The sequence below is a fragment of the Amblyomma americanum genome, chromosome 8 (assembly GCF_052857255.1).
Source record: "Amblyomma americanum isolate KBUSLIRL-KWMA chromosome 8, ASM5285725v1, whole genome shotgun sequence".
In the NCBI taxonomy this organism is placed as follows: Eukaryota; Metazoa; Arthropoda; class Arachnida; order Ixodida; family Ixodidae; genus Amblyomma; species Amblyomma americanum.
This window is the reverse complement of record NC_135504.1, coordinates 126,776,750-126,841,468: the sequence shown is the minus strand read 5'-3', so window position 1 is coordinate 126,841,468 and position 64,719 is coordinate 126,776,750. Positions and strand designations below refer to the sequence as shown.

The following is a 64,719-nucleotide window of genomic DNA, read 5'->3' as shown; positions in this document are numbered from 1 at the left end:
TTTGATGGAAACCTGCATTTGCGTCTAGCCGGGAAAAAAACTTTGCACCCGACAGCTCTGCCTCAATCTCTTCCCTTGTTGGCATTGGATAGTGCTCGCGTTTGATGTTCTTGTTGATTTCCCTTGGATCCATGCAGACACGAAGCGCTCCATCTTTCTTACGCGCTATCACCAAAGGGCTTACCCATTCTGTGGGCTCATCCACCTTTTTGATAATGGCAGCCTTTTCCATGCGCTCCAGTTCTTGTCGAAGAGGGTCCCGGAGGGCCAAAGGTACTCTTCGTGCTGGATGCACTACTGGGACAGCATCCGCCCGCAGGACCATCCGGTACTGCCGTCCAACACACCCCGTACCCTGGAACAAGTCTGGAAAGGCTTTCTCCGGTGCTGTCTCATTCCATTCCACCGAATCCACAGCTTTCGGCACTAGCCCAAACTGCTGACATGTCTGCAGCCCTAGTATGGCCTGCCGACCCTTCTTGACCACGAAGAAGGTCACAACGTGTGCCACACCGTTGAGAACTAGGATCTCTCTATCCACTCCGACATGCTTGATAGCACTGCCGTTGTACGCCTTCAGCACTGCAGTGCTTTTCTGGAGGCTCGCGGTGTTTTTCAAACGACGGTAAAGAGTTACAGGAACTATGTTTGCTTGTGAGCCTGTGTCAACTTTGAATCTAATTTCTTTGCCGCGTATGTTTCCGCTGACCGTCCAGTCTGCACCGGCCCCGTCGCTGATTCCGCACACTCCGATATCTAAAATATCGAACCCGTCCTCCATCTTATCTTCTTTTACTTCATCTACCTGTCTGCTCTGGCGGCGCCTGCAGCATACCGCAAAATGATTCGGCTTCTTGCAAGCATAACATATCTTTCCATACGCCGGGCAGTCTCCTTGCGCATGAGCCCTGTTGCATTGTCGACATCGAAAAGGTTTCCGGTCATGCTCCCGTTTGTGGGCGTAGTCTACTTGTAGGGTGTCATTCGACCAAGCAGCATTTTGCCGCGCCGAGACCTCGGCCGCTTTGCACATCTGCTCCGCCTTCTGTAAGGTTAGGTCCTTTTCTCGTAGCATTTTCTCCCTTATCTTCGGATTGTTAGTGCCGAAAACAACCTGATCTCTTATCATAGATTCTTCGAGCGTGCCGAAATTGCATAGCTTCGCCTGTTTCTTTAACTGCCGCAGATATTGCTCAAAAGGCTCTCCTTCATCCTGCACGCAGAGGCGAAAAACGTGTCTTTCGTAAACTTCGTTTCCTTCATCCACACAGTACGCCTCAAACTTGCGCAGCACTGTCTGGTAGTCTTCCTTGCTCTCACCTGCTTCGAAGGAGAAGTTGTTATAGACGTAGAGAGCCTCTTCACCCGCGGCGCTGAGAAGGATTGCCGTCTTGGCGGCTTCCGATCTGGGCGGTGTAGTGGGCGTAGCCGTGAAGAAAAGCTCCAGTTTTTGCTTGAACGTGTGCCAGTTTCTTCGTAGGTTTCCGGAGAACTGTAGCGGCTCTGGAGGCTTGACAATATCCATATCGGCGGGGCTTCGGCACTTCTGACACCATGTATCGTACGTCTAAAGGGAATAGGCACACATTGCAGCAAGGTGCTGTGCCGACGAAGAAAAAAGCCCTTCGGCAGTTTATTCCTCTCCTTTTTAAAGGCCACGAAACGAAAGAGGGAAAGGGGAACGAGGGAGGGAAAGATGCGGCCCGCCGTTCTCGGGCTGATAAGCTGCTATCTGATACACATACTACTTTACTACTGTTACAGTTCAAGTTTTCACGGATGGAGTGTGTGACATTCCTTGTGTGTGCTACGAGGTTCCGCGTTCGACGGCGCGGCGTAGACGGAGACCCAGATGACAGCGGCATCATCAATTACCCAGCCATGCTCTTTGAGTGACGACCAGAACGAAGGGGTTTAAGCCCAACCGGACCCAACCGGACCCGCCGCCGCCGCCGCGGGGAAACGGGCTTTATCCTCCCCAATTGGCGTGGCGGTTCCAGGGGCGGCCCTCCCGAGCACATCCCAGGACAAGGGAACTGTCAGCGGGCCAGAGCGCGCCTTACCTTGAGGAGCGAGTGTCAGTTGATGGATGGAGAATGGAGGCCGGTGACCCGCGGGAACTGTCAGCGGGCCAGAGCGCGCCTTACCACAGCCGACGCTATGCGCTACCTCGAAGACAACCTTCTTTCCCTCGGACTCAACACGTGAGGGGGGCGAGACCATAAGTGCGGTGGTATGTTTGTGCGCCCAAGTGAAAGCCCTAGCCCCCTCTCCTTCCCCTCCGGCGTGGGCGTCCTCAGCCTAGGGAGTGTGGAGAAGAGGATATAAAAATCGACAAGCAGTACAGAAGAGAACGCTCAGGACGACATCGTTCGCCAAGAGGGCCTTCAGCGCCGAAACCCGACGGCGTGCAGCTTCTGCCAGCAACCGCTCGAGCCCAACTCCGGAGCCACTCCATCGCCCCCATGAAGTCGTCGGCACGTAAGCTCGGACGCCCCAGCCTCTGATGTATAACCTTAATCATGTGTAATTATTGAATATACCTGTTTGTTTAAACTGAGCCATACGGTGTCTCTTTGCCTCTCCGTCCCGTGTGGACCTGCGCATTATGGGGGTCATCACACTGGTGTCAGAAGTGGGGTCTCAAAAGCAAATGTCCTCTGAATGCTGCGACATTCATGACTTCAAAATTGTAATCAAAAGGGAATCACGGGACTGATTGTGGGACTTTTACCCCCATTTGAGAGGCTTGAGGCACCGGAGGGCTTGAAAAAAAAAATGTCTTTATCTGAGGGAGCTCCCACTCCACAGCCGTCGCTCGGAGCAAGCATGCTGGCATTAGGAAGCGTCATTCCGACGTTTACGGGAGATAAGACAGGGGTTCCAATCCGCGATTTCTTTTCCATGCTAGAAGAGATTGGGAAAATGGGGGGATGGTCCGATGCTCAAATGCTGGGAATGGCGAGGTGTAAGATGGCAGGAGCTGCTCATGATTTTGCATGACGAGACGAAAAAGTAAAATCCACAAAATCATTTGCGGAATTTAAGAAGCTCGCGTTTGAGCATTTCGACACTGAACCACGTCACGTGCGGGTACAGAGGTTCCGTGACGCCGGACAGATGGTAGGGGAGGACGTGCGAACGTTTGCGTCGCGGCTTCAGCGCTTAGCGCGCGATACGTTAAGCAGGGAGGAGGAAGGAGACCAGCTAAAGAAGAAATACGCGGAGGATATACTTAAAGAAGAAATGACCGCTTTGTTCGTGGCTGGTCTGCAAGACCCCGTGCGCCGGTTCGTGCTCTCGCGCAAGCCGAGCAATTTCGACCAAGCCGTGGAGGCCGCATTGGATGAGGAACGAAATGAGGCGTTAACGACAGCCGCAGCGAGAGTACGCGTCATAGAGAGAGCGGTGCTCAACCCTGAGGTTGCTCTCTTGACAGAGCGATTAGATCGCTTAGAACAGCTGTTATCTCAGCAGGTAGAACGCCAGGTTGAAGCGCGCGCTCAACAGCGCTCATTCGCTGGAAACCGGAGACCGCCACAAAGCTACAGGCGCGGTATGCGAGATTTTGAAGAAATCGTATGCTTCGCTTGCCAGGGTCGCGGACACATCGCCAGGTTCTGCCAAAACGTGCGCCGTGGGGAGCCACAAAGAGAAGCAGGCGAGACACGCCCTAAGCAAGCCTACAGCGGGGCTCCAGATACCGAGACAAAAAACTAGTTAGTCCTCCCCAGCCTGAGGAGCGTGGGGAGGGAGCAGTGGATGATGAGGTGGCGGTAGTTTGTGTGGCCGACGAGGCATGCCCTGTTGTGCGTTGCAAGTTAAATGGTTGTTGCATGGAATTGTTGATAGATACGGGGTCAAAGGTGACATTGCTTAAGGAGAGCAGTTTTAACACGCTTCGAAGGAAGGGGGACCGCGAGGTGTTGGAAGCGTCTGGCGGTATGGCAACCAAATTTGTAGGCATAACGGGGGATCCTCTTGGCATAAGTGGACTCTACCGGTTACACTTCTCTCTCGGTGGAATTGCATTGGAGCACCCCTGCTACGTATGCCCGGACACGGTGTCTCTGCCAAACGGAGTGTCAGGTATATTAGGGCAGGATTTTTTGAGAAAAGGGAAGGTAGTAGTCTCATTCTCTGAGGAAGAGGTTAATGCGGGCGGCTCAAAAGTTCCGTTTTTGAACAGGAGAGGGGCTGAGATTCGCATTACCGATATTGACACCCGCCAAACAGTGGGATCATTGGAGAAGGTATATTCGCGGGTTGCCGTCAGGCTGGTCGAGGAGGCGGTCGTCCTTCCTTGGTCGGAGCACATTTTGTACGCGTTTGTGCCTTCAGATGTAGAGAGCGGCGCCGTGGGAGTGCTTGAGCCGGTCGACTGTCTCAGCAATGGCCTGAAGGCAGCCGCGTGCCTCGTGACAGTTAATGACGCCCACAGAGTGCCCCTACGGGTGGTTAACTATAGCCAGCAGCCACTGAGCCTTCCCAAGAACAAAACGTTGGCTTTCTTCACCTCTGCGATAGAGAAACGTGAGCCCACCGATACGGTACTCGCAACTGTAGAGCATGCTAGTCCTTCGGCTGCTCCAAAGGTGTCGTTCGATCTTTCTCACGTAAAATCCAGGGAGAGGGAGGCTCTGGCTGGTTTGCTGAACGACTACTCGGAGGTATTCGCCGCGTCCAACCTGTATTTGGGCTGCTGTGGCGTTATAAAGCACAGGATAGAAACCGGCACTTCATCGCCCGTTTACCAGCGTGCGTACAGGATTCCTTACTCCCAACGTGAGGAGATGGAACGGCAGGTGCAGGACCTGATTGATCGCGGCATTGTCGAACACTCAAAGTCACCCTGGGGACCACCAGCACTATTGGTGGAAAAGCCAGATGGCTCGTATCGATTGGTAGTGGACTACCGCAAACTAAATGCCGTAACTCGCATCGATCCGTACCCCATCCCCAATATACAGGAGTCGCTTTCTCAGCTGGGCTCTGCCAGGTACTTCACGGTAGTGGACATGGCGGCGGGATTCTGGCAGATAGCAATGAATCCGGCAGATGCCGAGAAAACGGCATTCAACACGCCCTCAGGGCACTATGAATGGAAAAGAATGCCGATGGGTCTGGCCAACAGCCCTGCTGTCTGGCAGAGAACCGCTGATGTTATCCTGGCAGGTCTTCTGGGGAGGCTGTGCTTCGTGTATATGGATGACATAATCATATACAGTGACAGTTTTGAGAACCATTTGCGCGATATTGAGCAGGTTTTGGTGCGACTAAGAGGAGCGGGTCTCAAGCTGAAGCCCTCTAAGTGCCAATTCCTCAAAAACGAGGTGAAATACCTCGGGCACGTTGTTTCAGCTGACGGCGTGCGACCGGACCCTGAGAAACTAAGGTTTGTCTCGGATTTTCCATCCCCGACTAGCGTCCGCCAAGTCCGGCAGTTTCTCGGCCTGATCGGTTACTACCGAAGGCACATAGAGGAGTTCGCCAAGCTCGCTAAGCCGCTCACCGCCTTAACAGCCAAAAATGTCGCCTTTCGCTGGGACGAAAACGCGGAGGATGCTTTTGGGGCCCTGAAAAGGAAGCTAATGAGTGCACCGCTGTTGCGCCACCCGGATTTTAATTTGTCCTTCGTTATGGCCACAGATGCGTCAAAGTTCGCAGTTGGTGCCGTGCTATCTCAGGTTATCGAGGGCAAAGAACATCCCGTTGCTCTTGCTAGCCGACAGCTGAGCCCCACAGAGCAAAAGTACGGAGCTACGGAAAGGGAGTGCCTCGCCGTTGTCTGGGCAGTAAAGCACTTCAGATGCTACCTTTACGGCCGCAAATTCAAGCTAGTCACAGACTGCCATCCTCTGAAATGGGTGATGAGTGTCAGGGACCCTAGCTCGCGACTCGCTAGATGGAATCTACACCTGCAGGAATACTGCTTTGAAGTTGAGCACAAGTCAGGAAAGACACATCTGAATGCTGATGCACTCAGCCGCACAGCTGCCGTGGCAGCTATAGAAGAGTTTGTCCCCGTAGTCGACCCCGCCGAATTACGCACAGAGCAGTGCAAAGATCCTGACCTGAAGCGAATAATCGAAAGCTTAGAGGGCGCACCGTCTCACCCCGAACAGCTAGGTTATTTCATTGACAAAGACGGCACCCTGTGTCGGCGCACGAGGCCAACCAGGAAAGGGAGACCAGAGAAAACCGCTTGGGAGAGAGTCGTCATACCTCGGTCGTGGACAGAAAGGGTTCTTCGCGCGTTTCACGATGCGCCATGCGCCGGTCATTTTGGCGTAGCGAAGACACGCAGGCGTGTGGAGCGTTTGTACTTTTGGAGTGGCATGCGACAGGATGTTAGAGACTACTGTGCGAAGTGTCATTCCTGTCTCGAAAGAAAAGCACCCAAGGGACGAAGACCAGCTCCAATTCAGCCGTTCTCTGAGGTTTCGGCTCCCTTCGAGCGGACAGGTATGGACATAATGGGCCCATTGCCCACGACCACTTCCGGAAACAAGTACATTTTAGTATTTGTCGATCACCTTTCAAAATACGCGGAAGCGGTAGCACTCCCAGATCAGAAGGCAGACACGGTTGCAAGAGCATTTGTCGAACAGATCGTGCTCCGACATGGACCCCCGAGGAAACTCTTGACAGATCGGGGAACGAACTTCGTGTCGCAGCTAATGAGGAGAGTTTGCGAGCTGCTTAAGATCGCTAAGAAGCAGACAACACCGTACCATCCGGCTTGCAACGGCGCGGTGGAGCGACTGAACCAAACCGTGGCCGGGTTCCTGTCGCATTTTGTTTCGCGCGACCAGCGGGACTGGGACTTGTGGCTCCCGTATGCAATGTTTGCCTACAATTCCGCAGCACACGAGAGCACGGGCGAATCGCCATTCTTTCTTCTCTACGGCCGAGACCCGGACCAGCCTAGTGAAGTGCCAGAGGGCCCCCGTCGTGTCCCATACGCTTCACTGGACGACTATAAGGTTGAGCTAGAATCGCGCTTTCAAGTGGCGAGGGACATCGCAAAGGAGGCCTTAAAGAAAGCGGCGAAGCGCAGGAAGGAGGTGCACGATCGCAGTGCTAGAGACGCACCGTTTGAGGCGGGGGACAGCGTGTACATTGAAAACTGCCAAAGGCAGATTGGGCTAGCTCGTAAGTTCCTGACGAAGTGGAGAGGACCGTGCGAGGTTGTCGAGAAGCTTTCTCCGGTAAACTTCAGAGTCCGAGACGTGAACCGGCGCTTGATAAGGATACACGCAAATTGCCTCAAGTCGGCACGGGTTCAGTATTCACGAAATGAGGAAAGGGAAAGCGCGGATTTTGATGGGGACAGAAGTGAAGCGGAGCACGCAGATAGTTCGCAAGAAACGCCCTCTCCTGCATTTGTTCGGCAGGCGCCCGAGGTGACGGCCGGAATGCCACCGGATTTACTTCATGCATTGCTAGAAGAAGAAGCGCGCGAGGTTGCCGCGCAGATAACGCCAGGAGAGGCTCCTGCCACGAGCCCTCGCGAGTCCCAAAGCAGACAAAGGGGCACAGACTTACTTAGTATGACTCATGAAGGCCGATATCCGCTGCGAAATCGGAAAGCTAAGTCGGACTAATGGCGTAAACAGAGCGGAGTTGTGAACTGGTTAGAATTGTGTAATGCCGCAGCTCATAACATTGCTTTGTGCTTATGTGTTAAGTTATCGGAGTTGGTAGTTAAACCTTTCTGTCATTAAGTAACACCTTCACAGGAGAGCATGCGGAGTGCATGCAGAACCTGCCCTACTTCCTTTCGTTATCTATATTTTTGTCTGTGCCGTGATCGTGCTAGAAGTGGGAGCTCCTTTGTAACTGTGGTAAATTTATTTAGTCCAGTTTGGACTAGAAAGGAGAGGCTTGGGTGCTGAGTTTCATGTTTATCTGTAAAAGAAGATCAGTGCTGCCCCTGGAGACGCCAGTTATGACAGCGGAGGCATATGGTGTTGTGCAGTGGTGTTGAGTGCAGCGAAAAGTGTTTTGTCGGACGCACTGTGCGAGGCGATTCAGAAAGACAAGGGGAGCTGCGTGGACTCAAATGTTCGGAGAACATTCTTCTGGAGGGTGAGCGAGTGTGACATTCCTTGTGTGTGCTACGAGGTTCCGCGTTCGACGGCGCGGCGTAGACGGAGACCCAGATGACAGCGGCATCATCAATTACCCAGCCATGCTCTTTGAGTGACGACCAGAACGAAGGGGTTTAAGCCCAACCGGACCCAACCGGACCCGCCGCCGCCGCCGCGGGGAAACGGGCTTTATCCTCCCCAATTGGCGTGGCGGTTCCAGGGGCGGCCCTCCCGAGCACATCCCAGGACAAGGGAACTGTCAGCGGGCCAGAGCGCGCCTTACCTTGAGGAGCGAGTGTCAGTTGATGGATGGAGAATGGAAGCCGGTGACCCGCGGGAACTGTCAGCGGGCCAGAGCGCGCCTTACCACAGACGACGCTATGCGCTACCTCGAAGACAACCTTCTTTCCCTCGGACTCAACACGTGAGGGGGGCGAGACCATAAGTGCGGTGGTATGTTTGTGCGCCCAAGTGAAAGCCCTAGCCCCCTCTCCTTCCCCTCCGGCGTGGGCGTCCTCAGCCTAGGGAGTGTGGAGAAGAGGATATAAAAATCGACAAGCAGTACGGAAGAGAACGCTCAGGACGACATCGTTCGCCAAGAGGGCCTTCAGCGCCGAAACCCGACGGCGTGCAGCTTCTGCCAGCAACCGCTCGAGCCCAACTCCGGAGCCACTCCATCGCCCCCATGAAGTCGTCGGCACGTAAGCTCGGACGCCCCAGCCTCTGAATTTTAATCATGTATAATTATTGAATATATCTGTTTGTTTAAACTAAGCCATACGGTGTCTCTTTGCCTCTCCGTCCCGTGTGGACCTGCGCATTATGGGGGTCATCACAAGTGTTTGAAGTTAGAGTGTGTGCTTTGAGCTAGTGTTGTTGTCCGCATGTGCTGGCAAACTTGACAGCGATTCTTCCTGCAAAGTAGGCAAACCACAGGGTTTTACTTATTGACAGTAGAGTGAACTACATAATTCTGCATGTTTTTTGGTAGTCTGTAGGTAACCTGTAGAACTGTTGGAAAAATTTTTGACAGTCGATCGTTTTGTTCGATTATGTTGAAATGTTTTTTTTAGAGTTTTGTTGACATTAGGAAGGTTGTTTGCGAAGGTTAAGACGAGATTAGAGCGGTGTTCATTTGCGGTTGCTAATGGGGGATCCCCAAACATTTCATTACTATCTGTTGCTTCCGCTTTCGTAACGGCATCATCAATAATGGAGGCCGGATAGCATTGGTCTTTCAGAACCTCCCGCATACGGCTAGAATTTTTTTCGAACTCTTCTGGTCGTGAGCAGATCCGTTTGAATCTGATGGCTTGGGAATATGGAATTGAAGTTTTGCAGTGGCGTGGGTGGCAGCTCTTCTAATGAAGGTACTGTTGCCTATCCGTGGGCTTTCTATAGACACTGGTGATTAAGGTACCCTTCTCCATTCGAATTGAGACGTCAAAGAAATTAATTTGACTGGTGGAGTAAGGGTGTGTGAAACAGATGTTTGGATGTACGTTGTTAAATGCTGAAATAAACTGGATGAATTGGTCCTCTGTTTTCGTCCATACCATGAATATGTTGTCTAGCAAGCGTTTGTAAAAAGCCGTTTTTGTTGGGTATGAGCGGATAAGCTCCGATTAAATGCTATGCATATATATGTTGGCATAGTTTGGGGCCGATTTCGTTCCCATAGCGGTACCACTCGTTTGTAGGTAAAAGGAGTTGTTGAATTAAAAAAAGTGGAGATTGAGGACCAGATCATTAAGTGCAGCGATGGTACTTAATTTCGCTAGGAGCATCATCGTTTTTGTGTTTTCCATAGGATGCGACCAGAATCGGATGCCATCATCATGCGATATGTTTGTGTACAGAGACACTACATCAAGGGTAACTAAATATATATATATATATATATATATATATATATATATATATATATATATATATATATATATATATATATATATATATATATATATATATATATATATATATATATATGCAAAGTTGAGAGACGCTTCATTTAGACAGATTTATTTGGAGTCGACATTTCGGACAGAGCCTGTCCTTTCTCAAGACTGAAGTTACAGCGATCTTCCTCCCGTTCTTGAGGAGTTGTAATTGGCTCACATGTCCGCCACATGAAAATAGCAACTAGCAATCGGGTGCTGGAAAGAAGATGGACAGAAAAGAAAAATACTAGAAAAGGAAGAAAGAGTAATAAATAGAAAAAGAATACGCGCTGTCGCACCCTGTCCACCGAAAAGCCGCTGGGAGCGTGCAGAAAAAAAAGAGAAAGAATTAAAGGAAAACGAGGAGCGGGAGGAGAGAATGGTCGCCCCTCAAGGCAGAGCGGCGGCGAGTACAGAAGCAGACGGTGGCGGATTCGCGGAGATGCGTGTACTCGCGTGCCCCTGGCCATAACGAGTAAAAAAAACAGAATAAAGCGCAGACATGGCAGGACACTTCCCTGGAGCCTCTTCGGCAGGAATAGTCAATGTGGAATCAGCGGCGCAGTTTGCCTAAGTAGAGACATGTGCACTGTGCATGCAAACACAAAAAATAAAAATAAAAGGCGACAAAACATCCGAGTTCGGGAAAGTGTCGTGGGGGGGGGGGGAGGCGGGGGATAAACGTGAATGGCGGGAGCATTTAGGCAAGGGTTCTTCAACTGCACCCCGCTCGGCAAAGTGGTAGAACTGGGTGGGGTGGAGGTAAAGATGCGCTTCTTTATCCCGCGCACGCTGTCACAAACGTGGGGAATTCTGAGAAAACTCTAGGGAAAATGTGTCTGTCACCAACCGGACATGACGTCATTAAAAATTACGTGACCATGACGTTAGAGGCGTGACGTCACTTTTTTTTTGGCCAATCAGCGTTTCCAGCCCACCGACCCGCAATCGCTTGTGGTGTGTCACGGCATAGTGGAATTATGACAAGCGATTGCGGGTCGGTAGGCTGGAAACGCTGATTGGCCCAAAAAAAAGTGACGTCACGCCTCTAACGTCATGGTCCCGTGAATTTTAATGACGTCATGTTTGGTTGGGGACAGACACATTTTCCCTAGAGTTTTCTCAGAATTCCCCACGTTTGTGACAGCGTGCGCGGGATAAAGAAGCGCATCTTTACCTCCACCCCACCCAGTTCGACCACTTTGCCGAGCGGGGTGCAGTTGAAGAACCCTTGCCTAAATGCTCCCGCCATTCACGTTTATCCCCCGCCTCCCCCCCCACAACACTTTCCCGAACTCGGATGTTTTGTCGCCTTTTTTATTTTTATTTTTTTATGTTTGCATGCACAGTGCACATGTCTCTACTTAGGCAAACTGCGCCGCTGATTCCACATTGACTATTCCTGCCGAAGAGGCTCCAGGGAAGTGTCCTGCCATGTCTGCGCTTTATTCTGTTTTTTTTTTTACTCGTTATGGCCAGGGGCACGCGAGTACACGCATCTCCGCGAATCCGCCACCGTCTGCTTCTGTACTCGCCGCCGCTCTGCCTTGAGGGGCGACCATTCTCTCCTCCCGCTCCTCGTTTTCCTTTAATTCTTTCTCTTTTTTTCTGCACGCTCCCAGCGGCTTTTCGGTGGACAGGGTGCGACAGCGCGTGTTCTTTTTCTATTTATTACTCTTTCTCCCTTTTCTAGTATTTTTCTTTTCTGTTGTGATGACCCCCATAATGCGCAGGTCCACACGGGACGGAGAGGCAAAGAGACACCGTATGGCTCAGTTTAAACAAACAGGTATATTCAATAATTACACATGATTAAGGTTATACATCAGAGGCTGGGGCGTCCGAGCTTACGTGCCGACGACTTCATGGGGGCGATGGAGTGGCTCCGGAGTTGGGCTCGAGCGGTTGCTGGCAGAAGCTGCACGCCGTCGGGCTTCGGCGCTGAAGGCCCTCTTGGCGAACGATGTCGTCCTGAGCGTTCTCTTCCGTTTCTTCGAGGATGGTTCACAAACCCTTCCTCTAGTGTCGTTCGGCTTGGAAGATGAACAGGAGGCGAGCTTGTAGATGATGACAGCAGAGCATAATTTTACAACATACATATACAGAGAGTTAAACTGGAAAAAAGCAGAACTGAATTTACAAAAGAACAAACTTTGCACTACTTTACTCATCGACCGGGCAGGTTAGTGCCTAAGTAGCATCACATTACATGCTAAGCATGGAGCCCCAGCTCAGACTGGACTTCATCCGTTTACATGTGCTTTTAAGCACTTGATTAACAAAGGACTAAGGGCGGTCATTTCCAGTGGCCCGCCCAAAGCATCAATTCTCCAATCCAAAATAACATGCGAGATGGGGACAACCCCTCGGGTTGGGCTTAGCCTCGACCCCAGAGTCTGTTAACAATACAAACTAAATAAACAACAAAAACGCCACCACTCTCTCTCAAGTGAGAGTATACACAGGCTCTCTCCGGAGCTAATTCACTAGCGCCTGTCTTTCCACATTCTTGGCGAGTACTGCCTGTCCGCCATGACAGGTGTCCGTCAAGGCCCTTCTGGGAATGCGCTTTTGTTCACGAGGCACGGCGGGAAGCTGTGGGTGCCTTCCCGGCGATAGCCCACGTCGAAAGGGGAAGGAGGGAAAGAATGTTGTCTTCGCGGTAGCGCATAGCGTCGGCTGTGGTACGGCGCGCTCTGGCCCGCTGACAGCTCCCTTGTCCTGGAATGTGCCCGGGAGGGCCGCACCTGGAACGGCCACGCAAATTGGGGAGGATAAAGCCTGTTTCCCCGCGGCGGCGGCGGCGGGTCCGGTTGTTCTGGTCGTCACTCAAAGAGCATGGCTGGGTAATTGATGATGCCGCTGTCACGGCGGCGGGTCCCTTCGTTCTGGTCGTCACTCAAAGTGCATGGCTGGGTAATTGATGATGCCGCTGTCATCTGGGTCTCCGTCTACGCCGCGCCGTGGAACGCGGAACCTCGCAGCACACACAAGGAATGCACCTCGCAGCACACACAAGGAATGTACCTCGTAGCACACAGGGAATGTCACACTCGCTCACCCTCCAGAAGAATGTTCTCCGAACATTTGAGTCCCTGCAGCTCCCCTTGTCTTTCTGAATCGCCTCGCACAGTGCGTCCGACAAAACACTTTTCGCTGCACTCAACACCACTGCACAACACCAATGCCTCCGCTGTCATAACTGGCGTCTCCAGGGGCAGCACTGATCTTCTTTTACAGATAAACATGAAACTCAGCACCCAAGCCTCTCCTTTCTAGTCCAAACTGGACGAAATAAATTTACCACAGTTACAAAGGAGCTCCCACTTCTAGCACGATCACGGCACAGACAAAAATATAGATAACGAAAGGAAGTAGGGCAGGTTCTGCATGCGCTCCGCATGCTCTCCTGTGAAGGTGTTACTTAATGACAGAAAGGTTTAACTATTAACTCCGATAACTTAACACATAAGCACATAGCAATGTTATGAGCTGCGGCATTACACAATTCTAACCAGTTCACAACTCCGCTCTGTTTAAGCCATTAGTCCGACTTAGCTTTCCGATTTCGAAGCGGATATCGGCCTTAAGTAAGTCTGTGCCCCTTTGTCTGCTTTGGGACTCGCGAGGGCTCGTGGCAGGAGCCTCTCCTGGCGTTATCTGCGCGGCAACCTCGCGCGCTTCTTCTTCTAGCAATGCATGAAGTAAATCCGGTGGCATTCCGGCCGTCACCTCGGGCGCCTGCCGAACAAATGCAGGAGAGGGCGTTTCTTGCGAACTATCTGCGCGCTCCGCTTCACTTCTGTCCCCATCAAAATCCGCGCTTTCCCTCTCCTCATTTCGTGAATACTGAACCGGTGCCGACTTGAGGCGATTTGCGTGTATCCTTATCAAACGCCGGTTCACGTCTCGGACTCTGAAGTTTACCGGAGAAAGCTTCTCGACAACCTCGCACGGTCCTCTCCACTTCGTCTGGAACTTACGAGCTTGCCCAATCTGCCTTTGGCAGTTTTCAATGTACACGCTGTCCCCCACATCAAACGGCGCGTCTCTAGCACTGCGATCGTGCACCTCCTTCCTGCGCTTTGCCGCTTTCTTTAAGGACTCCTTTGCGATGTCCCTCGCCACTTGCAAGCGCGATTCTAGCTCAACCTTATAGTCGTCCAGTGAAGCGTATGGGACACGACGGGGGCCCTCTGGCACTTCACTAGGCTGGTCCGGGTCTCGGCCGTAGAGAAGAAAGAATGGCGATTCGCCCGTGCTCTCGTGTGCTGCGGAATTGTAGGCAAACATTGCATACGGGAGCCACAAGTCCCAGTCCCGCTGGTCGCGCGAAACAAAATGCGACAGGAACCCGGCCACGGTTTGGTTCAGTCGCTCCACCGCGCCGTTGCAAGCCGGATGGTACGGTGTTGTCTGCTTCTTAGCGATCTTAAGCAGCTCGCAAACTCTCCTCATTAGCTGCGACACGAAGTTCGTTCCCCGATCTGTCAAGAGTTGCCTCGGGGGTCCATGTCGGAGCACGATCTGTTCGACAAATGCTCTTGCAACCGTGTCTGCCTTCTGATCTGGGAGTGCTACCGCTTCCGCGTATTTTGAAAGGTGATCGACAAATACTAAAATGTACTTGTTTCCGGAAGTGGTCGTGGGCAATGGGCCCATTATGTCCATACCTGTCCGCTCGAAGGGAGCCGAAACCTCCGGGAACGGCTGAATTGGAGCTGGTCTTCGTCCCTTGGGTGTTTTTCTTTCGAGACAGGAATGACACTTCGCACAGTAGTCTCTAACATCCTGTCGCATGCCACTCCAAAAGTACAAACGCTCCACACGCCTGCGTGTCTTCGCTACGCCAAAATGACCGGCGCATGGCGCATCGTGAAACGCGCGAAGAACCCTTTCTGTCCACGACCGAGGTATGACGACTCTCTCCCAAGCGGTTTTCTCTGGTCTCCCTTTCCTGGTTGGCCTCGTGCGCCGACACAGGGTGCCGTCTTTGCCAATGAAATAACCTAGCTGTTCGGGGTGAGACGGTGCGCCCTCTAAGCTTTCGATTATTCGCTTCAGGTCAGGATCTTTGCACTGCTCTGTGCGTAATTCGGCGGGGTCGACTACGGGGACAAACTCATCTATAGCTGCCACGGCAGCTGTGCGGCTGAGTGCATCAGCATTCAGATGTGTCTTTCCTGACTTGTGCTCAACTTCAAAGCAGTATTCCTGCAGGTGTAGATTCCATCTAGCGAGTCGCGAGCTAGGGTCCCTGACACTCATCACCCATTTCAGAGGATGGCAGTCTGTGACTAGCTTGAATTTGCGGCCGTAAAGGTAGCATCTGAAGTGCTTTACTGCCCAGACAACGGCGAGGCACTCCCTTTCCGTAGCTCCGTACTTTTGCTCTGTGGGGCTCAGCTGTCGGCTAGCAAAAGCAACGGGATGTTCTTTGCCCTCAATAACCTGAGATAGCACGGCACCCACTGCGAACTTTGACGCATCTGTGGCCATAACGAAGGGCAAATTAAAATCCGGGTGGCGCAACAGCGGTGCACTCATTAGCTTCCTTTTCAGGGCCCCAAAAGCATTCTCCGCGTTTTCGTCCCAGCGAAAGGCGACATTTTTGGCTGTTAAGGCGGTGAGCGGCTTAGCGAGCTTGGCGAACTCCTCTATGTGCCTTCGGTAGTAACCGATCAGGCCGAGAAACTGCCGGACCTGGCGGACGCTAGTCGGAGATGGAAAATCCGAGACACACCTTAGTTTCTCAGGGTCCGGTCACACGCCGTCAGCTGAAACAACGTGCCCGAGGTATTTCACCTCGTTTTTGAGGAATTGGCACTTAGAGGGCTTCAGCTTGAGACCCGCTCCTCTTAGTCGCACCAAAACCTGCTCAATATCGCGCAAATGGTTCTCAAAACTGTCACTGTATATGATAATGTCATCCATATACACGAAGCACAGCCTCCCCAGAAGACCTGCCAGGATAACATCAGCGGTTCTCTGCCAGACAGCAGGGCTGTTGGCCAGACCCATCGGCATTCTTTTCCATTCATAGTGCCCTGAGGGCGTATTGAATGCCGTTTTCTCGGCGTCTGCCGGATCCATTGCTATCTGCCAGAATCCCGCCGCCATGTCCACTACCGTGAAGTACCTGGCAGAGCCCAGCTGAGAAAGCGTCTCCTGTATATTGGGGATGGGGTATGGATCGATGCGAGTTACGGCATTTAGTTTGCGGTAGTCCACTACCAATCGATACGAGCCATCTGGCTTTTCCACCAATAGTGCTGGTGCTCCCCAGGGTGACTTTGAGTGTTCGACAATGCCGCGATCAATCAGGTCCTGCACCTGCCGCTCCATCTCCTCACGTTGGGAGTAAGGAATCCTGTACGCACGCTGGTAAACGGGCGATGAAGTGCCGGTTTCTATCCTGTGCTTTATAACGCCAAAGCAGCCCAAATCCAGGTTGGACGCGGCGAATACCTCCGAGTAGTCGTTCAGCAAACCAGCCAGAGCCTCCCTCTCCCTGGATTTTACGTGAGAAAGATCGAACGACACCTTTGGAGCAGCCGAAGGACTAGCATGCTCTACAGTGGCGAGTACCGTATCGGTGGGCTCACGTTGCTCTATCGCAGAGGTGAAGAAAGCCAATGTTTTGTTCTTGGGAAGGCTCAGTGGCTGCTGGCTACAGTTAACCACCCGTAGGGGCACTCTGTGGGCGTCATTAACTGTCACGAGGCACGCGGCTGCCTTCAGGCCATTGCTGAGAGAGTCGACCGGCTCAAGCACTCCCACGGCGCCGCTCTCTACATCTGAAGGCACAAACGCGTACAAAATGTGCTCCGACCAAGGAAGGACGACCGCCTCCTCGACCAGCCGGACGGCAACTCGCGAATATACCTTCTCCAATGATCCCACTGTTTGACGGGTGTCAATATCGGTAATGCGAATCTCAGCCCCTCTCCTGTTCAAAAACGGAACTTTTGAGCCGCCCGCATTAACCTCTTCCTCAGAGAATGAGACTACTACCTTCCCTTTTCTCAAAACATCCTGCCCTAATATACCTGACACTCCGTTTGGCAGAGACACCGTGTCCGGGCATACGTAGCAGGGGTGCTCCAATGCAATTCCGCCGAGAGAGAAGTGTAACCGGTAGAGTCCACTTATGCCAAGAGGATCCCCCGTTATGCCTACAAATTTGGTTGCCATACCACCAGACGCTTCCAACACCTCGCGGTCCCCCTTCCTTCGAAGCGTGTTAAAACTGCTCTCCTTAAGCAATGTCACCTTTGACCCCGTATCTATCAACAATTCCATGCAACAACCATTTAACTTGCAACGCACAACAGGGCATGCCTCGTCGGCCACACAAACTACCACCACCTCATCATCCACTGCTCCCTCCCCACGCTCCTCAGGCTGGGGAGGACTAACTAGTTTTTTGTCTCGGTATCTGGAGCCCCGCTGTAGGCTTGCTTAGGGCGTGTCTCGCCTGCTTCTCTTTGTGGCTCCCCACGGCGCACGTTTTGGCAGAACCTGGCGATGTGTCCGCGACCCTGGCAAGCGAAGCATACGATTTCTTCAAAATCTCGCATACCGCGCCTGTAGCTTTGTGGCGGTCTCCGGTTTCCAGCGAATGAGCGCTGTTGAGCGCGCGCTTCAACCTGGCGTTCTACCTGCTGAGATAGCAGCTGTTCTAAGCGATCTAATCGCTCTGTCAAGAGAGCAACCTCAGGGTTGAGCACCGCTCTCTCTATGACGCGCACTCTCGCTGCGGCTGTCGTTAACGCCTCATTTCGTTCCTCATCCAATGCGGCCTCCACGGCTTGGTCGAAATTGTTCGGCTTGCGCGAGAGCACGAACCGGCGCACGGGGTCTTGCAGACCAGCCACGAACAAAGCGGTCATTTCCTCTTTAAGTATATCCTCCGCGTATTTATTCTTTAGCTGGTCTCCTTCCTCCTCCCTGCTTAACGTATCGCGCGCTAAGCGCTGAAGCCGCGACGCAAACGTTCGCACGTCCTCCCCTACCATCTGTACGGCGTCACGGAACCTCTGTACCCGCACGTGACGTGGTTCAGTGTCGAAATGCTCAAACGCGAGCTTCTTAAATTCCGCAAATGATTTTGTGGATTTTACTTTTTCGTCTCGCCATGCAAAATCATGAGCAGCTCCTGCCATCTTACACCTCGCCATTCCCAGCATTTGAGCATCGGACCATCCCCCCATTTTCCCAATCTCTTCTAGCATGGAAAAGAAATCGCAGATTGGAACCCCTGTCTTATCTCCCGTAAACGTCGGAATGACGCTTCCTAATGCCAGCATGCTTGCTCCGAGCGACGGCTGTGGAGTGGGAGCTCCCTCAGATAAAGACATTTTTTTTCAAGCCCTCCGGTGCCTCAAGCCTCTCAAATGGGGGTAAAAGTCCCACAATCAGTCCCGTGATTCCCTTTTGATTACAATTTTGAAGTCATGAATGTCGCAGCATTCAGAGGACATTTGCTTTTGAGACCCCACTTCTGACACCAGTGTGATGACCCCCATAATGCGCAGGTCCACACGGGACGGAGAGGCAAAGAGACACCGTATGGCTCAGTTTAAACAAACAGGTATATTCAATAATTACACATGATTAAGGTTATACATCAGAGGCTGGGGCGTCCGAGCTTACGTGCCGACGACTTCATGGGGGCGATGGAGTGGCTCCGGAGTTGGGCTCGAGCGGTTGCTGGCAGAAGCTGCACGCCGTCGGGCTTCGGCGCTGAAGGCCCTCTTGGCGAACGATGTCGTCCTGAGCGTTCTCTTCCGTTTCTTCGAGGATGGGTCACAAACCCTTCCTCTAGTGTCGTTCGGCTTGGAAGATGAACAGGAGGCGAGCTTGTAGATGATGACAGCAGAGCATAATTTTACAACATACATATACAGAGAGTTAAACTGGAAAAAAGCAGAACTGAATTTACAAAAGAACAAACTTTGCACTACTTTACTCATCGACCGGGCAGGTTAGTGCCTAAGTAGCATCACATTACATGCTAAGCATGGAGCCCCAGCTCAGAGTGGACTTCATCCGTTTACATGTGCTTTTAAGCACTTGATTAACAAAGGACTAAGGGCGGTCATTTCCAGTGGCCCGCCCAAAGCATCAATTCTCCAATCCAAAATAACATGCGAGATGGGGACAACCCCTTGGGTTGGGCTTAGCCTCGACCCCAGAGTCTGTTAACAATACAAACTAAATAAACAACAAAAACGCCACCACTCTCTCTCAAGTGAGAGTATACACAGGCTCTCTCTTCGGAGCTAATTCACTAGCGCCTGTCTTTCCACATTCTTGGCGAGTACTGCCTGTCCGCCATGACAGGTGTCCGTCAAGGCCCTTCTGGGAATGCGCTTTTGTTCACGAGGCACGGCGGGAAGCTGTGGGTGCCTTCCCGGCGATAGCCCACGTCGAAAGGGGAAGGAGGGAAAGAATGTTGTCTTCGCGGTAGCGCATAGCGTCGGCTGTGGTACGGCGCGCTCTGGCCCGCTGACAGCTCCCTTGTCCTGGAATGTGCCCGGGAGGGCCGCACCTGGAACGGCCACGCAAATTGGGGAGGATAAAGCCTGTTTCCCCGCGGCGGCGGCGGCGGGTCCGGTTGTTCTGGTCGTCACTCAAAGAGCATGGCTGGGTAATTGATGATGCCGCTGTCACGGCGGCGGGTCCCTTCGTTCTGGTCGTCACTCAAAGTGCATGGCTGGGTAATTGATGATGCCGCTGTCATCTGGGTCTCCGTCTACGCCGCGCCGTGGAACGCGGAACCTCGCAGCATACACAAGGAATGCACCTCGCAGCACACACAAGGAATGTACCTCGTAGCACACAGGGAATGTCACACTATCCATCTTCTTTCCAGCACCCGATTGCTAGTTGCTATTTTCATGTGGCGGACATGTGTGCCAATTACAATTCCTCAAGAACGGGAGGAAGATCGCTGTAACTTCAGTCTTGAGAAAGGACAGGCTCTGTCCGAAATGTCGACTCCAAATAAATCTGCCTAAATGAAGCGTCTCTCAACTTTGCATATATATATTTAGTTACCCTTGATGTAGTGTCTCTGTACACAAACATACCGCATGATGAAGGCATCCGATTCTGGTCACATCCTATGGAAAACACAAAAACGATGATGCTCCTAGCCAAATTAAGTACCATCGCTGCACTTACTTATCTGGTCCTCAAGCTCCACTTTTTTGAATTCAACAACTCCTTTTACCCACAAACGAGTGGTACCGCTATGGGAACGAAATTGGCCCCAAACTATGCCAACATATATATGCATAGCATTGAATCGGAGTTTATCCGCTCATACCCAACAAAAACGGCTTTTTACAAACGCTTCCCAGACAACATATTCATGGTATGGACGAAAACAGAGGACCAATACATCCAGTTTATTTCAGCATTTAACAACGTACATCCAAACATCTGTTTCACACACCCTTACTCCACCAGTCAAATTAATTTCTTTGACGTCTCAATTCGAATGGAGAAGGGTACCTTAATCACCAGTGTCTATAGAAAGCCCACGGATAGGCAACAGTACCTTCATTAGAAGAGCTGCCACCCACGCCACTGCAAAACTTCAATTCCATATTCCCAAGCTATCAGATTCAAACGGATCTGCTCACGACCAGAAGACATCGAAAAAAATTCTAGCCGTATGCGGGAGGTTCTAAGGGACTGTTACGTTTCGCCATCGACGCGCGGTATAGCCGGCGCAGATGCAACGGACGCCGGGGCTTCGTTCAAAGTGGCGGTCATTCTGGGCCCGTTCAGTGCTGCCGTAACGCCTCCCGCCAAGCGCGTCCAGGCAGGTTTCAATGCCACGTGTCGTCGTGTGTGCGTGTGTGTGTGTGTGCATGTTGGTGCCCACGCTTGTCAAAGCGCGGCAGCCGGGGAGAGGAGCTCCCCAACTGGGAGGCGAGGAGGACTGACCGGCGCCGGCCCGGCGGACGCGCACGTCACGTCTGAACATGTCTGAGCGTCGCCGTATCGGGCGCCTCATCCCAAGCCGTTCCTTCTTGCCCTCGACTCCGAGGGTATAAATAGGCAGCTGCGCCGGACGCCAAGGAGGGACTTCGATTTCTTCCTTCGAGTAACGTGGTCGCCCTGACCGGCTGCTCTTTTGCGATGCCAGAATAAACAAGTTGTTCTGTTGCCAGTCGACTCATCCTTTGCCGGGACCTTCGGATGTTTCCAGCTTTGCCCCAGGCCGCCAGGCCAACACTACCCTTGGGGCTTGCAACCCATTTGCAACAACTGGTTGCCAGCGGTGAGATCGCGACAACGGAGGCCAGCAGCGAAGATATGTGGTCAACTGTATGCTGAGCAGCACAACGACCATCCGGGAGCAGTGCAACGAGCCCTGTGTGAAGACTGGTTGCCTGCAGCGGAACGACTGCGCTGAATTCTTGGCTGCGAGGTTTGGTGAGTGCGGGACTTTCTTCTTCTGAGTTTTGCCAGGCTTTTGTTAGTGTCAGAAACAGAGCTGGTAACTGTGGTTGTCGTTGCTGCCGGGTTAGTTTGCGGCAAGACAATAGTAGGCAGTAGAGAAAGCAGCATTCGGAGCAGCCATGGATTTGAAGTCGTTGCGCAAACCGAAATTGCTGGAGCTTACAAGAGAGTTGGGTCTGGATGTCTCAGACAAACTCAGAAAACCAGAACTGCTAAGGGCTATTCTTGAGTTGGAGGCTGAGCATGAAGAGCTGTCGGAATTCCTTGAGACCATTGAGGAGAGGGAGCAAAAAGAGAAAGACGAGCGCGAACGTAAAGAGCAAAAAGAGAAAGACGAGCGCGAACATAAAGAAGAGCGCGACCGTCAACACGCTTTGGAAATGAAGCGTCTCGAGGTAGAGATGGAACGCGCTCGTAATGGAAGTCAGGCACACGGTGCAGGAGAACGAGTATCGTTCAAAATGACTGACCTGATGCGGCCGTTTAAGCTTGGAGAGGACATTGGTTTGTTCCTGGTTAACTTTGAGCGAACGTGCGAGAAGAAGGGGTTCTCTCGGGAAACGTGGCCACAGCGCTTGCTCACTTTGTTACCCGGCGAGGCGGCCGACGTAGTCGCTCGCTTGAAGAGAGAGGAGGCAGAGGATTTCGACCAAGTGAAATCGAGTCTGCTAAAAAAGTACAGGCTGTCAGCGGAGGCGTTCCGTCGGAAGTTTCGGGAAAATGAAAAAGGCAGAAGTGAGTCATATACAGAGTTTGCCTACAGGCTTATGTCAAACATGCAGGAGTGGCTCAAAGAAGAGAAAGCGTTTGGTGACCACGAGAAAATTCTGCAGTGTTTCGGGCTGGAACAGTTTTATAGTCGGTTACCTGAGAACGTCCGGTACTGGGTCTTGGATAGGCCAGACGTTAGTACAGTGGCTAAAGCCGCCGAGCTAGCCGAGGAGTTTGTGACGCGTCGGGCTCGCGGAGCTAAGGACGGTCAAAAGGGTGAATTTGGCTCCAAGTCTGAGAGGCCGAAGTTCACACCCATGAGAGCAAGGGGGTACACACGTAGTGCGGATGCGAGTGAAAGCAGTCCGACCGAACGTAAGGAGACGGCGGCAGCCGAAGCCGAACGCAGAAAGCGGTTCGAGAGGAGGCAAGCGCACGTGTGTTATACGTGCCAGAAGCCGGGTCACTTTTCGGCGCAGTGTCCAGAAACAAAAAGAGAAGTCGTGTGTTTGTCATTATACAGCACTGACGAGAACATGAAGCTTCTCGAGCCTTACATGCGAGACTTCCTCGTGAACGGGAAAGAGTGCCGAGTGCTTCGTGATTCCGCAGCTACAATAGATGTAGTTCACCCCTCTTACGTAGAACCCGATATGTTCACGGGCGAGTGCGCATGGATCAAGCAAGCCGTGGAAGCTCATAACGTGTGTCTGCCCGTAGCAAAAGTGCTTATTGAAGGACCTTTCGGAGCACTTGAGACGGAGGCCGTAGTGTCATCTATGCTGCCCCCCCCCCACCCCCAGTACCCGTACCTATTTTCGAACAGGTCCGATCACCTCCTGCGCGAGAAGGGGCTTTTGTTTGGTGAGGCTAGCGTTCAGGCCTTAACCAGATCGAGAGTTCGGGAGCTCGCTGCAAAGGCGGTAGTTGCGGGGCCGACGTTGTCGAACAATGAGAAAGGGTCGGAGGCGCAGCAAGCTGATATTCAGAGCACGTCCGAACTGAATAAAATTGAGCCTGTAGCGTTGAAGGCACCAGGTACTGGAGAGGAAATGCCCGACACGGGAAAGTTAGAAGAGCTTCCGGTCGAGCTTCCGGGACTAAGCTCAGTGACGAACAGGGAAGACACCGATCAGGTCATTAGTGACTTACTCAGTAAAGCACCGCTGTCGCTTGAGCAGAAAACCGAACTACACCAACTCTTACAAGAGTTTCAAGGTCAGTTCTCTGAGAGGCCTGGTAGGACTTCTGACCTTACTCATGATATAGAACTTCCCTCCCCAGAGCCAGTACGATCCAAGGCGTACCGGGTGTCACCCCGCCAGCGCGATATTATGGAGGCTGAGGTAAAGAAAATGCTACAGCTCGGTGTTATTGAGGCGGGTGAGAGTGATTATACCTCCCCTTTGATTTTAGTTGAGGTACCGGGCAAGGAACCTCGTCCTTGCGTCGACTACCGCAGGCTTAATTCCATCACTAAGGATCAAATTTATCCGATCCCTAACATCGAGGAGCGCCTTGAGAAAGTTAGTAGCGCTCAGTTTATTTCCACCCTAGATCTTGTCAGGGGTTATTGGCAGGTTCCACTTACAGAAGAGGCTAGTAGGTATGCGGCGTTCATTTCACCAATGGGAACATTCCGTCCTAAAGTTTTGAGTTTTGGTTTGAAGAACGCGCCATACTGCTTTTCAAGCCTCATGGACAAAGTGTTGCGGGGACAGGAAGAATTCGCTTTACCGTATTTAGACGACCTAGCGATATTCTCCGCATCCTGGTCTGAGCATATGGCACACTTGCGGGCAGTGCTAACCCGCCTGCGCGAAGCGGGCTTGACAGTCAAGGCTCCCAAGTGCCAATTAGCACAGGCCGAGGTTGTCTACCTCGGTCACGTGATTGGACAGGGTCGTCGCCGCCCCTCTGAAATAAAGGTGGCCGCTGTGCGAGACTTCCCGCAACCGCGCACGAAGACGGATATTCGGTCGTTCTTAGGTGTCGCCGGCTACTATCAGAGGTACATCCCCAGGTACTCCGATATCGCGGCTCCCCTGACGGATGCTCTAAGAAAAACAGAGCCCCAAACAGTCGTCTGGAGCGAGACAAAGGAAAGAGCTTTTAGCGCCCTAAAGAGCGCCCTAACAAGCCAGCCTGTGCTACGATCGCCAGACTACACAAAAGGGTTCGTTGTTCAGTGCGATGCTAGTGAGCGAGGCATGGGCGTTGTACTGTGCCAAAGGGACAATGGAGAAGTGGAACACCCCGTCCTGTATGCTAGTCGTAAGCTGACGTGTCGTGAGCAGGCGTACAGCGCCACCGAGAAAGAGTGTGCGTGTCTCGTGTGGGCCGTTCAGAAATTGTCATGCTACCTAGCCGGCTCGAGGTTTATCATTGAGACGGATCACTGCCCTCTCCAATGGCTGCAGACCATCTCTCCCAAAAATGGCCGCCTCCTGCGCTGGAGCCTCGCTTTGCAACAATATTCCTTTGAGGTGCGTTACAAAAAGGGGAGTCTCAACGGTAACGCCGATGGCTTAAGTCGAAGCCCCTAACGTGGGAATCCGCCTCAAAGTTGTTTGTTACTGATGTTTTCTTCCTGAGGCAGGATTTTTAACATATTGCTTTTGTTTAGTGTTTCAAAGTGATGATGTGCTTTCTTGTGCAATTTTCCAATTTGTGGACGCGTTCTGAGTGCTGCTTGACTACTGTAAGGAACTAGGCAGTAGTATAAAAGGAGAAAGAGCCTGGCAGAGCTTAGTGAGGGTTGTCTCGTGCTTGCTGACTGAGCGGTTGCGTTTCGGCGTAGTTCTAACGCTTGCTGGGAACGAGCACAAAAATGGCAACTCTCCCGAAGTCACTTTGCAGTGCCCTGTGTGAACCTGAACCTGAGAACGAGGCCTTTTCTGTGCGCTGCGCTCAAGCAACGTCGAGGGACGACCGGTTTCGATTACGAGCATCATCGAGCGACATCCCTCCGGACAGCGGATGCAGTCCCCTGACCATCGGGATCTCCTTCTCCCGGCGGGGCGGTCTGTTACGTTTCGCCATCGACGCGCGGTATAGCCGGCGCAGATGCAACGGACGCCGGGGCTTCGTTCAAAGTGGCGGTCATTCTGGGCCCGTTCAGTGCTGCCGTAACGCCTCCCGCCAAGCGCGTCCAGGCAGGTTTCAATGCCACGTGTCGTCGTGTGTGCGTGTGTGTGTGTGTGCATGTTGGTGCCCACGCTTGTCAAAGCGCGGCAGCCGGGGAGAGGAGCTCCCCAACTGGGAGGCGAGGAGGACTGACCGGCGCCGGCCCGGCGGACGCGCACGTCACGTCTGAACATGTCTGAGCGTCGCCGTATCGGGCGCCTCATCCCAAGCCGTTCCTTCTTGCCCTCGACTCCGAGGGTATAAATAGGCAGCTGCGCCGGACGCCAAGGAGGGACTTCGATTTCTTCCTTCGAGTAACGTGGTCGCCCTGACCGGCTGCTCTTTTGCGATGCCAGAATAAACAAGTTGTTCTGTTGCCAGTCGACTCATCCTTTGCCGGGACCTTCGGATGTTTCCAGCTTTGCCCCAGGCCGCCAGGCCAACGCTACCCTTGGGGCTTGCGACCCATTTGCAACAGGACCAATGCTATCCGGCCTCCATTATTGATGATGCCGTTACGAAAGCGGAAGCAACAGATCGTAATGAAATGTTTGGGGATCCCCCATTAGCAACCGCAAATGAACACCGCTCTAATCTCGTCTTAACCTTCGAAAATAACCTTCATAATGTCAACAAAACTCTAAAAAAAACATTTCAACATAATCGAACAAAACGATCGAATGTCAAAAATTTTTCCAACAGTTCTACAGGTTACCTACAGACTTCCAAAACACATGCAGAATTATGTAGTTCACTCTACTGTCAACAAGTAAAACCCTGTGGTTTGCCTACCTTGCAGGAAGAATCGCTGTCAAGTTTGCCAGCACATGCGGACAACAACACTAGCTCAAAGCACACACTCTAACTTCAAACACTCCATCCGTGAAAACTTGAACTGTGACAGTAGTAACGTAGTATGCATGCTCGAGTGTGGCGATTGTCAGATGCAATACATTGGCCAAACAGAGAATTCCTTCCGAATTAGATTCAACAACCACCGCGCGCACACCAGATCTCTTTCTCTCCTCCCCCTGTCGAAACATCTTTCCCAGGAAGGTCACGAGTTTCACAAACTAAAAGTTACGCTGCTACAGAGCGGCTTCCAAAATGCCCGTGAGCGTGAGCAGCGAGAGTCATACTTTATATATCAGTTTAATACTGTGCAGGCCGGTATAAATGAAAACCCTGGTACTCTCTCCACACTTCAGAGATCATAGTCCTAGCCCTACTGAAATTCACAGCACCCGGACTGCATCGCCTGAGGTCATGCCAATTTGCGTGCTTGCTTCCACATGCCGCCCTTCTCCTCCCCCTGCCAGTCTTTCTTGCTCATGACCAGAGAAAACAGTTATGAGAGCAAAGCATATGGCCTATTCCCCCCCTCAACTTTTTATATTTTATATTTATTTTATTTATTTCTTTTTTCCTGCTTTGCAGATAATAGAGCGTGATGCTCCATATAGGGCAGTAACCCATTGCAATAACGCACACTTGGGCGATTTCGCGCCTTCGTTCCCCATTTTCTTTCTGTTACTCTCCCCTCTCTCTCAGTTTTTAGGAAGGAGCCCTCTTTTTGTCTCCGCGACGGAAGGCGGGCGGAGGCACCTTCGACGCATCTTCGCGTTTCGTAACTTCACTTAATTGAGGTCTCCTTCGTTTTAAAATTGCGCTCTTGGCGGGAGGCGTTCCGGAACGACGCTGACCTCCGACGCCGCGCGATTGCAGAAGCATCTATAGCTTTGCGCCGGGATGCAGGAAACTCAGGCGCCAGACGCCTCTAAGTAGGTAGAAAACAGTGCCTTCCACTGGTTCCATGGTATTGGTGGCTGATCCGGGGTTTTCAGGAATGTACGAGGGGGCGTAAGATCCCGTGAAACTCATAGTAAAGATTTACCTCGTCGGCACGTTGTTGTATTGTAGATGCAAGATCGAACGACACACCGGAGCGAGCGATGTCATGCCGACGCCAAGGTTCCTCCGACCCCCCCCCCCCCCCCTCTACTTTTCCTGCGTCACGTATACGCGGTGTCAAGCAACATGCATGTGACTGAAACTGAAACTCTGAAGAAGAGAAACTGAAAGTAAGAGAATTGAATTTGAAAATAAGAGAAGAGAAACTGAAACTGCCGCACAGTTCATTACCTGATGGACACAACAGTATCACGTATTGCTTAACGTCTTCATAAAACCACTGTTTGTTCGTCTATAACATTAGCAGCATTAGCATATGTTTGCTATTAATGACACCCAGGTAATGAACATGATTTACCAACTTAAGTAGTGTTGGTTCTGGTGTAACGCACGAATAATTTATAGACATGCCTTTGTGTATACGCCAGAAATTAAATTGTGAAGCAAGCCTTGAAACTGCCTACCTGATGGACACAACAGTATCACGTATTACTTAACGTCTTCATAAAACCGCTGTTTGTTCGTCTATAACATTAGCAGCATTATCATATGTTTGCTATTAATGACACCCAGGTAATGAACTTGATTTACCAACTTAAGTAGTGTTGGTTCTGGTGTAACGCACGAATAATTTATAGACATGCCTTTCTGTATACGCCAGAAATTAAATTGTGAAGCAAGCCTTGAAACTGCCTGTGCATTTCTCATAAAAAAGGAAAAAAAATTATCTTGCTTTCATAGCATGCGTGTCATCTATATCAGATGTGATTGTAATCTTAAGCTATAACTTGAAGTGACCCATGCTGGCTGCCATGAAAAATCACTTTTTTAATTGTTCAACAAACCTCATAACTCGTTTATGTCACGAAAGGAATGAAATGCTTCACTTATGTCTCATTGCTTTGGTACAGTCATGGTTCATTATGCAATGTAAAATCTGATTTAGGAATATTTTGTTACTTGTTGCATGGTTTGTTCCTGAAATTCAGCACATCCGCCAGTGTTGCGTTCCCGCGTGGTTTTCTTTTTTGTTAATTGAGTACAGATGAATAGCCACCGGATTCTTCGCCGATCGCCCAGTGTGGGTATGTGCGATCTTTTGATAGGCTAACAACAACAGCAACATTGGCCAGGCTATCAGCTTCCGCAAGTTAGGTTCACGCAAGCTCCGCTTCAGGTTGATCTGATCTCCTTGCAACGAGTTGCTGATACGCAGGCTGACCCCGTCTTCTATTACGACCATATTTACCGTTCCATGCGAAACATATGCCCGCAATTATCCTAAATGGTCTTCTTTCTGAACACCTACACAATTTTCCTCATCATACTGTTCTCTCCACTGATGCCTCCGGCAGCTGTCAGAAGGCGGCGATTGGGATATATTCGCAGGATCTGGCTTGGAGCTATTCCGTTCGTATCCCTGATTATACTTCTAAATTCTTCGTAGAGTTTTTGGCTATTGGTTTGGTTCTTCTCAAAATTCCCAGACATGTAGCACGGGTTCTTATTCTTGCAGACTGCCTTTCAGTTTTAGGCTCTCTCCAAAACTCTGGAAAATCTTTATTGAATCGGCCGCTTAGGTTTTTTGTTCCGTGCACAGTGCGTGAGATCCGCTTTGTCCGGGTACCTGCAGGCATTCGGGTGTCTATTTTAACGAGGTGGCTGATTTATTGGCAAGGTCAGCTCTCAGCGCTCCTGTAATCTTAATCTATCCCGTCCCTCACCTCATTCTGTTGGAAACTTCACGTTTCCAGTGGTTCCAACATATTTCAGCCAGCTTGAGTGATCCGTTGCTCAATACCGTGGATTTTCACCACTTAAAGTACCCATGGGATGTCCGGTGGTGTAAATCAAGGCGTTTTGAGGTGTCAATGACGCTTCTGCGATGCAGAATCCCTCACTTAAATTTGTACTTACGCAGATACGGGTTCCCTGCGACAAACCTTTGTGTCTCATGTGGGCAAGTTGAAACATTAGACCATTTTCTCCTCTCTTGCCGGCGGTTGTTCAAGGAAATCAGTATTTGGAGGTCCCTCTTCCAGTTTCTTCCAGTTCTTCTCTCGTTCGGTGCGAGCGCCAAGGAATTCCCGTTAAGCAGTGTTTGTGGCTACCTTCATGATTACATAAGTGCAACTGGTCGGTTACCTTGTTAGGTGTATACAAAATTCTGTCTCATGTCCGAAATGCTTGGTTCTATTCCTGGTAATTCATATTTCTTAAATTTAATTGAATTTTCCTATCTTTATCTTGATTCAGTCTTCTACGCCGCCGCCTCACGTCTTTTTTCCCGTGCAAATACTTCATTGGCAAATCTCCACTCTACTTTGGCCAATCCCCCCGCGTGGGTATGTGCCATATTTACTGAGGTGAAGAAGAAGAGTGTGGACTACAAATACTATCTGTACTTGTGCTCTATGTGTTTTTTTTGTCTGTTTGCAATGTAAGCCATTACTAGGTGGAAAGGCATGCACGTAATGGACATACCCTGTGCACATGAATGCGGAAAGCTGGCCATGGTTGTCCAAGCATTGCCAACAAAGCAACGGGACCTTCAAGAAACAGGATAGGGTTGTGACCCCTCACATGCAATGATTTTCATACAATTTGAAAATGTGGCAATTTACAGCAGTCCCGTGGTTATATTGTTGCAAAACAAGCCAGCTCATTTAGGCGGAAACATTTTTAGAGGCTGCCAAAAAGGAACATGTCAAAAAGTTACACATAGCATCCTGTTTCATTGATGTTGTTTATATGTGTGGTAAACGATATGAACAAGCATCTCTTTGTTGTGTGACATTCCGTGTGTGCTACGAGGATCCACGTTCGACGGCGCGGCGTAGACGGAGACCCGTGACAGCGGCATCATCAATTACCCAGCCATGCTCTTTGAGTGACGACCAGAACAACCGGACCCGCCGCCGCCCCGGGGAAACAGGCTTTATCCTCCCCAATTTCCGGGCACATTCCAGGACAAGGGAGCTGTCAGCGGGCCAGAGCGCGCCGTACCACAGCCGACGCTATGCGCTACCGCGAAGACAACATTCTTTCCCTCCCCCCCTTTGTCGTGGGCTATCGCCGGGAAGGCACCCACAGCTTCCCAGAAGGGCCGTGACGGACACCTGTCATGGCGGACAGGCAGTACTCGCCAAGAATGTGGAAAGACAGGCGCTAGTGAATTAGCTCCGAAGAGAGAGCCTGTGTATACTCTCACTTGAGAGAGAGTGGTGGCGTTTTTGTTGTTTATTTAGTTTGTATTGTTAACAGACTCTGGGTTCGAGGCTAAGCCCAACCCAAGGGGTGGTTCCCATCTCGCATGTTATTTTGGATTGGAGAATTGATGCTTTGGGCGGGCCACTGGAAATGACCGCCCTTAGTCCTTTGTTAATCAAGTGCTTAAAAGCACATGTAAACGGATGCAGTCCAGTCTGAGCTGGGGCTCCATGCTTAGCATGTAATGTGATGCTACTTAGGCACTAACCTGCCCGGTCGATGAGTAAAGTAGTGCAAAGTTTGTTCTGTTGTAAAATTATGCTCTGCTGTCATCATCTACAAGCTCGCCTCCTGTTCATCTTCCAAGCCGAATGACACTAGAGGAAGGGTTTGTGATCCATCCTCGAAGAAACGGACGACTATTGAAATTCTACTGCATCCACGCCCAGGACGACATCGTTAGCGAAGAGGGCCTTATTGCCGAAGCCCGACGGCGTGCAGCTTCTGCCAGCAACCGCTCGAGCCCAACTCCGGAGCCACTCCATCGCCCCCATGAAGTCGTCGGCACGTAAGCTCGGACGCCCCAGCCTCTGATGTATAACCTTAACCATGTGTAATTATTGAATATACCTGTTTGTTTAAACTGAGCCATACGGTGTCTCTTTGCCTCTCCGTCCCGTGTGGACCTGCGCATTATGGGGGTCATCACACTGGTGTCAGAAGTGGGGTCTCAAAAGCAAATGTCCTCTGAATGCTGTGACATTCATGACTTCAAAATTGTAATCAAAAGGGAATCACGGGACTGATTGTGGGACTTTTACCCCCATTTGAGAGGCTTGAGGCACTGGAGGGCTTGAAAAAAAAAAATGACTGTATCTGAGGGAGCTCCCACTCCACAGCCGTCGCTCGGAGCAAGCATGCTGGCATTAGGAAGCGTCATTCCGACGTTTACGGGAGATAAGACAGGGGCTCCAATCTGCGATTTCTTTTCCATGCTAGAAGAGATTGGGAAAATGGGGGGATGGTCCGATGCTCAAATGCTGGGAATGGCGAGGTGTAAGATGGCAGGAGCTGCTCATGATTTTGCCGGGCGAGACGAAAAAGTAAAATCCACAAAATCATTTGCGGAATTTAAGAAGCTCGCGTTTGAGCATTTCGACACTGAACCACGTCACGTGCGGGTACAGAGGTTCCGTGACGCCGGACAGATGGTAAGGGAGGACGTGCGAACATTTGCGTCGCGACTTCAGCGCCTAGCACGCGATACGTTAAGCAGGGAGGAGGAAGGAGACCAGTTAAGGAAGAAATACGCGGAGGATATACTTAAAGAGGAAATGACCGCTTTGTTCGTGGCTGGTCTGCAAGACCCCGTGCGCCGGTTCGTGCTCTCGCGCAAGCCGAGCAATTTCGACCAAGCCGTGGAGGCCGCATTGGATGAGGAACGAAATGAGGCGTTAACGACAGCCGCAGCGAGAGTACGCGTCATAGAGAGAGCGGTGCTCAACCCTGAGGTTGCTCTCTTGACAGAGCGGTTAGATCGCTTGGAACAGCTGCTAACTCAGCAGGTAGAACGCCAGGTTGAAGCGCGCGCTCAACAGCGCCCATTCGCTGGAAACCGGAGACCGCCACAAAGCTACAGGCGCGGTATGCGAGATTTTGAAGAAATCGTATGCTTCGCTTGCCAGGGTCGCGGACACATCGCCAGGTTCTGCCAAAACGTGCGCCGTGGGGAGCCACAAAGAGAAGCAGGCGAGACACGCCCTAAGCAAGCCCACAGCGGGGCTCCAGATACCGAGACAAAAAAACTAGTTAGTCCTCCCCAGCCTGAGGAGCGTGGGGAGGGAGCAGTAGATGATGAGGTGGTGGTAGTTTGTGTGGCCGACGAGGCATGCCCTGTTGTGCGTTGCAAGTTAAATGGTTGTTGCATGGAATTGTTGATAGATACGGGGTCAAAGGTGACATTGCTTAAGGAGAGCAGTTTTAACACGCTTCGAAGGAAGGGGGACCGCGAGGTGTTGGAAGCGTCTGGAGGTATGGCAACCAAATTTGTAGGCATAACGGGGGATCCTCTTGGCATAAGTGGACTCTACCGGTTACACTTCTCTCTCGGCGGAATTGCATTGGAGCACCCCTGCTACGTATGCCCGGACACGGTGTCTCTGCCAAACGGAGTGTCAGGTATATTAGGGCAGGATTTTTTGAGAAAAGGGAAGGTAGTAGTCTCATTCTCTGAGGAAGAGGTTAATGCGGGCGGCTCAAAAGTTCCGTTTTTGAACAGGAGAGGGGCTGAGATTCGCATTACCGATATTGACACCCGTCAAACAGTGGGATCATTGGAGAAGGTATATTCGCGGGTTGCCGTCCGGCTGGTAGAAGAGGCGGTCGTCCTTCCTTGGTCGGAGCACATTTTGTACGCGTTTGTGCCTTCAGATGTAGAGAGCGGCGCCGTGGGAGTGCTTGAGCCGGTCGACTCTCTCAGCAATGGCCTGAAGGCAGCCGCGTGCCTCGTGACAGTTAATGACGCCCACAGAGTGCCCCTACGGGTGGTTAACTGTAGCCAGCAGCCACTGAGCCTTCCCAAGAACAAAACATTGGCTTTCTTCACCTTTGCGATAGAGCAACGTGAGCCCACCGATACGGTACTCGCAACTGTAGAGCATGCTAGTCCTTCGGCTGCTCCAAAGGTGTCGTTCGATCTTTCTCACGTAAAATCCAGGGATAGGGAGGCTCTGGCTGGTTTGCTGAACGACTACTCGGAGGTATTCGCCGCGTCCAACCTGGATTTGGGCTGCTGTGGCGTTATAAAGCACAGGATAGAAACCGGCACTTCATCGCCCGTTTACCAGCGTGCGTACAGGATTCCTTACTCCCAACGTGAGGAGATGGAGCGGCAGGTGCAGGACCTGATTGATCGCGGCATTGTCGAACACTCAAAGTCACCCTGGGGAGCACCAGCACTATTGGTGGAAAAGCCAGATGGCTCGTATCGATTGGTAGTGGACTACCGCAAACTAAATGCCGTAACTCGCATCGATCCATACCCCATCCCCAATATACAGGAGACGCTTTCTCAGCTGGGCTCTGCCAGGTACTTCACGGTAGTGGACATGGCGGCGGGATTCTGGCAGATAGCAATGGATCCGGCAGATGCCGAGGAAACGGCATTCAACACGCCCTCAGGGCACTATGAATGGAAAAGAATGCCGATGGGTCTGGCCAACAGCCCTGCTGTCTGGCAGAGAACCGCTGATGTTATCCTGGCAGGTCTTCTGGGAAGGCTGTGCTTCGCGTATATGGATGACATTATCATATACAGTGACAGTTTTGATAACCATTTGCGCGATATTGAGCAGGTTTTGGTGCGACTAAGAGCAGCGGGTCTCAAGCTGAAGCCCTCTAAGTGCCAATTCCTCAAAAACGAGGTGAAATACCTCGGGCACGTTGTTTCAGCTGACGGCGTGCGACCGGACCCTGAGAAACTAAGGTGTGTCTCGGATTTTCCATCCCCGACTAGCGTCCGCCAGGTCCGGCAGTTTCTCGGCCTGATCTGTTACTACCGAAGGCACATAGAGGAGTTCGCCAAGCTCGCTAAGCCGCTCACCGCCTTAACAGCCAAAAATGTCGCCTTTCGCTGGGACGAAAACGCGGAGAATGCTTTTGGGGCCCTGAAAAGGAAGCTAATGAGTGCACCGCTGTTGCGCCACCCGGATTTTAATTTGCCCTTCGTTATGGCCACAGATGCGTCAAAGTTCGCAGTTGGTGCCGTGCTATCTCAGGTTATCGAGGGCAAAGAACATCCCGTTGCTTTTGCTAGCCGACAGCTGAGCCCCACAGAGCAAAAGTACGGAGCTACGGAAAGGGAGTGCCTCGCCGTTGTCTGGGCAGTAAAGCACTTCAGATGCTACCTTTACGGCCGCAAATTCAAGCTAGTCACAGACTGCCATCCTCTGAAATGGGTGATGAGTGTCAGGGACCCTAGCTCGCGACTCGCTAGATGGAATCTACACCTGCAGGAATACTGCTTTGAAGTTGAGCACAAGTCAGGAAAGACACATCTGAATGCTGATGCACTCAGCCGCACAGCTGCCGTGGCAGCTATAGATGAGTTTGTCCCCGTAGTCGACCCCGCCGAATTACGCACAGAGCAGTGCAAAGATCCTGACCTGAAGCGAATAATCGAAAGCTTAGAGGGCGCACCGTCTCACCCCGAACAGCTAGGTTATTTCATTGGCAAAGACGGCACCCTGTGTCGGCGCACGAGGCCAACCAGGAAAGGGAGACCAGAGAAAACCGCTTGGGAGAGAGTCGTCATACCTCGGTCGTGGACAGAAAGGGTTCTTCGCGCGTTTCACGATGCGCCATGCGCCGGTCATTTTGGCGTAGCGAAGACACGCAGGCGTGTGGAGCGTTTGTACTTTTGGAGTGGCATGCGACAGGATGTTAGAGACTACTGTGCGAAGTGTCATTCCTGTCTCGAAAGAAAAACACCCAAGGGACGAAGACCAGCTCCAATTCAGCCGTTCCCTGAGGTTTCGGCTCCCTTCGAGCGGACAGGTATGGACATAATGGGCCCATTGCCCACGACCACTTCTGGAAACAAGTACATTTTAGTATTTGTCGATCACCTTTCAAAATACGCGGAAGCGGTAGCACTCCCAGATCAGAAGGCAGACACGGTTGCAAGAGCATTTGTCGAACAGATCGTGCTCCGACATGGACCCCCGAGGCAACTCTTGACAGATCGGGGAACGAACTTCGTGTCGCAGCTAATGAGGAGAGTTTGCGAGCTGCTTAAGATCGCTAAGAAGCAGACAACACCGTACCATCCGGCTTGCAACGACGCGGTGGAGCGACTGAACCAAACCGTGGCCGGGTTCCTGTCGCATTTTGTTTCGCGCGACCAGCGGGACTGGGAATTGTGGCTCCCGTATGCAATGTTTGCCTACAATTCCGCAGCACACGAGAGCACGGGCGAATCGCCATTCTTTCTTCTCTACGGCCGAGACCCGGACCAGCCTAGTGAAGTGCCAGAGGGCCCCCGTCGTGTCCCATACGCTTCACTGGACGACCATAAGGTGGAGCTAGAATCGCGCTTGCAAGTGGCGAGGGACATCGCAAAGGAGGCCTTAAAGAAAGCGGCGAAGCGCAGGAAGGAGGTGCACGATCGCAGTGCTAGAGACGCGCCGTTTAATGTGGGGGACAGCGTGTACATTGAAAACTGCCAAAGGCAGATTGGGCAAGCTCGTAAGTTCCAGACGAAGTGGAGAGGACCGTGCGAGGTTGTCGAGAAGCTTTCTCCGGTAAACTTCAGAGTCCGAGACGTGAACCGGCGCTTGATAAGGATACACGCAAATCGCCTCAAGTCGGCACCGGTTCAGTATTCACGAAATGAGGAAAGGGAAAGCGCGGATTTTGATGGGGACAGAAGCGAAGCGGAGCGCGCAGATAGTTCGCAAGAAACGCCCTCTCCTGCATCTGTTCGGCAGGCGCCAGAGGTGACGGCCAGAATGCCACCGGATTTACTTCATGCATTGCTAGAAGAAGAAGCGCGCGAGGTTGCCGCGCAGATAACGCCAGGAGAGGCTCCTGCCACGAGCCCTCGCGAGTCCCAAAGCAGACAAAGGGGCACAGACTTACTTAGTATGACTCATGAAGGCCGATATCCGCTGCGAAATCGGAAAGCTAAGTCGGACTAATGGCGTAAACAGAGCGGAGTTTTGAACTGGTTAGAATTGTGTAATGCCACAGCTCATAACATTGCTATGTGCTTATGTGTTAAGTTATCGGAGTTGGTAGTTAAACCTTTCTGTCATTAAGTAACACCTTCACAGGAGAGCATGCGGAGCGCATGCAGAACCTGCCCTACTTCCTTTCGTTATCTATATTTTTGTCTGTGCCGTGATCGTGCTAGAAGTGGGAGCTCCTTTGTAACTGTGGTAAATATTTCGTCCAGTTTGGACTAGAAAGGAGAGGCTTGGGTGCTGAGTTTCATGTTTATCTGTAAAAGAAGATCAGTGCTGCCCCTGGAGACGCCAGTATTGACAGCGGAGGCATATGGTGTTGTGCAGTGGTGTTGAGTGCAGCGAAAAGTGTTTTGTCGGACGCACTGTGCGAGGCGATTCAGAAAGACAAGGGGAGCTGCGTGGACTCAAATGTTCGGAGAACATTCTTCTGGAGGGTGAGCGAGTGTGACATTCCGTGTGTGCTACGAGGATCCACGTTCGACGGCGCGGCGTAGACGGAGACCCGTGACAGCGGCATCATCAATTACCCAGCCATGCTCTTTGAGTGACGACCAGAACAACCGGACCCGCCGCCGCCCCGGGGAAACAGGCTTTATCCTCCCCAATTTCCGGGCACATTCCAGGACAAGGGAGCTGTCAGCGGGCCAGAGCGCGCCGTACCACAGCCGACGCTATGCGCTACCGCGAAGACAACATTCTTTCCCTCCCCCCCCTTTGTCGTGGGCTATCGCCGGGAAGGCACCCACAGCTTCCCAGAAGGGCCGTGACGGACACCTGTCATGGCGGACAGGCAGTACTCGCCAAGAATGTGGAAAGACAGGCGCTAGTGAATTAGCTCCGAAGAGAGAGCCTGTGTATACTCTCACTTGAGAGAGAGTGGTGGCGTTTTTGTTGTTTATTTAGTTTGTATTGTTAACAGACTGGGTTCGAGGCTAAGCCCAACCCAAGGGGTGGTTCCCATCTCGCATGTTATTTTGGATTGGAGAATTGATGCTTTGGGCGGGCCACTGGAAATGACCGCCCTTAGTCCTTTGTTAATCAAGTGCTTAAAAGCACATGTAAACGGATGCAGTCCAGTCTGAGCTGGGGCTCCATGCTTAGCATGTAATGTGATGCTACTTAGGCACTAACCTGCCCGGTCGATGAGTAAAGTAGTGCAAAGTTTGTTCTGTTGTAAAATTATGCTCTGCTGTCATCATCTACAAGCTCGCCTCCTGTTCATCTTCCAAGCCGAACGACACTAGAGGAAGGGTTTGTGATCCATCCTCGAAGAAACGGACGACTATTGAAATTCTACTGCGTCGACGCCCAGGACGACATCGTTAGCGAAGAGGGCCTTCAGCGCCGAAGCCCGACGGCGTGCAGCTTCTGCCAGCAACCGCTCGAGCCCAACTCCGGAGCCACTCCATCGCCCCCATGAAGTCGTCGGCACGTAAGCTCGGACGCCCCAGCCTCTGATGTATAACCTTAACCATGTGTAATTATTGAATATACCTGTTTGTTTAAACTGAGCCATACGGTGTCTCTTTGCCTCTCCGTCCCGTGTGGACCTGCGCATTATGGGGGTCATCACAGTTGGTTAACTGCATGCTTTGCTATCCACGCACTGTCATGCAGTACATACACAATCACAGTTCAGTGACTGCAGAGCGGTCTGCAACCAGTAACTTGCAACTATACTATGCAGCAAGCTTCTTTGCACGGTATTTGTTATATTTATCGAACGATGAGATGGAATTGGTATGGCTATTTCTACACACTGTACACAGTGCATTTCCTAAAGACTCCTTTCTGCCATACTGTACTTTTTACCCAAAAAGCATCCTGCAGAGTCATTTAAATTGCTACGTATAAAGATGTTTGTAGCAGGTGTGTGAGCCCGAACAAAAAAAATGTTTTAATTTTCCTTAATTCTTCAGTATTCCTGATTATCACGACATGGGCATCTATAGGTTGGTACAACTTTTTTCAGGCATTACAACTGATGTACCGATGTGTTTGGTACTAATTCATCTTCAGACCTTTCATGTCTGTTGGGTAAAAAAAGATACGAAATAATAGTTGGCTGCATTAGTTTTCACTGAGATAACTAGCATCACACAGCATGCTCTTGAAATTCCTCTAGCTGTCTGTAATTGGCTTCATTGTATAGCTTCATACTTGTTTAATTTAAACTCTGCACACTGCTCTTTTCACCGCAAATGGCGACAAGGCACGCGGAGCCCCGTGGGAATGGGCGAGGAGGATTCAGAGGTCGGCTGCTACTTCCCTGGAATCCAACCTGCAAGTCAGGGTTAATTTCGGAAAGGCAGCTTTCCCCGCTTCCTTTCGTCGTCTTGTCCGTCGTGCGTCGCGTGTCGCGGCGAACCCGACAAAGGGGAGGCCATCAACCCCTTCCCCTCTCCCTCCCCTCCTGAAGCAGAGGAAAGATCCCACAAATAGTTTCCTAGAGAGGTCCTTTTTTTTTTTCCCTGCGGTGTACGAGGGGTCAAACGACAGGCCCAAGCAGTGTGAGGCAACGTTCGCTGTTCATTCTAGAGACGCAAGCTTACACTGCAAAATGAAACCTTCTCTGTCTCTTCCAAATGCAATTTCATTTCATTTTTACAAAATGCAAGTTGCATACTACAGAGATGCAAGGCCAAAAACTGCTAAAAAGCAGCTTGACTTGGCCCAAGCGCCTCTGAAATGCAGTACACGACAAACGCACTTCAAGCAAAAAAAATGTTTACATATACGTATAAAAAGCATTAAAAAATGTTTACGTGCTCTTAACGCAGCGCTATCCACGTTCTTTTATTGATGATGCCATAAGCAGAGCTTCAAATCTGAACCGTAGTCTAATACTCCAGGGGCACCGAAGAGATAACCGAAATGATTACACTACAAACCTTATTCTCACATTTAACAGTAACGCACCGAACATAAACAGAATTCTTAATAAGCACTTTAATATTCTCCAGCAAAGTCAACGACTATCGAAAATATTTACATGCGCACCCCGCGTGATTTACAGGCGTGCCAAAAACATTCAGAACCATCTAGTTCACTCCAAGGAACACAAAACCCCAAAATATGGATGCCAGCCCTGTAGTAAAGATCGCTGCAAAGTTTGCAAGCACATGAAGACTACGTGTTCCGCAACTAGTACGATGTCGGTTTTCCAGCATTCAATCAACGGCAAGTTTGACTGCGACTCATAAAACATTATTTACCTTCTTGAATGCACTGTGTGTAACCAGCAATACATAGGAGAGACAAACACTGCATTCCGCATTCGATTCAACAACCACCGAGCACACACAAAGTCTCTCCCCAATCCTCCCCTATCCAAGCATGTAAACTCAGAAGGACACCGATTTGACCAACTAAAAGTAACAATTATTCAAGGGGGCTTCAAAAACAGGCGAGAACGTGAACAACGTGAATTCTATTTTATCCACAAGTTTAATACTAATCAAGAATGTCCTAACGAAAAGCCTGGTATCCTTTCTTTTATTCACGACCTCCAAACAAAATAATACTGCACCTCTCGTTAATTGGCTAACTCAGATATACCCTTTATAACTCCTAGTGTATATCCCAGGCAATCATACCCCTCCTTACTTACACTATCCTGCCTCGTGCAGTATTAATAAGCTTTGACGTTCTTTCGTTACTTTTTTCCGACAATTTGAAATCTTTGTACACAGCTAGCCCAGCCCTCCTCCACTACAACCAAGTATTCCCGACGAAGTCGGTTCAACGACCCGCCCAGGGAGAGGGGTGCACCGTTCAGTGACACCCAGACCCCCTGAGTAAGTTCTTACACATGTGCTCGTTAACGTAGCCCACTCCTTCCTTAACGTTCTAGCCCTCTGCTCACCGGAAATTAGTGAGACCCCCCAAAAGGCGCCTGGTTTGGCCTGTTCGTCGCTGCCAGTGTCATTTGCGCAGCGGCCCCTCTTTGGTCACGCATCTGCAGCGGCGCCCATCTTTGTGTTTGTGAATTTTGTTTGTGTCTTGTTTGCACGTTTTGCTTTCGTACGCCTGTGGTTGCCGCGCCGCCCATGTCCCCCGCACCGTCTTCCTCTCCCTTTCTCTCGTTTCGCCATCTCCTTTTTTTTACCCCGTCCTTCCTGACTATAATAGTTCCCACCCCTTTTTTCTTTTCTTTATATTTTTTGCTTCCTCCCCCAATCTTGTCCCTGTCTGCTCCCCACACCCCTACCTTTATTTTTTTTTACTTTTTTTGTTCAATTTTTTGAACTGCAATGAAAACATTGAGCATGTATGTTCACTAACAATAGTTTACAGACGCATGAAAACAAAGAGAAGACCCGAGAAAAATAAAGAGAAAAGAAACACTCAATAGGCATACATGGCACCGGCAGACAACAAAGGAACATTAAATGCAACCTGGCTATATATTAACAAAATACATTTTTAACTCGCTTGGTTTAACACTATCCAAATCTTTGTGCTTATTAAGAGTGGTCGGTAAATTGTGTTCAAGCGTTTGTAGTTTATAATTAATTCGAAAATATGGATTATACCAGAGATCGGTATTTCAGGTGTAGAGTCGATTCGAAGCGGTCCTTAAATGTGTAGTATGTATTAAGAAATCTCTATAAGCAGGAGAAGAATGGTAAAAGAACCTCAAAATGCGAAAAACATATATATGTTCAAAACGAATGATGTTATAATTTCTAAAAGCAGTTTGCGTTGGAGAGAGAGATAAGGAAGATTTGCAATGTAGCGGATCATTTTCTTCTGCAGAACCTGTATTTTTATCACATTTGTTTTTGTGGTGTTGCCCAAACAGAGTTACGGAACCGAAAAGAGCATGATAAATTTGAACTTTCACGTGAGTGGGAAGGAGCCATCGACATCGTGTTAGAACACCTGCTACTGAAGAGAGCTTTTTGCAAATATTTTCCACATGTCGATCCCACCTGAGATGCGACGAGAAAGTAACATCAAGGATTTTGTGGCTGCCTACAATTTGAATTTCTTGACCTGTGTATTTAGGAGTGCGTTGTAGTTCGACTGGCTTGTTCCTTGCACGGAAAATCATTACCTTTGTCTTTGTAGGGTTTATTTGTAGGCAATTAGAAGAGGACCAGTTCTCTAGTTTCGTAAGGATTACGTTGCACTCTTCAATTAACTTGTTTATGTCGTGACCAGGGATTAGTAAACTGCTATCATCGGCGTATATAATAAATTTCGCTTTGTCATAAGTATGACCAATGTCATTTATATAGATGTTAAAAAGCATCGGGCCCAGAATGCTGCTTTGAGGCACACCATTTCGTACCGTCAAAAAAGAAGACTGATGGTTGTGGATATAGACAGATTGTTTTCGATTTTTCAGGTATGATTTCATGAGGTCTAAAGGTGTTCCACGAACCCGTTTTGAGAAAGTTTATGAGTTAAAATTTGATGGTTTAGGTAATCGAAACCCTTACTGAAATCAATGAAGAGTCCGACAGTGAGAATACCTGCTTCAGTGTTTTGCACGATACATTCCTTAAGTGATAACAAAGCCGTTTCCCTCGACTTTCCCCTTCGGAAGCCAAATTGAGCATCAGACAGGATTTGTTTTGCATTAAAAAAGTTCACTACACGGGAAAAGATTACTTTTTCCAAGCCCTTTGAAAAGACTGGAATCACAGATATTGGTCTATAATTGGACACTACATCTTTATCTCCCCCTTTAAACACAACTGTCACTCTTGCTTTCTTCATTTATTCCGGGTAAACTCCCGTTTCAATTAACAAATTGAAGATGTATGCAAGCACAGGTGCAATATATGATAGTACATATTTGACAGGTTTTATCTGAATATTGTCAACATCTAAGGCTTTGTCTCATTGGTGGGCTCAAGGAAAAGGCTTTCGAAAGGGCTACAAGATGAAGGAACTTCAGGTAGATGCATCATAGGTAAATGGGTGGTTAAAAAATTGCTGTTTAAATGGCCAGCAAGAGCTTGACCGGATAATTCAGAGCCCTTATAGATTATTCGTTGAGCTGGCGCATTTTTCGTATTGCGACGTAACAAGTTATCTACAACTTTCCACAGTGTCTGAATTTTTCATTCTAACATCAGAGAACAGTTTTTGATGATACACAGTCTTAGCACGCTTAAGCTCAGCATTTAGATTATTTCTTGTTTTTTTTTTAATAAGAGTTTCAAGAGAGCGATTATTTAAAAAGACATGGTACTTGTTTTTGCTCTTCATCATTCTTCTGAGCTCTGGCGTCATCCATGGTTCTCTTATTTGTTTAGACTGCTTAATGTTCTTTGTATATTTCTACAAAAACCTTGATAAACGCTGAATATGCATTATTTGAGTCCTATATAGAATAACTAGAACTCCCGCCCAAAACCATTTCAGCTTATCTGGGTACCTCTAACCTTTTTTATTTGCGTGTAACTCCAGCCCCTCTTCATCTTTGTTATTGTAGCCGCTATTGTTTCTCAAGTACCATCTTGATATTAGCAGTTCCTAATTCAAGCCTTCTGCAGGGTTTGAAGGACCTATTTAATTGGAAATGAGAACACGTGCACAGGGTGGAAAGCGTGTGATCTGCCAGGAAACACTGAGGCGGCCCCGAGAAGGGCCTTTATTAAGGTTGACAGCCGTTTTGTGCCTCTTCACTTGGCAGCGACGACACAGCGTGTGCGGTCCCCATGGTTTTGCCCCAGCTGTCGAAGCAATCCTCGGGCACGACCTTCGACATCTGATGTTTTTATTTAAAAAACACATGGACCAAAGTCGTGCTGTATGCAGTGCGATCGCCATGTGGTTCCACTGACGGCGAACAATCATCCACCTACCCCGGCTCTTTGGACAGATTCAGGAAACGACTGAAAAGAACAAAAGTAACGAGCAAACAAGTTAGAACGCAAAGAAACGAAGGCGCTCTGCGCTAATGCTGTAGCGAGGTCTAATATGTAAAATTTCTCGGCTGGCGTCGATTTCTACAAAGCGCGGGTAGTCGCTACGGAAATAAACAAAGGCGCACTGGAGCTGGGTAAGTCTGCAGCTACAAGCACGAGTTTTTTGTCTCCACCGCCGATTTCCACACCGCGCGATTGTCATAACTTTTCTTGGACTTGCTGTTGAAGCTGACAGCGATCATAAAAATTAAGGCCGCCGACTGTCGTGACAGAGGCTTGCCATTGAAAGGAACAAAGCCGTGCACTTTGTCAACCAGGCAGCGAGGCCTAGCGCGAGTTTTAGAGCCGACTTGGACAAAGCGCGAGACGGCGCGCGCTTCTAACGCTTGCCGACGCAAAGAAACAAAGTCGCGCTGCGCTGGGATAATGCTGTAGCCAGGTCTAATATGTAAATTTTCATGGCTGCCGTCGATTTCGACAAAGCGCGAGAAGTCTCTAAGGAATTAAACCAAGCTGCACTGCACTGGGTGAATGCTAGACACTTAGGCCAGGCGCGATTTCCACAATGCGCGAGTCGGAACTTCTGGACTTACCGTTACAGCTGATAGCGATCCTAAAGGGCAGATTGTAGTGGCAGAATTATCGTGGCCACTTTTACCCTGGACTTGCCACTGCAAAGGAACAAAGGCGCACTGGGGTCGATGCCCTGGCGTCTCGCCACGTGGTATCGGTCCGCGGCAAATAAGGACAGCATCGGCTCGCCAGAAGCATCCAGGAAACGATGCTGCAAAAAAAGTTACGTTACAAGCGACGCAATTTGGCGAGTTCTGCACGAGAAAACTTGCGAAAACGTTCTTCAACCCTTACCTCGTGATTGAGAACGTGCACGCCCAACAAGCGCTTCATCATGGCTGTCAGACGGCAGTTCAGATGGCGACGCCGGCGGTCCTCAAACCGCACCTTATGTGGGTCGTCGTAATGGAGTTGCAAAAATTTTGAACACCAGCACTACGTGCTCCTGCAGCAGGAAAACGAGGTCCTGGAATGCGCAAGGCATGTAGGTAAGCGGTACAGCACTTCATGAAGCGAAATTTGAGATGAAATGCGTACCTTTATGTCGCTGGCGATTTCTCGCGGGTCAGCGCCTTTTGGGGGTCGTCGCAATGTTGTGGAAGCAAGAACTGTACAGAAATTTCAGCTGGCTGCGCCGACGAGCGCACCACGCAAAAAAAGCCATACCTGGACAGCTCCCGAAACGCGCGCGTCACCGCCTACGCTCACGAAGAGAATGCCCGCAGACCACGCACGCCCAGCGGCCGGCCGGCCGGCCGGCCCTAGCGATTCCCTAGGCACTCTAGGGACAGGCCGAGAGAGGCGCGGCGACCCCACATCCGGTTGAGAACGAGGGCGAAGCGAAAAAACAGGTCCGTTCGATTCGCCTGCACTATGTGAACTGGTTCTCGCGGTGCTGCACTTCGCCATTCGTTTCAGCGGTGCAAGATGGCGCCGTTGCACGACACCATTCGTTTCAAAAAAGTGCAGACGTTGTGCAGGTCTAGTTCAGGAAAGTGCAGGAAAACTCTGCACCTCCTCAATGGTCTGTGCCGAAATGGTGCAGCTGCAGCCGCCATGGAAACAGACGACCGCTTGCGCGACAATGGCTTGCGCTTTGCGATAAACGGCGGATATACTCAAATTATTCCACTCGTCGATGATGACAGTGCCTCACACGGGCCCGCCGACTCTCATGGAACGTGAGTGGCAACCCGAGAAGGCGGCGACGGAAGTGGGGACGGCGGCCCTCGCCGGCACCTTGCGTCTCTCGACCATCGTGCTCTCTACGGACCCGTAACAAGCGTCTTTCCTTTCTACTAATAAAGTTATATTAGTACTCGAAGCCGATTATGTTAACTAAAAAGTAAACATGTGCATACAGCGCATGGTGCACATTGTTGCAACAACCGCTTAACATGCAAGTCGGCGCGCGCACACCTTGATCAGTCGTGTTCAGCAAAAGTACACACGTGCGTTTCGCTTAGCTGCCGCGAGGTTGCATCGAGGCTGATTCATGGCAACACTTCGCTGCAATGTGCTGTTTGAAAAATCTTCACGCGGTTCGGTATGTTGGAGGCCGTTGATTTGGGCGCCACGCTGCTGGCTGCAATTTGTTGGCGACGCCAAGGCTAGCAGACGACTAGGCCTGCACTCGACCATTCGTTTTGGAAGTAGGCAGCACTTGAACTGCTGGAACTGGCGCTGCACGCTTGCAGCACCGCCACGGCACCGCTGCGGAACTTTACAGAACTGGTGCAGGGAGTGCAGGCGAATCGAACGGACCTAACGTCACGCAGACACGCATCCCACCGACCAATCGGCGTTTCCAGCCCACCGACCCGCAAACGCTTCTATTGGATGACGCTCCTCTCAGGTGGCGCCACCGTTTGTCTCCCTTCGGTTGCCAGCCGTATCTCCGGTGCCAACCTGCCGGTAGCTCTGTGGCGCATACGGTAGGTTCCGTGGCCCGCAGGAACGACTACACTTGGCCCGCGATGTCACACACACCCGGAGTTGCACTGAAATCCCAGACCCTGTCGGGACTCCTGTACCGAATCCGCTTACCACATATGCGGACATTACAGCATATCTGCGCCTCAGTAGGCAGACGTCCGTTCCCACAGCCCGCCAAGGGCCTGGATAGAACATTGGAACGACACCTCAGAAGACTGCAGTCGGGGTCATTTCTAAGCCCAGCGATTCTAAAACACTCAGACCGAGTTTTTGGAGATACCGTAAGTTTTGTGAGATGTGTGCAGACGCGCATCACATGGTATGGGCCTGCCAGAAAAATCCAGAAATAAAAAGAGTAAATCAGCCAACGAGAGAGGGCTGGGAGGCAACCTTGTCCGACTGTTTGGACCTGGAGTCCCAGACGGCCTCTGCCTCAGAGAGCGCGGGCAGCGGCTACCGCCAAATGTGTCCCGGAATGAGGACCACCACCCAGGCAAGGGAGCGGAGAAAACCTCCACTCTCCTCTAAAGCCCGCCTCAGCGCATACACTAAAGTTTTACCACCACCCGTGACACCCCCGTAGGTGCCGCCTCTCTTTGGCCGTGTCGCCCCACTGCTTGGGCCCTTCGCCATCTTCCAGGCGCCGGCTGCCCGCCCCAAATCCCGACACGCCGTTCGGAGCTGTCTCTCATCCGTCGTGGCCTGAGCCACACGAACCACACACACAAGCACATACAAGCGGGCCTGCGCTTTCAAGGTTACTTTACCGCTTTAGAAAAAGTTGCATTTCTGTTGTTTACATGCTTAATTAAGGTTAGGTCAAGGTTATTCCAATGTTTCTTTTAATGTTTCAGGAACTTTAGCAAAACCAAATTGTAAGAACATGAACATTTAATTATTACCGTGGGCCGGAACGAAAAAATAACACTGTGTTGTAACGTTTCAGCTCAACGTCACATATATATAGGATGGCATAATAGTAAACTCGGCTACTAGCTTAAGGCAAACTGCCACAAGCGTGCCTGCAGGCTACAGGAGAAAGAAGTGGTTACAAACGAAAGGTCTGACATATGGACAGATGCAAATTCTAGCTAATCTGCAACCGATTCCATGATATTTTTAAATTCCCCGCCCTACACCATTGGCCGAAGTGACGCCACGCCCCGCGTTCACTCTTCGTTATTGGCTGAAGCTTGGGGCGTAAGTAGCGTACGTTTCAGCCAATGAGAAAGGCTGGGAAAAGGGGGGAGGGGGCCAGACAAAGGACAGAAAATAAAATAAACAGAAAATATAAAATGCACAATCCACAAAAGCATCCACAAGTTCAAAGGGAAAGCATTACAAAGCTTTGTTTAATAATTTATTGCGCATGCATTTTAATTATTCTCGCTATATCGGACACTTCGTGGAAAATTGTTTTTTTTGTGAAGTCAAGGTACAAAAAGAAAACATTTTCCTCAAAGTGTCTGATATAGCAATAGTAATTAAAATGCATGTGCAATAATTTATTAAAAAAGCTTTGTAATAGTATTCTAAAGTTGTCAGTCCCAAGTATGCTTGCTAGTGATGCAGGCAAATTATTCCAATCTCTGCTAGTTTCGGTAAGTGTTGTGCAGGATGTTAAGTTCTTGCCCTCCTGATGGGATGGCCGGTTCGGGCTGGTCGGTTGCTCGTCGCGAGCGGGGAATGGTGATGGCACGCCGGCCGATGATCGATACACGGCGGTTAGCAGTACGAAGGGATTAGCGGTCTTCGTCCGCTCGTCTGGCGACACGTTGCCGGTTGGGGTAGCAATTCCAACTTCTTGGCGAACAAACTGATTTATTGAAAACTAAACATTTTGACAGATTTACCTGTCTGGTTGGGTTTGAAGACTTAGTAAGCTGCACATCTCCAACCAAAAATGTTAACTTAGGGCCGTTGTACGATCGTTTCGGAGCGCCTTCCGCCTCGTCCGTTTCGCGAGCGGAGCTGGCGGATCCGCCTCGTTCGGCGAACGGATGGAAAGTTGGTGAACTTCAACTTTCTGGCGGACGAGCGCATCCGGCCGGGGACCGGATTGCAGCTATTGGCTGCTTTTCCCGTGACGTCAGTGACGTCCGAGCCCCTCCTCCCTCCGCCTCGGTTCTGCTCTGCCCCGGCCTGCCGGGGCAAGATGGCCATCCGTCGACTGAACTGGGGAGCGCGGCCTGGGCAGTGGCAGCGATGTCGCGAAGCATATCATATTGTACACATCTTGATATTACCAGTGTTCAGAGCGACTGCAAACTTCGCCGCGTTCAGCAGTGGCGAGCGATAGTTCCACTAGTTGAATTCTGTAATCATCTACGTTGACGGAGTTGACAGAGCGCCTCTTCAAACCGATGCAAACCTGTGCAGTGGCGGTGTCACGAAGTGTTTATTTCGAGCGGTTTTTAGTTTTTGCATGCGTTTGTAATTCCTGCTGCGGCTCTGCAAACCGACGCAAGACCTGTGCAATGGCGGTGTCACGAAGTGTTTATTTCGAGCTGTTTGTGGTTGTGGCAAGCGTTTTGAATTTCTGCTGCGAGTTATTTTCCTGTGCGTGCGCAAGTTTCACAGCATAGCGACAAGTGTCCGCGTAGTGAAAGTGATTATGGTCGGTGCGAGTGCTTTCCCGTCAAATCAGCGATATGTTCATCTGCGAAAAACTCGCGACGCCCGCCGTTTTCCGAATGTTGAAATGAACTTGGAGCTGTGCAGCTGGTCGCTTCCGTTGCGATGGCTGCAGTGATCGTGACCGAGGCGAGCCCACGACGTTGTTTCTGCTACATAGCAAACTGCTGCGTGTGCGACTTGACACGATCTTGGCTGCACGGCCGTCGCAGTGTTTTCTGCTGCGACAACAGCAGCGTCGCCAGTCTTGTGCGTCTTGGTGCACGATACAGTGGTACGTTTTATGATCATGGGTGCGCAGGTTGAGACAGTGTGCCAGCGGCATTATGTAGCCTGTGTGAAAAAAAATCGGTGCGCAGTGCAAATGTCAGTTCGGGGGCACCGTCATTTTGTATGTGTGTGTGTGTGTGTGCCACACGTCAAACAAAGGTACCAAAGTGAATTAAGCTGTCTCTATGCTTTTGTTGGAGGCCTGTTTGCCAACATGATTTTGTCAGTGCCGAGCAGTTGTTGAGCAGCAGCGCTTAATGCTATCAGCTGCATTAGTTTATTTGATGAGGCATTATCGAAGCCTTCAAGAGATGTAATCCATGCACATTTGCATGTTCATATGCTGCCTTCATTTGTTTGTGACTGCCTATGAACACGATTATTTGCCTGCAGGGTGATGATAACCCTGGTTGGCCTGCAAGAACTTGTGTCGGCAATGTAGTATGTTCCGGGATTTTCTTAGCCCTCCTCGCATTTTCCACGAGCAGAAATTTATTTGCTCATCAGTAAATTCATAATTGAACATTCCTCACTTATATAAGTTGCCTGCAACACTTATCCGATCCCATCTGTTTCATGGTCATGACAGCACTATTCCTGCACATGTTATCAAACAACAGTTACAAGGCTTTTTTAATGCCTTGAAATGTGCTATGCACTGTTGCGTGGCGGTTGGCTTTGCAATACCAGTCTGCACTCATTCCTGCGAGCCCTGCAGTATTGACGCAACTCTGGATCAGTTGAGGCTGACACCAGATATAAATTGAACCCATTTCTTTTTTGCTTGGATCGGCTGAAATGGTTGTGGTCATTAGCATTCACAGATTCTCCACTTTGCACTGGAACAAAGTTCTGTTTCTGCCTAACGTGCATGCCTGAAACCAGAGCATTGCATTTTTCGTCTCGTAGTGCGCAAAATCTCTACACAAGGATCGCTGACGAGAGCCGCCGACAAAAGCAAGAACTTCAACACGCACACCATGGCGATGCCGAAGCGCAGCCTACTAGGCCTAGGTGCAGGTCGCCGAGGAACGGAAAAAAGTACCACGTGACCACGAAAAGAGGTTATTATTTGGGGGGGGGGGGGGGGGTCGCTCGTACGGGAAGTAGGTAGGGAAGGGGGGGGGGGGGGAGCGCAGTGTGCAGGGATATCGGGGTTTGGAGAGGGGGGCGGGAAAGGAGGCAAGGGAGAAGGTAGTCGGGCGCATACCGATCTGCCCCTTGGGATGCGGGAGCCCGTTTCGGCGCGTGGAGCGATGCTGGCGGTGCGCTCGCGCCGGCTAGGTTGCCACCAGCCGGAGAAGGCTATTGGACAGACGGATATGCCCGGCGCGCCAATCGGCATGCTGGGACCATCTGCCTCGCTCGCAAGCGCCAAAGTGATCGTACAACACCTTTCCGCCTCACGTCCGCCTGGCGGCCGAAAACTGGCGGACCGCTCCCGAAGCGGACGAGGCGGAAGGCGCTCCGAAACGATCGTACAACGGCCCTTAAACCCAACGTTTCGAAGCCGACTCGGCTCCTTCATCAGGGGTGACTGAGGGCAGTAGCTAGCGTCTTTTAAGTATGGAGGGGGGGGGGGGGGGGGTGAACAAAAGGACAGCTGTGTCGCGCAAGGCGCTGGGGAGGGGGACGGGTTTTAGGCAGTTAGTCACGCTGGTGCACTGCAGGGACATGCTGAATGACGACTTTTTTTCGTTGCGTTGAAGAGCGAAGTCCTTGGGCATATACTGGGGGCAGGTTTCCTTTTGTGCGGTTGATCTTGTTCGGGGTGGTTTGGATATGCCAGGATTCCAGAAGGAGCCTCTTGTGGTAATTTGTTTCAGTTCCGAGGATGCGGGTCTCTTCAAAGTTGATTCTATGGTCGGAGTTCTCGGAATGTTCGGCTACTGGATTGCGCTCTCTTGCGAATTTGCGGACGTCGTTCTTATGTTGCCGAATTCTTTCTTTGAAATTTTTGGTTTCGCCGATGTAGCTTGCGTGGCAGTCGGCGCATGGAATTTGGTAGACAATGCCTTGGGCTCTTTCTCTCGGCGGCCGGTCTTTGGGAACAGGTAGGCAAAGCACAACAGTGTTCGTGGGCTTGTGCGCAACCTGGAGACCCGATTTTTTCAGGATTCGGGCGATGGTTTCGCTGACACCTTCGACATAAGGTAAAGTGACGTATTTTGGTGGTGGCGTTGGTCTTTGTGCGTTGATTTCTTGACGAATGTTGTGTTTTTGACGTCGAATGGTTTTTTGAATAAAGTCTTTTGGGTAGCCGTTCATGATGAGTTCTTTGAATATCGTGCGTTGTTCTTTTTTTTCTGTCAAATTCTGTGCTGCAGTGTGTCTCAATTCTTCTGAACAGCGTCTTCACCACTGATGCTTTATGGACTGTCGGGTGGTTCGAAGAGAAGTGGAGATACCGGCCTGAGTGGGTTGGTTTGCGGTATACGGAGAATTGAAGGGTATTGTCGTTTCGGGACACGAGGACGTCCAAAAACGGCAGGGAGTTTTCTTGTTCCACCTCTAGCGTGAACTGAATGTCAGGTTCTACGGAGTTTAAATGACGAAGGAAATTTTGAGACACATTTTTTGATGACAGCGAAGCAGTCGTCGACATACCTGAGGAAGATCTTTGGTTTCGGGTGGAATGACTTGAGGGCTCGCTGTTCGACGTTTATTAATTGATTTATTCAAGATGGGATCGACATAAAAAGGCAGGTGAGCAAACGGCAGTTTAAAAAGGGCAGTTAGAGCGCGTGTTCGCTGGCGCCGAACTTCGGAATCGGAAACATGGGACAGAAACGGATCTGGGGAAAGAGTGGAAGGTGGCGGATCGTCTGATGTATGAAGATGAGTCATAGCATCCGTTTGATTGTTATGTGGATCCTGGGCATGGCCGCGAATCCAGTGTATGCGCACAGGACATGGATACCTTGCGCAGAGCACATGAATTGATTGTGAAATCTGGAATGACCGTCGCACAGCCTTAAGCTGTTTAAGGGCGGCGTGGGAGTCGGTGTAAATGTGAACTGTATTGAATGTTTGAACGAGCGGAAGGGAAGCAATGGCATTATAAATGGCTTGAAGTTCCAATGCCAGGGGAGTGCAAGTATCCGTAGTATACGTCGCGCGAGAGTTGAGATGCGGATGAGATGGACTATACACAGCAGTAACTCCCCTCTCTGCAGAATGTGATGCATCCGTGAATAATATGCACCCTTCAGGCAGATACACTGCTGATACCGACGGGGAAACAGTGGGGCGATTGTCAGTGAGCTGGCAATATGACCACGTAGGAAGTGTCTTTAAACGATGAAGTTGGAGAGACTGTTTTAGAGCTCTATTTGCCACCCGTTGGTCGATGAGTTCACCGAGTGTATTAAGTTGGGCGAACTCCTGTAGCACAGGTATGGGTGTTGAACGAGGCAGATATGTTATGACGCGCATAGCCTCACGATTGATAGCTTCAATGAGTCCCACTGTCTGCGGATGAGACGTTGAAATTGTGCCTGATATACTATCCGTGGCTGAAGGATAGAGCGCACAAGCTGACGTGCATGCTGTATGAGCACGTGCGCCACTAGAGCGCATAGCTATGGGACGAATCAGACCTAGAGTAGCGTGAGCCGATTTACGGGTGGCTGTCAGCCACGGGGTGCCAGTCCCAGATGTATGGAGGAGAAGACCAAGAATACGAACAGTTTCTTCCTGAGGAATCAGAGAATTATGTACCGTAAAATTTGAAGGGGGAGCTTTCCGTAAGTCGGCTTTATTTCCAATGCGAATGAAACATGATTTAGTAGGAGAGAGTGTTAGACCCGGAGGTGGGAGGCGAGATGTCAATACATCCGGCGCGTGCTGAAGGACCGACTGATGAATAGCCGCATCTGGATGACAGCGCCACAAGGTTATATCATCGGCATACGCAAGCATGCGGATAGAAGAGATGGTCTCTAGGGCTCGAACGATAGGAATTAAAGCCGCATTAATTAATGTGGGGACGAGAACGGAGCCCTGCGGCACTCCTCTATTGGAAGTGAAGCTACCAAAGGGATTTCCGTGGACACGCACGCTGAAGGTTCGATTTGCTAAAAAGGCGTGAACGGAGAGGAGGAACCGGTGAGGGAGACCAAGAGTTTGAAGGGAGCCAAGAATGGCAGAGTGAAGGATGTTATCATATGCCTTTGTTATGTCTGTAGCGATTACGGTTCGTACAAGGTGACTCTGCGGAGAGTGGTCAAGCATGTCAGCAGCCAATGTAGCAAGGCCGTCCTCCGTTCCAATTTGTGGGCGGAAACCAATTGGGAATCTGGGTAACAATCATGGGATTCCAGCCACCACGACAAGCGTGCGGCTAGAATGTTTTCATAAAGCTTGCACATGGTAGGCGTAAGGGAACTTGGGCGAAGGGCCGAGAGAGACACTGGAGGCTGACCTGACTTTGGTATTGGTTGGACCATTTGCGGAAAAGTTTCTGCGCATGCGCGGCGACGGCGCAGCCAGCGCCCTCTATAGACGATTTGGTTTTGGTTGGAAAACACGAGCCGGCCGTGCAGTCCTACGCTGTAGTGCGGCGACTAATGTGAGCTCCTTGCCTCGCTTTTGCCGCGTGTATAAAAATGCCAGCCCACTGCGTGGCCGACGGTTGCACGAATTACTCCATTGAGAAAGGAAGCACGAAGTTCTACAGGTTCCCGTCCGCGAGGCTACGCGCCGAAACGAGAGCGGCGTGGATAACGGCTGTGAGAAGAAAGAATGCAGATGGCTCGCCATGGGAGCCGAACGAACATTCTCGGATCTGCAGCTCGCATTTTATAACAGGTACGGCACTTTTAAACGCTTTTGTATAGGTTTGTACGATTAGAAACAACGTTCAATGCAGGACGGCCGTCAAAATTCGAGAACCATCCTGACTTCGTTCCAAGTGTGTTCAACTACGTTAGGAGTCCCGGTGATGCTGCTGTGCTTCGTCATAGCCGATGGCTGAAACGACATAAAGGTAAGCGCTACTTTTTCTGTTGATTTCTCGCGGGGTCTAGAAGTACCAACGCAGAACTGGGGAGCACATGTATTGCACTGTTCGCGTCTCTTATTTTGTGGTCGCTTTCATCGTCAGTGGGATGAGTCTGTAAACGCTTGTCGTTGTGATTTGCAGTGGCTAGCGTAGTGAGGCCGTCACCTGTTGCGTGGTTTAGAGAACCCGAACGGCGAAAGCCGTGCAAATACCGCGTGTAGATTTATTACCCAGTCGATAAATATTGCCAATGATACCCGCGTTTATGAAGTGCTTTTAGATTACGAAGTTGGACATTTTCAAAATTGTGAACGCCAATGCAATGCCTTCATTGAAAATATTTTCACTGTATTTCTCTGACCTACAATATGTGGCTGCTGTAAATGTCTCACCCTCATTGCTTGTATTGAGCAGTATGTTTACTGCATAACCGCTGTTTCATGGTTGTAGGGGAACTTGAAACGCCAGCGCGTGCAGCAAAAAGACGTGTAGCTGCTCCTGATGATATGGCAGAGTTTCAGCAGCCTGCTAATGGTGAGCTTTCATTGCTTTGCAGACTGTAATGCTCTAAGCTTTTGCCGATATTGTTTTCTGAACACTGTAGCTACTTGTTGCACCTGGCCTTGCTTCTGCTGCAGTATACTCACATAGCACAGTCAATGTTATGCACGAAGGGTTTCTCCAGCTTCTGAGTGCCAGCTGTTGTTGTTTGCAGGGAATCATGACATGCACACAATAGCGGCACAGGATAACAGAGTAGATGAGGACTCAGTGTCACTACAGTTACCTGCAAATCGTGAGTTTGCACATGTTTGATCAGCCGTTGCTGTTCTTGTGGGTCTGTGCTGGACCGAGAAGCCACCCAGGTTTTTCCAGGTTCTGAGTGCTAGCCATTGTCTTGCTCGCAGAAAATCCTGACGTGGCCACAAGTTCTCGGGACGTCACAACGGCTCAGGAGGACGCAGTAGAGTTGCAGCAGCCTGAAAATGGTGAGTTTGCACGGGCTTTGCAGATTGAAATGCTTTTCTGAGCTTTTGCTCACACCATGGTGCGAACGCTGCGGCTGCTTGTTGCAGATGGCCTGCTTCTGCTGCGAGTAACTCATCAACTAGAGATTAATTATAGAGCTCTTTTGTTAGAGAGTGTGTTCTAGTGTGCTTGCAGAGGAAGCTCTAAAGTGCTTTATGTGCGCTCTTTTTTTTTGTGTGTGCTGCTTGCAGGTATCAAGGAGCACACCTGGCCAGATTGCTGTTGTAAAGTCTGCGCACTTAACAGGGTTGAAAGACTTGGAGCAGACAATAGGAGAGTCACAGAAGCTGATTCTCCGATTGCAGAATGAAAATGCGAAGCTCGAGATGCGGCTGGATGCAGCCATATAAAGTTTTCTCTCCTTGAGTATGCTTGACACTCCGAAGAAGTGCATGTATTATACTGGGCTGCCAAATGTCGAAGTTTTTCACACTTTACTAGAATACTTTGCACCGCGTGCTAGGGAAATGATGTACTGGGGCTCTGATAAGAAGCAGAAGGATGACCCCCGGGGCAATCTAAAACAAAGTTATTTGGGCAATGAGTTTTTGATGGTGTTAGTACGGCTCAGGACAGGTATGCAAGGCCAAGGACTGGCTCGGAATTTCCTGATATCTGAAAGTCAAGTTAGCCGCACTTTCTCCACGTGGATCAACTTTTTACAACGAGAACTTAGGCACCTGACAACCTTCCCAACTCGAGAAGATATAGGACCCCACCTACCTAACTCCTTCCACGATTTTCCCGACACTCGTCTTGTCCTTGATGCCACGGAGGTGAGAATACAGCGGCCCTCAGCAATGAATGCAAAACGCCAAACTTTCCCTACAAACACTACAACACCTATAAGGTGCTTATTGGCTGTACACCAGATGGGTACATCTCACATGTGTCGCGTCTATGGGGGGGGGGGGGGGGGGGTTCTAACTCCGATAAAGCTATTCTGGAAGCCAGTGGCGTTCTTGACAAGCTGGATGCAGATGACGCTATAATGGTGGACAAAGGCTTTACGTTCCCATACTTGCCACCAGGCATAAAAGTTTATCGGCCTCCATTTCGCGAGTCACACCAAAAACAGATGCCTGCAAAAGCAGTAGATGAAACTAGGCGCATTGCTTCTGCAAGAGTGCACGTTGAAAGAGCCATTTCAAGAGTCAAAGGATTTCATATATTATACAGGCCCTTTCCAATCTCAGTGATTGATATCGCTGAGCAGGTTTTGAAGTTTGCTGCCTCTTAAGCAATTTCAGGCTACCATTGATAAGAGAGACAGATTGATATGGGCACGAGTTGTCTGTTTGCTGAAGGAGGGCATTTTGAAATATGAAGGATATAATCGGCTAGAGCTGACAAAGGAACAAGGGAGGTTGAAGCCTCGGGCTGCTTACCAAAGTTTCGACATGACGACTTGCCTCCTCTTGTCGAAACGTTGGCAAGCACCCTGAAGATTTCCCCTCGGTTGTTGACCTTGCGAGTGTCAAGAAGCTTTCTGCCTGCCCTCTCTCTACCACTGATCTGACAAAGTTAGGGAACAATGCTTTGGTAGCTGCAGGTGATGCAACAATAGAAATTTGTCTGCTGTTGGAATGCAGCGTGCTTTCTGCCAGTTTGGCTGAAATTGATATAACCGGGGAAACCGTTACGGTTAAATTTTTTTCCAATCTACCTTGCATTTATACGCATACTGTAATCACCGTTGTGCTGCATGACGTTACGTTCGAGAACCCCTATGCTGTTGAAATTAATCTCAAGCTTTTTAATACATCTCGCAGCTATACGCCGCTTCAAACAACACATACCATACTTTCAGTCTTAAAATGTAATGTAACAAGCAGTCTACCTTTGCTACACTGTTCCCGACTATATTTGGAAACAAAAAAATTGTAGGACGCCTAAGCTTAGCCTTTAATTGTGGAATGCGACAGCATGTTGCAGCGCTGCCAGGGAATTACTTATGTATGCACCAGTGCACAAAGACTTTTCACGAAGTCAGACCACAACGCATTCACTACGTCCCCTTTTATTCAGTTCGAACCAATGAGCCTACGTAGTGTTCTGTGCGTGCTCGCCTCACACTCTGAAAGACCTGGATTCGATTCCTCGTATCTCCACAATTTCTTTTTTATTTGGAAGTTATCGTGTTGCAAACCTGACACCGGCTGTTAGTGCGACACGAGCTCCTTAACACTGCCGCATTAACCTGCCAGCTTTTTTCATCAAAACACGCATATAAAGTGCTCAAAACATTAAGTTTTGTTAATTATTTACAAAACTGCTGGTCTCCACTTAGACCAAAACATGTGGGGAGTCAGTACAGTAGGAAGTTCAGAATAATTAGATGCGTCACAAACATTGAAATAAAGTGAACTACCCAATATTTTACAGCTAGAATGTTAAGTGGAAGCCCACAAGGCCGATGGGACCCCCCCCCCCGCACCTGTTACTAGGAGCGATCATGCCCGGGGAAGGGGGGGAATCGAGGAATGTACGTCGAGGCGTGACGCCCGCGCTTAGGGTGAGAGCTGCGCATTCCACTGGGCTCGCGACAGCCCACGGGGCCAATGCCCCCCCCCCCCCCGCACCTGTTACCAGGAGCGATCATGCCCGGGGCGGGCCCTGGGCTCCGCCCACTAGTACGTATACGATGCATTTGCTTTGCTATTGGTCCAAATTGGGCGAGAGCTAGATTACTCAAGCTCCGCCCAATTATCGAAGGGGTTAAAACCCGCGGAAAACGACGACTTGGGAGGAGCGCGCCGAGTCTCAAGCTCGGCCGTTTTTAACAGCCTTTTTTAAATAGCCTTTCTTTACCAGCCTTTTCTTTAAACTGCCTTGTCATCACCACCTTGTATTTCAATCACGTCTTTAATAAATAAGTTTTGCTTTAAGAAGTTGGAACTGCTGCCCCAACCGGCAACGTGTCGCCGGACGAAGACCTGAAGTACTCTTCGTACTGCTAACTGCCGTTCCCATCGGTAGGAGGGCAGAGGAAAGTTTAACTGGTGCCGTGACCAGGATCGTCTGAGCGGCTTCCTGCAGAGCGGTTGGAGGCAGTACCTTCCTGAAGATTGACGGAGCACAAAATCTTGGGGAGAAGCCCCGGGGACCAAAGTCCAGGCGAGGCCTCGGAGGCAAGGCTGAGGGGCCAGTGAGGCGAGACCGACGGAGCGAAGCGCGGCGACTTCTTCGGCGCCTGCGGCTGGCGACTTCTGCGGCACCCGCGGCTGGCGACTTTGAAGGCCGGGACGACGTGAAGGGCCTGCTTCAAGCTACAGATTCCGGCCACCCTTCTGCGCCTCAGGACGTGACTTGCTGCTGCAACGAAACAAGTACCATGACCGACCGCCCGACAACGGAGTGAGTTTCCCCATTCTCACTTTACTTGCCTCGGGAGTGCTTGAGCCGCGGGGTTAGACTTAAACAAGGCACAATGGTCACAATAGGCTGGGTAGGTGGATACGACTACGAGTATGGCTCTGAGCGCGCAGAAATGTCAGAGGCCGAGCGGGCCATGGAAAAGGAGCGAGGCGACACTATTATCCAAGAGCTCAAGCGCCAGTTAGCGGTAGCCGAAGAGAAGCTCCGGCAGGAGAGGAAGAGAATTGAGGAGGAGGAACGCTCACGGAGAGCGGCGCGTGTACCGCTGAAGACGGCACAGACACAGTCATGCACTATCATCGCAAACGACGCTGATCAAACGCTGATCGATGCGGCGATTAAAGAGGATAGCGGCATTCATTCGGTGCCTATTGAGGACAGTCAGGAGAAGAATCAGGTTCCTCCAGACGGTGCAGCGATCAGTAGAGTCGAGGAGCCGCACGTTGTGCAGTCAACCACGGGTGTTGACACACACCAACACCCCTTGATCCCTAGAGCGGAGGTGGGCTCTGCGCACGTGCGCGGGAAAAATTCGACCAGCGATCAGACCATGCAGGCCGAATATTGCGAAGCAGCCGAGCATGTGCATAGTAAGGCTAATGGCGCTGATGAGCGAAACGGCACGGACTGCCTTGCCGGACGGGTTGCCCAGTGTGACACGTTGTTGCCAGTAGAAGCGCCAGTAGGCCAGACAGCGTTTGGCGAAAGCGGCGTGTGCGTGCAAACAGCATGCGCATCATTCACAGCTGCGTTGGAGAAGCCAGCCCCACAGCTGGGTAGTCACGACTGTTTGGAGCCGGAAAACTCGTCTAACGCGGCGATAAGTTGGGCGGAAGATGAGTGGAGTCCCATCAGCGACGATGGTAAAATTGCTCCACACCCTGAGAGAAGCAAAGTTACAATGCCGCTTACAGCGGCGAACCGCGACCCATGCTGCGATCTCATTACGGGTCTGGGCAACTGGCGGGTCGCAAACCTAGAGGCCGGTGATGATGAATGCAATGAGCCGACCATGCCACATTCTAAAAGGCTCTCTCGATATGAGCATTTAGAGCCGTTCGCGGAAGCTTGCGCCCCATATGCGCAGACTGTCGGCGGCTCCACCGAGGTAGAAGATGAGCAATGCAACCGGAGAGCAGGACAAATGCCAGAATGGTGCACGCTGCATCAAGTAATCTCCAGTTTTATGCCATCGGGCCACGTGTTCGATCCTGGTGGATAAAGACAAACGCCTAAAGATCCCAGCCTTAACTCACTCTGCCGGGTGGCGATAGGTGTAAAGATGTACTTGTGGCTCGAGCACACAACGAGGCAGGGGGTGAGAGTGGGGGAACATGAGCACAAAAGACACTGAAGATGGTTGGACAGGCTCATGCCAGTGGGCTTATTCTGTCCTTTGCGAACTGTTTTCCTTTCTGAGGACATATAATCCATGTCTGGCGAATAGCGCCGCGTCACAATGTCTGTATTGCCCTCATTTGGATCGGGTTGCGGTGTATATGCATGAGAGCTGGAGTTATTGTATGTTTTCTGCATTCGGTATGCAGTTCCATGTTGTTGCGTGTGAATTTTTTGTAATGCTTTTATGAGAGGATTTCATTTCTGCTTGTCGTCCTGTACTTGAAATGTGTTAACTAAGAATTGTGCTTGCGTCCGCATGCCTGAAGGTATCTTCCCTAGCATGTTTTTTCTTTCAATTGTTAGTAGGATGCAGAAGGCTATTTTTTTTTGTGCTGGTATAGCGGCCAGTGGGGGCCCGGACCCTTTTGCTTTCGCGCATTTTGTATGTTGTTGAAGGCCGGATTTTTTTGTTGTGCTATTGTGGGCTTCGGTATGTTGTTTGTACAGCAAGTGTCCCTCCAACATTCTTGGTGGGGAGGTGTTAAGTGGAAGCCCACAAGGCCGATGGGACCCCCCCCCCCCCCCCCCCGCACCTGTTACCAGGAGCGATCATGCCCGGGGAAGGGGGGGAATCGAGGAATGTACGTCGAGGCGTGACGCCCGCGCTTAGGGTGAAAGGCGGCACTAATCCTTTCTGTCCCGACGCGTGGCAACCGGTGGATCGAATGCGCATGCAGCGAGCTGCGCATTCCACTGGGCTCGGGACAGCCCACGGGGACAATGCCCCCCCCCCCCCCCCCGCACCTGTTACCAGGAGCGATCATGCCCGGGGAGGGGGGGGGGGGGGGAATCGAGGAATGTACGTCGAGGCGTGACGCCCGCTTAGGGTGAGAGCTGCGCATTCCACTGGGCTCGCGACAGCCCACGGGGCCAATGCCCCCCCCCCCCCCCCCGCACCTGTTACCAGGAGCGATCATGCCCGGGGCGGGCCCTGGGCCCCGCCCACTAGTACATACGATGCATTTGCTTTGCTATTGGTCCAAATTGGGCGAGAGCTAGATTACTCAAGCTCCGCCCAATTATCGAAGGGGTTAAAACCCGCGGAAAACGACGACTTGGGAGGAGCGCGCCGAGTCTCAAGCTCGGCCGTTTTTAACAGCCTTTTTTAAATAGCCTTTCTTTACCAGCCTTTTCTTTAAACTGCCTTGTCATCACCACCTTGTATTTCAATCACGTCTTTAATAAATAAGTTTTGCTTTAAGAAGTTGGAACTGCTGCCCCAACCGGCAACGTGTCGCCGGACGAAGACCTGAAGTACTCTTCGTACTGCTAACTGCCGTTCCCATCGGTATGAGGGCAGAGGAAAGTTTAACTTAGAAGTTTCCAGGTTAGCAGAAAACGTAAAAAGGTCAGAACAGTTGAAAATGAAGGCTGGAGTGAAGGCTCGAGTTCGAAAAGTATGCTTGGACATACGCTTGTGCCACGATTTTGAGGAGACATTTTGACAGTTCTATATTGCAACTCTTGAGACTGAAAAATAAAAAAACACAAGATGATATTCTTGTGCTCTAGATGAGAATGATGATAGGTAGTCTGGTGTGCTAGTTTAATTTCTTTATTTTTATGCGCAGACCTCCAAGAGGTGTGCACACGTAACACCCCTGTCTGAATTTGCTGTGTGACACATACGTGCCGGACGTGTACAGCCGTCCAAGCCTTTTGACTCTCCTTGTCAGAATCTCTGGTATCAGTGCATGCTCGCTGAAGTGCAGGAGTCCTGGCAGTAGCTCCCGATTCCAGAATTCATTGAACTGTATTCTCTCTACATAGAGGTATGGCGGGTCTTCTGGCGTGTCTCCCTCGGTCCAGATGACAAGGTCGCACCAGTTATGGCCCGTAACTGCCATCTGGCCTTGAATTTGGTAAAAATAGGCATGGTCCCGCTTCAGCTCCACACCGTCTTCAGTTAGCCTGCAGCAGAAGTTTTTGTCTAGGCAGGCTTCTTCGCATGCCATACCTTTTTTGGAGAAGGGGCATTTAACCTCAAGTACGCCTTCTCCATCTAAAACAACAATCCTGTCTGGTGAGGCAGCTATGAAGGGGTACTGGTTATGGACATGAAGGCCAGTTTCCTGCACTGCTACACTCAAATCTTTAGCGTGCTGCAGCTTTACATAGGCTTCTACAGCATCTGCCTCGTGCTCTCTGCCATATGCAATCGCTTCAGACGTGGCTCTATTACAAGGGTACAGTAGTCCCTTTAGTAAACCATCTGGCTTGGTACAACGGCAGATCCTTTTAAAGAGTGATGCTGTTAGCCAGCCAACCCGAGCTGCATGCCACTTCTTGTTGGCAGCTTGGCCGACCGTTTCTTCGCATATATCATGCCTCTCTTCTCGGCTTAGTGGCTTGAGTGTCTTCATATATGACTGCACCTCAGTCGCTGAAGGCTCGCTCCAGAGGTCGTCGCTGTCTTCTATAGCCTTTTTGTTGCATGGTGGCCTTGTCTTGGCTTTATCGGTGGGACGCAAGTACCGGAGCGCTTGCAGGTCTGGACAGGCGGATGCTAGTTTTTTTCTGAGTGACTCAATGTCGTGGGGAGTAGGGAGTGGTGTAATGGGGCAGGGGTCATAATCGCGCTTCCGCTTCCCACGTGGAGGCTTGTTGACACAGTACTTTTGGAATTTGATTTCGACCAAGGGCTTCCTTGGAGCTCCCTTTTTTGCTGCAAATGAAGGAAAAATAGGCTGCTTCAGTTGTGCAACCAAATTAATTATAAACATGGCTGTTCAATACATGAGAAACTTGAGTTTATTGTGTCCGCTGTTTTTTATTGAGTAAACAATGTAACACTGTTGAATAAATTGCCATGACTGTATAAATAATCATGCAACTGTGCAGTTGTACATTTTGTGAAGGAAACAATGACATGTGAACTCATGAAACAATGTGCTTTGTAGCAGTGGTCTATTGGTTTCAGCATCCACCTTATATACGGAACACCTTGGGGTTCAATCTCCGATGTTGCCATTCGTGCATGAATGAGACCAAGTTACCCCCCCCCCTTTTCTGGTGCTTAGTTTCTCCGAGGTGAAATGCATCTAAAACTGGTCTTCGACCCTACATTGAGTTAACCAGTTTATGTGCACAGTTCAGCCAAGCTGCCCTTGTGCCATTGATATTTATCGTGATCATAATATGCATGCACTAAGAATTTTATAGCTACGAACCTAGTTGAAACACAAGGCTCTTAGTGTACAGCAAGAACGGCAACGTAGCATTATTGGAGATGTGAGTAGGTGCAATGGGTGCTATACCTTCAGCAGGGACTATCCACTTGCAAAGTACACCCGTGCAAGACGGTGCATCTTCTCCCCTCTCACCAGCACTGAACAGCAGCCCTGCCACATGTTGGCAGGTCTCGCTGAGTCTACAAGAGCAAATAAACGCAATATTCACTGTTGCGCACAAAATCTCAGGCCAGCCATGTAACTGCAACGCGTTTCTATCTAAATTAAGCACGCGTTTTGCAACACCGAGACTTGCACGTAATAAATGCCGCGACAAGATACAAGGCGCAAAAGACGAAGCCGTTGATGAGGCCAGTAATGCGCGCATCCAGCATGTTTCGAAACTGGTGCTCCTGCTATATTTCGTGCTTGCTGCCAAGTGCACACAGCGCGGTCGTTCCAGAAGAGTTTTGCCATCAACGCACGCGCGTATTGGGTAAACATCGCATGAGATATACTAGTATGAACACTGACCATAGATGCTACAATGTCAAGCTCTGCTATCTGAACCGCGGGAGCACGGTAGAGCGCAACGGCGCAACCTCGCGTACATCCGCGCATTCTCTCCTGCGGCCCGTTAGCGCGCAACGGGCAGTATCAGCACGAGCAGTATACGAGATAGTACAACGGGTCGTTTACTAACCAGTAAAGTGTGCCCAGCGGCAAAAGGTGCTGTACGAAGTTAGCAATAACTCCTGCCTTATAAATAAAGCGTAAACATAAACATCTGTGCGCGTTAGAACTGCACCCCATTATACTGTTAAACTCGCTCGCGCATAGGCGCACATTCATGCACATTTTCATTTAGTCATTCGGCGTTCCGCACTAGAGAGACACACGTTTATAAACAAAATATCTCACCCAGCAACACAATCGCAGTGCGCTCCAACGATGTGGCCCGTACCAACGACGAACCATGCCGTTGTCACGTAAACACCGGTCTTCATAGAAAGTGCGCACGCCGCTCTCATCAGACCTAGTTCATCGTCAGCTGTTTCAAGGTTGACCTTCAAGTTTTTTTACGTAACCTTCCTCCTTGAAGGACCAGCCGCGGTGAGCCTGGCGAACAGTTGAGGTAGCGGAGTGCAGGTACTGCCACACGTGCTCGTTTCTCACGCTACAACGCGAAAAATCTTCGCTCCACCCCGTTTCTTGAAACGGAAATGGGATGTTTTCCTCTTCTATCATCGTCTTTGGCTGGCAAACGCACGTTTCCGGCAAATAAACGGCACTAAAACAACAAAACAAGTGCACGCCTACTGCCGAACGCTGCCTCTCACATGCTCGCTCAAAGAACCCCCTTTCCAACCAAAAGTGCCGGTGGAGCTTCCCCGTTTGCACGACAGGGGGCGCACATCCAGGGAACACAGATATTCCAAGAAGAGGGGGGAACCAAAACCCGAAGTAGACAGAAAATGGGATACCTTCATAAAGTGTAGAAGGGACGCATCCTATTTGATTAATGAGAAAATTAGAAGAAAGGGTGCCCAATGGATGTCAAAAGTAAATAAAAAGGATAGAAAAGCAGCCCAAAAATTCTGGAAACATCTAACTGCAATGAGTAATAAAACTAGGCTAGAACAAAGGTTTATTGTTACAGATGAGGGTATTCGACTAGAAGGGGATGAAGCAATAAAACACATAGGAACAAGGATGACGGAAAAATTTTCAGCAAAGCACGTGGTACATAATTTATCGAAGGAGGATAGACAGGTTACAGCAATAGCTTCACTTGAGCAAGGAGAGTGGGAAAGGGCAGAGAAGAAGGTTCCTAGTGGCACATCAACAGGACCAGATGGTATCCCGATTATGATGATAAAAGAGTTAGGACCAAAATCCAAGCAAACATTAATACAGGTAGTGAACAAAATGATAGTGGATGAGAAAGTTCCCGATGAATGGCGATTAAGTAGAATGAACATGATATATAAGGGAAAGGGGGACAAAGCAGACGTAAGTAACTATCGCCCCGTAACAGTGACATCTGTGGTTTACAGGGTGGTGATGCAAATTTTAAAGGATAGACTGCAGGCTTGGGTGGAGAACGAGGGGGTGTTAGGGGAACTACAGAATGGGTTCCGGAAACAAAGGAGGTTGGAGGACAATCTATTTTCATTGACACAGTGTATAGAAATTGCGGAAAAGGAACATAGGCCCTTATTGCTAGCAT

General features: G+C 50.4%; 1 long non-coding RNA gene and 2 pseudogenes across 1 annotated transcript; 1 reads left to right on the top strand and 2 right to left on the bottom strand.

The window, feature by feature from the left end:
- Window positions 1-42,695: 42,695 nt before the first annotated feature.
- LOC144100689 (uncharacterized) lies at window positions 42,696-44,103 on the bottom strand. Its single transcript, XR_013307801.1, has 3 exons — window positions 43,965-44,103; window positions 43,691-43,881; window positions 42,696-43,064 (listed from the first exon to the last, which is right to left on the bottom strand). It is a non-coding gene; the product is annotated as an uncharacterized LOC144100689 (long non-coding RNA).
- A 9,013-nt stretch (window positions 44,104-53,116) lies between these two features.
- On the top strand, window positions 53,117-55,963 carry LOC144102752 (uncharacterized; annotated as a pseudogene).
- Window positions 55,964-60,860: 4,897 nt separating this feature from the next.
- On the bottom strand, window positions 60,861-63,737 carry LOC144102751 (uncharacterized; annotated as a pseudogene).
- Window positions 63,738-64,719: the final 982 nt, after the last annotated feature.